The following is a 67,741-nucleotide window of genomic DNA, read 5'->3' on the forward strand; positions in this document are numbered from 1 at the left end:
CCAGGCTCTGTGCCAAGGGCTGTGGGTCATCTCGAGGTCCAGTGACCACACTCTCTGGTGGCCATTAACAGATGAGGACAGTGAGGTCCACAGAGGTCACGGGGTGGCATGAGGTCACACACAGCTAGGGAACGTGTCATTCACCCCCCAGGTTGGTCTAAGGCCGAAAGGGCAGCAGCGCCTAGCTGGCCCCACGCTGTTCCTGGTTCCAGGAGCCATCCTGGCCCCTGCCCATCCCTGGGGTGGGCCGGACTGGGGGTGTGGGGTGGGTACGGAGCTAGGTGCTGCGCACAAGGAGCCGGGACGGCACCCAGCACATGCGCCGTAGGCCTTCGCCGGGGTGGCCGCCTCCCCCCGCACGATGGTTCAGGGCCTTGGCCGGGGCTCCCCCGTGGCTGTGCTCCTGCCCCGTGCGGTCGGGACTCTGAGGCCCACCCTTAACCTCCACATTTTCCCGCCACCCTCACCACCGCCTGCAAGGCAGGACCTATCCCCATGTTCCGGACAGGGACATGGGGGCCCAGACGGGAGCCAATACAGGCCAGTGGGACTGAGAACACATCAGGCTGACTCAAGCCCATGCCCTCAACTCCCTCCCCGGACCGGGCCCAGCAAGCCGTGGCTCACGGCTCACAGCTCCTAAGTGGCATGGACGCGGGACCGGGGCGGGGCTGTCCTGGAAGCCATGCTGACCACATTGGCTCTGCGGGATGAGAAGGCTGGTGCCCAGGATGCAGGCCCTCGAGCCCACGCGGCTTGGGGCTGCCCCTGGTCCAGTCTCCGGGTAGCAAGAGCCCAGAGGGGCCCGGCTTGGCCCCCTGAATCACATCCAAGTGCCTTGTGTGCCTGGGACTTTGCCCAGTGAGAGGCAGTGTTGGCCGCAAACAGCAGCCTCAGCGCTCCCTGGACTGTCCAGGAGCAAGTGGGCAGGGCCTGCCGGCCAGAGAACGAACCAGGGTTGACCCTAAAGAAGAGAGAGGCGGGGCCTCCAGCAGGCCCTCCTTACAGGCTCTGAGGGGTGTGGTCATTGAAGGAAGGGGCGTGGCTGGAGGGGAGGCGGAGGGAGGAGAGGCGATGCTTTCATCCCTCCTCCTGGAAACTGACCCCGCGAGAACTGGGCCCCGCCACCAATCGGTTACCCGGGGCAGGATCTACCCCTCGCGGTCTCGGAGCTCATTTCTTCTGTTGGGGCGGTTCCTCGGTGTTCCAGTGTCTTCCCTGGAGAGACCCCAGCATTCAGGAACCTGCCCAGGGCCCTCCAGCCAAGGGGGCTGGGACTTACGGAGCCCCAGCTTCCCAACTCCCAGGCCGGAGTTGGTGAGGTGGGCCAGAAAGCACATTGGGGGTGGGGTCCACCCTGTGAAGCCTGGGGCCCCTCACGCTCCCACCCCCCACCCCCCCGGGACTGGATCCCATTAGTCTCCCACGTCCTCCTTACACAAGAGCCAGTTTCTAACTAGCTGAGCACAGTGCTGGTGGGCTGTGAGGGTGTCCGGCAAGCCGTTGGTCCGCCAGAGCAGGTGAAGGGAGCCACATTCGCACAGGACACTTGGCCGGCCCCTGGGGGTGGTGTGGGCATAAAGTCGCCGAGGCTGCCCCTCCCTGTGCCTCCAGAGCAGGGAGCTGGGCAGGAGGGGGGCAGAACGGGACAGACACATTAGGAGCCAGGTCTGTGCCGAACCAGCCAAGGGGCCTGCCACAACAAGGCTGTGCTTCCAGAATGCGTTCTGGAAGGTATGGTCTGGAGCCCTGCGGCTGGAGGGGCAGTCTGTGGGCAGGAGCAAGTGACAGAGAAAGACACGTGGCCCCAGGGTGGGCGGGACGACCTGTGTAGCCGGGGCAGCACCACCCCCCACCCCCAGCCAGGGGCTGGCCTTCCAGACCAGGCCCCTGGCTTGGACACCTGAGACCTGAACTCTGGTTACCCCCCACCCCACTCACCCCTCCCCTCGTCCACACCCGGGCATGGACTTCCTGTACCACTTTACGAACAAGGAGCACCCCTTCCTTCTAGAAGAGTTCCTGTTGCTCCGTGGCCCCAGAACCCCACCCACAGCCTTCCCCCCACCCCCAGAAGGCCGGCCCCAGGCCTGGGCGCCTCCGCTGAGGTAGAGCAAGCCTCTCCCTGGTGCAGGTGCCGTGTCACAGCCTCCCCAGAGGCGGCCGGTGACGGGGGGACACAGCGCTGAGCAGCGTGGGAGGTTGGTTCAGTAGGGGGCCCCGTGAGCAGGAACCAGCATGTCCACCTGGTGGGACGCAGCCCGGCCAGGGCCCGGGCCCTTCACGGAGGGTGGGGGGCAGTTGGGGGCCCAGGGAGGGGAACGTGTGCCGGTTGCACCCCAGGAAGGCCCAGGCGGCTTTGGTTAGGACACACACCCTTGCCCCTACTCCAGAGCAACCAAGCAGTGCCTCGGGACCCTCACGCTCAGGAGAGGGGTGTCACGTGGCTTCAGCGTCTACCCAAATGGCTCTTGGAGAGCACCAGCTCCCCAGGGGCACCACCCGGGAGCAAGTGGCACCTGCAGGCAGCTGATCGAGGCCTGGGCTAGATTGGAGAGGAGGGGGAGATGAGCCCCGTCCCCTGTGCCCCCAGACTCCCCCGGCTGCAGCCCTGAGGTGCTCTCCCAGCCACCGCAGGAGGAGGAGGAGCGGTCCCACCTGGATCTCCGAGATGTGGAGGAGGTCCGGATCGGCCGAGGTACCTGCTGGCCGGGTGGGTGAGCAGAACCCCGATCCGGGCCCTGCCCACGGGTGCGTCTCCCCACGGCTGCCCCCTGCCAGGCTCTTTGCCGCACCCGCCGCCGCCAGGACACTGGGTCCCACCTGTCCCTGGCTCGGCGTTCACTTCTGTCCCTAGTGGCCTCTACCCCGTTCCGTCCAGGCGTGTCGCTGACATTTCCCCAGGTTGTGAGTGCGGTCCAGACCCCTTCCCCGGTCCAGAGCCCATAGTCAGTCGGCGTCTTCTGCTCAGCTGCGCTCCCGTCCCCCTGCCAGCAGCCAGGGTGTCGCCCTGGGCCCCCTCTTTCCCGTGTGTAGTGCCCTCAGCCTCCACTTGTCCGCTGCTCTGGTCCCTCAGCCCCTTGCCACCCCCCACCCCGTGTGAAGCCGGCAAAATGCCTCCTCGGGGGCTCTGTCCCATACACTGAGCACTCCGGAGACGCCGGAGGCTTCAGAGCTTGGATCCCTGGGAAGCCGACCCTCCCTGCCACAGTGTCAAGAGGGGAGTGGAGGAGCCAGGCCAGGAGACAGCTGCCCCCGGAAGTGCTCCGGAGGGGCACGGGCCTGCGGAGCCTCGGGAGGGGGCGAACCCCGCATTTCTGCCGGGAGCCTGGGCAGCACTTTTGGGAGGGGGGGGCGGGGCTTGGCTGCCTCTCTCTGGGTCTGCCCTCGCCCTGGTCCCCAGCACTGTGGCGCCCCCTACTGGTGCCATCCCGCTCTCCGTTTCTGATTCCAGATTCCGAGGCGGAGCCGGCTCCCTCCTCTCCCCACCCCCGCGACCCTGAAGAGGAGGTGCACCAGGACAGGGGGCCCCTGAGGAGCCTTCCCCGTAGACCCAAGTGTGGGGACAGCTTTGGGCAGGAGTCCAGCTCGGAGCGGCCCACGGGCCAGCCGCCGGGGACCGCGCCCTGCCCCCAGAAGAGGGGCACCTGGCGCGTGACGCCGCCGCCGCCGCCGCCGCCGCCGCCGCAGGGAGCCTCCGGGACCGAGGGGGACCCCGAGCGGGCCGCCGAGCCGGAGGGCGGCTTCGGCAGGGGCCCGGGCCCCGGGGTCCGGCAGGGCGGCCCGCGGGCCGGGAAGCCGCACAGGTGCGAGGCCTGCGGCAAGAGCTTCAAGTACAAGTCGCTGCTGCTCAAGCACCAACGCATCCACACGGGCGAGAAGCCGTACGCCTGCCACGAGTGCGGCAAGCGCTTCCGCGGCTGGTCGGGCTTCATCCAGCACCACCGCATCCACACGGGCGAGAAGCCGTACGAGTGCGGCCAGTGCGGCCGCGCCTTCAGCCACAGCTCGCACTTCACGCAGCACCTGCGCGTCCACAACGGTGAGAAGCCCTACGAGTGCGGCGAGTGCGGCCAGGCCTTCAGCCAGAGCTCCAACCTGGTGCGGCACCAGCGGCTGCACACGGGCGAGAAGCCGTACGCCTGCAGCCAGTGCGGCAAGGCCTTCATCTGGAGCTCCGTGCTCATCGAGCACCAGCGCATCCACACGGGCGAGAAGCCGTACGAGTGCCCCGACTGCGGCAAGGCCTTCCGCGGCCGCTCGCACTTCTTTCGGCACCTGCGGACCCACACGGGCGAGAAGCCCTTTGCCTGCGGCGCCTGCGGCAAGGCCTTCGGCCAGAGCTCGCAGCTCATCCAGCACCAGCGGGTGCACTACCGGGAGTAGCGCGCGGCGGGCGGCCTGCGGCCCCGGGCGGGGGTGGGGGGCGGCGGGGCGGCCCCCGATGGAGGGGGAGGCTCCGGAGAGAGGGCCCCCGCCTCCTGCCCCCGTCCTGCTCGGCGCCGGCAGCCCCGCGGGCCGAGTGGCCCGAATAAATTCTTTTTGATTGACGGAAGTAGGAGTCGCCCCTGCCTGTCCCTGGAGAGGAGTGTCCCGCGTCTGGTCTCCTGGGACCTCCCGGCGGTCCTAACTGACCTGGGCCTGGAGGCCTCATGACCGACCTGGAGCCACAGCCGGGTGTTTCCAGACGCAGAGAGCCAAGGCGGGGCGGGCGAGGTCGGGGCTCACCCTGCCTCTGCCCCAGGCGGGGTGCCTCCTGTCGGTTCCCGCAGCCGCAGCCACGCGCCAAGTGCTCCAGACACCAGAAGGTGGGGCCCGGACCGTGCGCCTCCAGAGAGGCCTAGGCCTCTGCAGCGGCAGCCGGGCCTTGGCTTCGGACTTCCAGTAGGCACAGAGCTCAGCCGGGTGGGGAAGCAGGCACCTGCCCCCTCCTGACCACTTGCGACCCCGCTCCGTCCCCACACCGAGGGGCTGCCCGGCCCTTCCCCCAGCTCAACTCCGAGCCTCACCTCCCCAGTTCCAAGCCTTTCGGCCGGGACCCTGTCCTGAGGGCCCTGCGGTTGGGCTGCCTCGCCTCTCTCGGCCCCACTCCCAGGGCCCCGTGGCCACCAAGCACTTTGGACTCTCGCCATGCGCCCCCGCTCCAGGTGAGGGCAGCTCTAGGGGAGAGGAGTAGATGTCAGTCTCAGGACATCAGCTGAGGCATCTCTGCTGGTGGCGCTGTGGCCTGAGAGAGGAGGGACGGCGACCTTCTTCGCACTCTTTGCCCTCCCTAATACCACAAGGGTTTGCGGGGCCTCTGCCCTCCAGCAACCAGGCCGCAGAGCCTGCACGCACAGACCCCAGGGCGTCCCGGGGAGCAGTGGCATCAGGCCGAGCGCTGGAAGGGTCATCCTATAGCCTCTACGTGGAGAGTGCACTTGGACACCAGCACCAGGACCCGACCCGGCAGGCAGCCCCCAAGAGCAGAGCCTGGTGGTCCTCCACACCACCCTAGACTATCCCACAGACGCCTGTGCCCTGCACACCTGTCTAGAAGGACTGGATGGGGCAGCGCCTGCATGAGTCAAACCGGACCTTTTTGTTCTAGTCAGTCTTTCAACTGATTAAATGAGGCCCACCCACACTGAGAGGCAGCCTGTTTTACTCAGTCTACTAAATGAAATGTTGATCTCATCCAGAAACAGCTTCACAGACATACCCAGAATAACGTTTGACCAAATTTCTAAGCACCCCATGGCTTAGTCAAGTTGACACACAGAATTCACCGCCACAAGCAAGGATAAGAATTGCACCTGATGCCATAGCGTTGGCCCAATGCCTCCTGCTACAGGTGTGCCCTCTCACCAGGACACAGAGCAGAGCTTAAAGCAGGCCCAGATCCAACTCCTTCCCTTGTAGCCACCAGAGGGGCAAGGGCTATTCCCAGCCCCAGGCACCTTGGAACCATCCTGAGGAGGGGGCTCTGCTGGGGGCCCTGCCATTCACCATCCATCCCCGGGCCCGTGGCTGTGACCAGGGAGATGGGCCTTAGACACTGCCTTCAGCCTGACTCCTCGGTCACGCCACCTGCCTGGGCGGAGCTGCCGGGATGGGCAGACGGGACCAGAAGCGTCCCCTGCGCGTTTCCGATGCCAGTGTCATCCAGACACTTGCCTTTTTTGGTTGATCTGCAACATCCCGAATTGGGCTGCCTCAGATTGCCCGGGGTTTCAGTCTGAGAGACCCTCGGTTCATGGTGGAGAGCCCAGAGGCAAAACCAACACGTGGTCTGTGGAGCCATCTGCTGTGGGCCACGTGCCCCTCAGCAGGCGGGAGGGATCTCCCAGCATCCAGCTTCTAAGGATATTCGATCTACTTTGTAGCCCAGCTCTGCCACTCGCCCTGGGCCATCTTGGGCAAGGTACATTTGGGTTGCACGGGTCTATTGAGGGTGACTCTATGTCACAAGGTTTCTGTGAGCACTAGACGAGATTGTGTGAAGAACCGGCAGACACAGGCCAGAGTCAGAAGTTAACAAGTATGGGTTCCTAACCCTCATGGCCTACCATCTGCAAAATAATTATCTTCTCTCCCGTGATGGTTTGTTGCATTGTGTTCCTGATTCATTCATTCAAGAAACCTTTCTCGGGCCTCTGCACTGTGCTGGGCGTGTCCCCACCTAGGAGACTGAGTAGGACACGGCAAGTTTCATCCAACTCGGTCCTCAGGGTGCAGCAGCACAGTGGTGGCTCTGTGCCTCTGCTGCACGACTGAACAGTCACTAGGAGTCACCCAAGTGTGTCAACGGTCGGATCCCCCGGCTCTATCTCTTAAACCCAAGGCTCTATACTAAAGCACATCTGGCAGGATCCCGACGTTAGTGAAAACCAGGCAAACTGTTCTTCCGGAGACCCCTGTAGAGGAGTACTTCTGGCCGGGATCTGGGGGCTGGAGGAGGGCCGAGCTGGGTACAGACCCCGCCGAGAGGGTGTCTCCGGCCGGGGTCTCGGGAGCTGGGGAAGGGCCGGGCTGGGCCCAGACCCCTTCGCGGGGTCTCCATTATACTAGTTGCGACGCTGGAAAAACTGCAAGCCAGACAGGCAGTTGCGGAGAGGAGCGCCTCCGCCAAGCCAAAAAGCGGCGCCCGGACCCCACCGAACCGGAAGTCGCGAAGAGCAACCCGGAAGTGCACCGGAAGGAGCGCGTCCCTACCTCCTCCCCGCGCCGCCCGCCGCGTCCGGCGCCCCTAGCGGCGGAGCCTCGCAGAACGGCACCGGCGAGAGGAACCGGGGCGTGCGGGACTGGGGCGGGTGGAGGGGGCTCGTTTGGGAGCTCGGGTGGAGCTGAGGGACCAACTCTAACGTCTGGTGCCACAGGGCACAGAGGCCTCCTGCATTTGAGTGTTATTCACAAGATAGATTCTAAAGGCCACAATCCACTCAGTGCTCAGATGGCCTCAGCCAAGATCTTGCGGGAAATCCTCACCCACACGCAGCCAGCGTTTCACAAGTCCCGCCGGTGTTCATAAGACCCAGGGCCGTGGATGCAGACAACCCTTCGCTCAGAGCTGGAAACTGTGGGGCGCTCGACGAGGGGATGTGGTGACCGTGGAGGGCACGGGCGGAGCTCTGGTGTCATGAAGCACTATGTAAGCACGTGTAACCAAGGTGGGCGGAAACTTCGATGTAACAAAACGTTAGAGCTGGGGGGCGAAGACCTCTGGAACGTCGTGACTGTGGGAGGGGTTCGGGCACAGTCAGGCCAGGTTCAGCATCGAAGAATCTACACTGCAGAGAAGCCAATGACTGGACGAGACCTGGCACAGCCTTGGGTAGAGGGTCAAGTTGTCGGGGTCAGAGTTCACATGGAGAGAGACCCTGTGAATGTAGTGAGTGTGGAAAAGCCCGCTGGGCGCGCACCGGAGTCAGGAGGGGATTATGGAGGCAGGCCAGGTGGACACATCATATAATCTGGGCTGGAGAGGTACCTTGTCACGGTCACCATGCAGGATACCACTGTCACTGAGCACGTTCAGCATCCGAGAAATACCACCGACAGGACCCCACCCCACCGCAGTGCAGCAGCACAGCAAAGCCCTGAGGCAGAGATCTTCCTCGGAAACAGCACCTTCACCAGGCGGGCAGCAGGAGGGGAAACTCTCCTTCTCTCTGTTCACACCAAAGCCACAGCCAGGGCGTTCACTCCACAGTGAGCCGGTGGGAGACGACTCTGCAGGCCAGAGGGTTTCCTTGGGGTCACGGTCTAGAAAGGGGGCACATTCCTTGGACACTTGGGTCTGCAGGGTGTTTTTGGAGCAGCTTTTGAAACATCGTGTGCACACAGTGCGTTGACAAAGTCACAGAGATCTCCACACGCACACAGCCTGGAAGTGTGCCCATTGCGGGGAAAACCCATTTCGGGGACTCAAGATCGAGAATGGAGCCCTTTCCATCCTCACACCCTGAAAGTGCCATGTGCCGGACCCACGTGCTGAGTCCAGTAAACCTTGTTTGGAGGGGCTGAGAACTGTCTCCTGTAGCTGCCACACGCCCCGCCAAGAAGTCCAAGAGAAGGAGGCTTCTTTGCAGTCTTTTGAGACAATGGATACACTTCCAACCATCTTTCACCGCCTCGCCCTCCTTTTTGCTCAAGCTGTACCTCTTCCTTGGAGCGGCTTCATACACCGCCTGTCTTGGCTTTGGGGCTCTCGTGCTGAGCTGAGCAAATTCTTACGAGGCACTGGCCTCACATGAGACCCCCTGCCTTGCATTTTCATGGGTGTGCGAACCCACTAAGGTACCAGTTACATCACCTGGAGAACCTGCGGAAAAGCACAGGCTCCCAGGCCCCGTCCCAGGGGAGAGAGACTAGGGCCTGGGGTAAAGCTGGGAATCCGGGCTCAGTCCCATCACCCGCAGTGCCAGTGACGGCGCCCCAGGGTTGGGAACCTCTGCTCTCATCAGCCCTCAAAGGAGGAGCACCGACACAGGCAGCTGCCCAGGAGAGACCCTGGCGGCCAGGCCCCTGGAGCGGAGCCTGCCCTCACGCCCGCGGCGGCTCCGGCCCCGCCCTCTGCCCAGCCTCGCCGCGCCCCTCTTCTGCTCCTGCGGTAAGACCTCGTGGTCGCCCGGGTGTCAGTCCGGGCTGCAGCGCGGCACCGGCCTCCGCAGGCCCTTCCTGCGGCCCTCGCCACCCCGCCGCAGGCCACTCCCACCACCCAGGACACGCTCCGCGTCCCAACCCACCCCGCCCCGCCACCCCCACACCCGTGAGGTCCTCTGAAGTCCCACGCCGGATGGGCTCCCTCACTCGCTTCACAGAGCTCTTCCGACGGCCTTCAGGCCCCTCCACGCCAGGTCCCCTCGCCCATCCCCTTCCGGCGCCGGCCTCCCCGACCACTTCCAGAGGCTCCCTCGCCCCGCGCACCCCGCCCCTCGGACCGCTGCAGGGACGCGAGCCCGCCTCGCGCCGGTCCCCGGGCGAGTCCTCCGAGCTTCCTAGAGCGCCCGGAAGTGCCGGCGGCGTGGGGCGGAGCTTCCGGGGAACGCCGCGCGCGCCCGCGGTTCGGCCGCGTCGGGGTCAGGGGCGCTATGGGGGCGTGGTTCCGAGGCGGCGCGCGCAGCCTCCTCGGACCGGACGCCCCAGCGCCAGTACCGCCCGGTGCAGCCGCTGGGCCGCAGGAGCCCGCCGGGCTGGAGCCGCGGAGGGGCGTCCGCGCAGCCGCAGCCCGGGGCGGGCCGATTCCCAAGGCCCTGTGCTCCGCACCCTGCACACTTTAAGGCGTTCTTCCGCTGGAGAACTTGACACTCGCGGCCAGGCCGGGTCCCTCCGGGAGCGCGCGCCCGGGAGCGCTGGCACAGAGCTGCCTGAGTCCCGTCCGCGCGCCCCGGGGGCACCGAGCTGCCTGACCCCCACCCAGGAGCGCTGGCAGCGAGCTGCCAGAGTCCCGGCTGGTGCGACCCAGGGAGAGCCCGAGGGCTCTGGGCGCCGTCCCCGTCCCGCCGGGACCTCGGGACAGGCGGGCCCGCTTCGTCCGCGATGGCTTCTCTGGCGGCCTCCGGGACCTCGGCTCCTGCGTCCCCTGCCCAGGAGACACGGCCAGGCCCTCCTCTCCCAGAACCTGGGATCCGGGGTGGGGTGGGGGGCGATGCTTCCCTCTCAAGTACCAGTCCTTGTCGCTGGGGCCACGGGTGCTCACCGTGAGGCCCCCAGCCACCCTGTCCCCTGGCTGTCCGCCTCACCCCAGAAGTCAGCCAGGCCCCACGTCTAAGGGAAATTTAAGTCTAGTCTTCAAGGAGCACAGATTTTAATATTCTTTTTCTTAAATAGCCTTTGGAAGTTTGTTTTCATGGTGAGAGTCATTTCTGCTCTTTAAAGACAATTTGGAGTGGCGCGGGGGGGGGGAGGGGGGCACAGTCGTTTAGGCAGGTGACTCTTGTTTTGGGCTCAGGTCATGTTCTCACAGTTCCTGGGTTCGAGCCCTGCGTCAGGCTCTGTGCTGTCAGCGCCCTACTTGTGATTCTCTATCTTTGCTTTTCCCCCCGCTCTCACGTCTCTCTCTCTTTCTCTCTTTCTCAAAGTAAACATTTTTTAAATAAATAAAGACAATTTGAAAAGCGTAGGAAGAATAGAACACACTCTGCCCCCAAAGAAATCAGTCATCAGCAACTCTAGGGAGGGTTTGCACGGATTGTCAGCCGCTCATTTAGGCTGTGGGTGGTGATTTACTGTTACAGCTCTTTAAACAATTGAGCCAAATGCTTAACCTCATCCTAAAGTAACATTCACATCTTGAAGCGCTCTGGTTGGCCGGGAGCAGTGCTAGAAGTCCTATGCACCCTATCGCCACCCCCCTCACTTCGTCTCGGGGCACCGGCGGCCCTCATTTACAGGCAGGAAGCCAAGGCTCAGAGAAGAGTTACCACAGGCTCAGTTTGAACCCAGATCTGGGACTCTGGGGCCCCTGCTCTCCCACCGTGCTTCCAGCTGCCCGCCCTGCTTCTCCCTCACACAGTTTGCTTAACAGTAAGCCACCGCCCAGAGCCTAAATGAGCGGCTGACAATCCGGGCAAACGCTCCCTAGAGTTGCTGATGACTGATTTCTTTGGGGGCAGAGAGTGTTCTATTCTTCCTACGCTTTTCAAATTGCCTTTATTTATTTTTTTTAATGTCTATTTATTTTGAGAGAGAAGCAGAGAGAGAGAATCACAGGTAGGCTCTCCTCCCAGGCGGAGAGCACAGCTTTCCATCCTGGGGCCTGGCACACAGTGCTGATGGCTCGTCGGCCGCCCACGGCACGGGGCAGTGAGAGAGGACAGGTGTCCGTACGTGCCCGTGGCACAGTAACTGAGGGCTTCGGCCCTGTCTTAGGTCTCGGGCAGGTGAAGTCATTCGCCCAGATTATGCAGCTAGTACCTGCCGGTGCCGGCATCTGACCCAGGTGTTCCTGACCCCGGGTTCGGGCCTTCCTACCCTGCCACCCTGCATTCCGTGTGCAGCGCCACTGCACGGCTGTCCCTCTCTGTTACACCTGACCCCCAGGGTGCCCCACGGGTTTACAGGGCAGCAACCGGCCAGAGAATGGTGGCTGGTGAACAGCGCCCGAGAACGAGATGGAGCGACATGTTGGCACAAAGGCCAGACGGAGCGACATGTTGGCACAAAGGCCAGACTGCTTCCCTGGACTCTGATCCACTTGTCCCCCCAGCAGGACCCCTCTGGCAGCTCCTGCCTGCAGCAGAGGGCTTCACGGCTCCCTTTCTGTATTGGAAGGACTGTCTCACGGTCCCTTTGCTGGTCTTCTTCAGAAAAGCCATCTGGAAGTATCCCGCTTGCCCGTCTCTGCCTCCCTCCACCTTCCCGTCTTCTCCAACTGTCGTTCTGTTCTTTCCCACCTCACTTTGTGAGGCTCCTTAGATCCGTCTTCCACGCCCCTGACCTGGCCTTCTGTTGTGTTCATTCAACTTCCCCTTCTTTTCGCGTGGCTTTTACTTCCGATACTGCCTTTTCATTTCATAGGAATAGACATTAAGCAATCAAATACATTTTCCTTTTTCACAAAGCGGTCTAAAGGAAGAATGGCCAAGAAATTAACAAGGAACAATGAAAGCCCCGGAAGCTATTCTGGCTCCTGCTTCAAAGAGGACTTTACATCCTAAACAGCTTCTCAACACACACCTGTTTGCTTTGGCCCCTTTTTACTTCTCCAGGTGGTTTCTCCGCTGGAACCCGCTGGCCGCCCCCGGGGGATCGGGCCCGGCCCCTTCCCCATGTTCTCTTCTGCAGCGGAGCCCCCCCCCCCTCCTGCGGGCGCTTCAGGACCCGCTCTGGCGGTGCCCGCAGGCGGCTCTCCCGGCGGAGTCGGCGGCTCCGTTGCCTCCGCGGCTGGGGAAGCGCTCTGCGCACAGCTGCTGGGCACCGGCTCCACGCACCGCTGTGCCTCCGACGGTCTCCCTTCTTCGTGAGCCCCCAGGGGTGGGCGTTGAGCTGCCCTATGTGTGCATCCCCAGCAGTCCTCGGGGCAGGTTCCCCCGGATCCCACAGGCATCATGCGGGTGGAGATGAGCCTGGGCAGCTGCTGGGTCTCAATGTGCTGCAAATCCTCCCCCTGCTCCCCCCCCCCCCCCCCCCCCCCCGCTGAACTGGAATTTTCTGCTGTAAAGCCTCCAGGGTGTCTCCCCACCCCACGCCCCGCCCCAGCTCTCTCCCAGCCCCTTTGTTATCGCTCAGACTCCTGGTGGGAAGTCCGAGTGGGGGCTGCCTGGGGCCTCCGGCTGGCCTCACGTCCTCACCTGCAGCCCTGCTCTAACCTCTTCGGGTGCTTGAAGGATTCAGGTCCTTGGGGCTGTGGGGCTGATCCCTCGGCCCCTGGAGGCAGCTCGCCGGGGTTCCTCTCTTCTGCTTCTTCCTCCAGGACACTGGTGATGCCTCTCCTTCCATTTCTTTCTGCGTTCTGCTGACTCAGCCCCTTCTGTGCCACCAGGTTCCTTCGCGTGGGCTCTGCATTTTTGTTAGTGATGCCACTTGTGATTTCTTCATTCTCGTTTGAGGAGCGATCTCAGGGCATCCCAAGTCCCTTAGGTCTGAAGGCAGGGGTGAGGGGCAGCAGGCAGCTGGGTCAAACCCACCTGACTTCAGCTCATCGCCCTGTCACCTGCTCCCTTGTGTCCCTGCTGGAGGCACCTGTCCTCCAAGGGGGCGTGACCTCAGATCTGAAATACTGTGCCCCCCTCACCTGGGGAAGTCTCCCGCAGCCCGCAGGCACGTGCTGGCGCACGCACGCGCACTGGGCCCCTCAGGGCCGGGGCGGGGGGGTGGGGTGGGAGGGAGGCGGCGCTCAGCCAGACCTGCCAGAGGCGGGGCCTCTCGGGCCGTGGTTCTGGGCTTCCTTTCGCTGCTCCCCATTCTTTACTGTCCCTTTAGGTTTGAGGGGAAAAAGGAAGTAAAAGGTCTCTACACAGTTATCTTTGAACAGAAGTCCTGGTTTATTTTAGGAAAAGTAAGCCGATTCTAGATATTCTTAGTGATGTTGCTCTGTCACATCAGCACAGAGAGGGCCAGAGACAGACACCGAAACACGAAGCCGCACGGGCATCTCTTCACTCTGCACGCGGGACACAGGCCGTTCTGCCCGGCGCCCTGGGCCGTGCCCAGAGCCGGGCTCCACGCAGCGCAGGGAACAGGCGCTCGTTCCGGCCGCGCAGAGCTGTTTCTGCGGCTTCCTTGTCTTGCCTCCAGGGTGCTGGAAAGGGTGCTGCACCTTTTCACTGGCAACCTGACAGCGCCGGTCAGCCCTGGCGGGTCGGCTCTCTTACCGCAGCCCTGCAGGAACCCATGCGTCCGGCTCATGGAGCTCCCACGGGAGGCGCATCTGGGAGGGAGGCCAAACTCGGGGATGCTAAAGCTGCACTGACTTCCGTGTGGGAGTCAGGATGTCCAGATGCACACCGCCAGCCCTTTCCCGTGCCCTGCCACCTGGCCCTGTGCCCTTCCCCGCCTGCCTCTGGCCTGGCCTCCCCACCCTCACCTCAATCCCTGCGTCACCCACCACACACCCCTTCCCACCCTGGGAATCTGTCCATGCTTCCTTCCTCCCTCCCCACTGTCTCTAATGAGATGATGTTGCTGTCCCCAAAGTCTCTCTGTGCTGTGGCTTAGAGTCTGGTGACATCTGCCTTCTCCCTTTCTGGTTTCAGACCGTGAGCACAGAACCCAGAATGAGGAGCAGATTCTCCTTCAAGAAACCCTGGAGGGGACTGAGCCGCAGGGTGTCTGGGGGCAGAGCTCCCGAGGCCTGGGCCACCGGGTCCTGCAGAGGCCATCGGGGCGCACAGGGGCGGGCAGGGCTGCCACACAAGACCTGCGGGCCTCAGACAACCGCCAGGGAGGAAAGGAACCACCGACAGGAGCCTAGAAGCAAAGCCAGGCTCACCGTGAACCTGGTGACCCACGCGGAAGATTAGACAGGCGCGAGCCCCGGGAGCTGTGACCCCAGCTGGAGGCGCCCCTCGGAAGCCGGCCAGTGATCCAGCTGAGCGATGAAGCGATCGGCCAGGCCGAGCTCCCCCAGGGGCTCCCGGCGCCCCCACCCCCCACCCGGCCCCCAGCACCGGAAGCTTCCCGGCGGGGAGAAGCCTCCGGAGTGCGCTGAGCGCGGGAGGGCTTTGGGCCGGAGGCCGGCCGCGGTGGAGCATCCGCACGGGCGCGGGAAAGCCTTTGTGCCGGCTCGCACTTCCCGCCGCCGGCGGCCGGGACCCCGCTGCCCCGAGTGCGGCCGGGCGGGGCGCGGGGTCCTCCGGACAGGCGCCCCCTCCTCCCCACCGCTGGCCGAGCCCTCGACCGAGGCTCAGCCGGCCCGCCCGGCGCCCACGGGCGCTTTTGTACGGCCACCGGGCCACCGATGTCTTTACAGGATTATTCCAAGAGGTTTAAAGGATTATTACAAATCGCTGGTACTGTCTGGCCCCTTATGCCAAGTGTGCGGGATTGAGCTCCGGGGCCTGTCCCCCACACAGTCCCGTCCCTCCATCGGCGTGGCTGCGGGGACCGCCACTAGGCAGCTCGGTAGCCCTTGGCAGCGGGGAGGGCGGGAGTGAGGGCCGGTCGGCCTCTAGGTCGGGGTGGCTCAGCCCCCTACCGTCCGGTCCCAGTCCCTGCCGGGACGCGGGATGGAACCCGAAAGGCTGGGGACACCGAGGGGCGTGTGCGGGGCAGGGCCCGAGCTGGACTGTCCAGCGGGCGGTGGGAGCCAAGGCTTGCGGGCAGGAGGCAGGACTTGCCCTTCGCAAAGTCGCCTGTGGGAGGAGCAGCTCTCCAGAACACCCGAGGTATTTCCTTGGAAGGCAGAGAGAAACCTGTTTCTCCATTGAGATCATCCTTTTAAATGTTTTAATTTTTACGTGTTTTTTTAAATAATTAGTTACAAATAAATAATACAACACATATACACAACATATAGTGGGTGTTTACCGATGCCACCTGCCCTGAAAAAGCTTCTGCACAGAGGACGTGGGGGGTGGGCTGGCCGGCTGCTGCACTTGGGGCTTGTAGGAGAGGCGCCAGAGGGAGCCGGGGTCTGGGGGAGGCCAGAGGCGGGAAGGTGGGGGGCTGTAGGGTACTGAGGGAGCTTCTGGGTCTCCCCGCCTGGGATCTCCATTCTGCCCTCTTCTCTTGCATTCTGAAGCTCCTCTGGGGCCAAAAGAGGCAACTGTCCTGGCAGGGAGTGTGGGTTCAGACCACCGGGGCTCATTCCCTCCTGGCACCACTGTTGGCCACCGGCCAGTCCTGTCCTCTGTGGTCTTGACTGTCATTTTTTCTTCAGGCCACGGTAGGATCGCACAGCCCAGTTCACCTGGACCTGGCTGTGCCTAAGGCCTGTACTAAAAGGGAACCACGAAGAGCCCGCAGGCCTCCTCCGAATTCTTTCTGCCCTCCGTCTAGCGACCAGCCGTGTTCCAGCAGCGCCCGTGCTGGGGGCCCAGCCCCGGAATGACAACGACCGACAGAGGAGAGCCCACCTACTAGCAACGCACATGGGCCGCCGTGGTTTCCAGCCACAGAGACTGGGTGCCTGTCTGCTGGTAGAAAGTAGCCGGGGTTATCCCGGCCAAGTGAGGCGGGTCACTTCCTTTTTCTGTGTGCCAGCTCGTTCTTCTGGAAATCCAGATTTCCTCGTCTGCAAAGTGGCCTCTCTCTCAGGGTTCTTAATACTCGAAGAGGTGGTTGGCACAGTTGGGGCTACAGACGGGCCGCATCAGTGGAGGGACAGGTCACATGCACTGGCTGGGGCCACAGGCCAGTCAGCGTGAGTTTGGGCCTATTCCCTCAGCACGTGCCCGGCCCTACTGAAGAAGCCCCTTGGCTCCTCAGGGCACTTGCCAGCTCTTGGGGGCCCAGGGCCCGGACCCCTGAAGTCAAGTGGACAACCGCCAAAGCAACAGCGTCGGCAACAGGAGATCCTTGGCACCACTGGGGGCACGTACGGGCTTCGAAGGGCCTGGGGCAGCCCACGCGGTCAGGAGCTGCTTCACCAACCCAGGGAATCCAGGCTTCCTGGCCGGGACCAGACCCTTGATGTGACCAGGTCTGTCACTTTCCTCTTCTTTTTAAAAAATGTTTCTTTATTTTTGAGGGGAGGGGGAGGTGGCAGAGAGAAAAGGAGAGAGAATCCCAAGCAGGCTCCATGCCTCAGGGTTCCATCCCATGAGCCATGAGATCATGGCCCCAGCAGATCAGGAGCCCGACGCTTAATCGACTGAGCCACGCAGGCGCCCGACCCCTGTCGCCTTTCCACTTCTCATCCTACAGGGCTCGGTGTGGCCTCAGCTCCAGAATGATCTAGGGGGGATCGGAGGGAAGAGGAGCACTCCCCAGAAGGAAAGGAGCGCTCTCATCAGAACGCATGAGGGAAGGGATCCCGAGCAGAAACAAACAACAGCCACCCTCAGATGCACCCCTGAACCTGCTGGAAAAGAAAAATAACCCGCAGCCCAGGATGGAGTCACCGTTCTAGCCGGCAAAGAAAAAGCCCTCTTCTGGCACCTGGTTGTGGGAGCAGCACCCGCAGGACAGGAAGCGACCCGGAAACGCCTGAAGAAGAAAACCGTTCGCCATCCGTCTTGATGATTTATAGAGTAACACCCGTTGTCCACCTGGCCTTTGGTCGGACCCTAGCCTAGATTCCCGAAGCAACAGTGCCCTGGGCCCCTTTCCAGTGTGAGCCCCTCACCCCACGCGACGGGGAGAACCCCTCTCCTTCCCGGGTCCCCCAGACGCTTCGCGGCTACCGTCTACCTCTGCTCAATACGCCGTTTGCACTTTTCTCCGGCTCGCGTTTGATTTCGGTCCTGCGTGAAGCCTAGAGCCCCCTCGGCCGGTCCTGCGGACCCTCCCCTGGGTCCTCGGGCAGCGCCCGCCGCCGTCAATGTGAAGCCCCCACTGCAAGCCGCTGGCGAGGGACACCGGGAGCAAGAGGGGGTCTCCGCAGCAGGGAGGAGGGCCGCGATCGCGAAGCCGCCCCGCCGCGGGCGCTCCCGGCCCCTCTCCGGGGAGCGGGCCCCCCGGGCCTCCCTCGGACGGCCCTCTGCCCCCGCGGCGCCGCCACCGCTCTCCACCCGCACGCGCCTCGTCGGCTCGTTCGTTCGCCCCGCGGCCGCCTCGGCCACCGTCTGGCCTCACCCGGGCCCGGCTGCAGGCGAGGGAGGCAGGGCTCGCAGGGGGTCGCGGCTCCGGGGGGCGGGCGAGGTCCCCCGGACACCGCCGCGAGCGGAGCCCACGCGGGGAGCAGCCGGGGCGCGCCGTCCCCTCCGCGGCCTAGAGCGTCACCGAGAGCCGCCCGCGCCGCGGCCTCCCGGGCGGCCCAGCGCACAGTCCTCCCGCGGCCTAGAGCGTCACCGGAAGTGCCCGCGCCGCGGCGCTGGGGACGGCGGCGCTTCCGGCGGGCGGCGGGGCTGCAGGTGAGTGGCGGTGGGCGGCCACGGGCGGTGCCGGGGCGGGAAACCTGGCGTCCGGGCGGGTACGTGCGTGTCTGCCGGGCTCTCGCTTGGAAGGAGCTGCACGTGCGCCGTGGGGAGTGACAGCCTCAGGGGCGTCTCCCCCGGACCGGCGTGACGGCCTCGGGAGCCCCCTGACCAGTGAGATGGCCTCAGGGGTCGCTTCATTACCAGCTGCTCACGCGCTTGAACCTTCCCTTGTTTTTAGTCGAAATGGCGTCATGTCCAAGGTTTCTTCCCGAGCAAGTTGGAGACGAAATGTCCGTACAGGCAGGTCTCTGCCAGCACCCGTGATCTCACTGTTGGGGTGACTCCCCAGAAGCGAAGTCACAGTAGGACTGTAAGGCCTTTGTAAGTTGTCCAGCGGCACCCCCAGCGGGGCACTTACTCTCCAGCGTTGGTGGAGGACCGTGCCTGTCTCCCCCAACCTTCTCCTCGCCCCCAAGGTGCTGCCACATTAGAGTCAAAAGTGATATTTTAAATTATATTTCTTCAAAAAAATTTTTTAACGTTTATTCATTTTTTAAGAGACAGAATTGGAGCAGGGGAGGGGCAGAGAGAGAGGGAGACACAGAATCCGAAGCAGGTTCCAAGCTCTGAACTGTCAGCACAGAGCCCGACGCAGGGGCTCGAACTCACAAACCGCAGGATCACGACTTGAGCCGAAGTCGGACGCCGAACCGACTGAGCCACCCAGGCGCCCCTAAATTACATTTCTCAATTGCAAATGAGGTGGGACAAATGAGGGACTTATGTTAAAAAAATATAGTGGCCACTTGTCTGCTTTCTTTTTGTGGTTACTTGTTTGTGACTTTTACCAATTTTCACGTTTTCTCATTAATACGTAGTGGTCTTTATACATTAAGGATATGCATCTTTATGTTACAAACATACCCCCACCCAGTTGTTTTTTTTCATTTCTTTGTTTATCCTAAATTTCTTTGTGTAGTTAAATCTGTCAGACTTTAGTATCAAGCATAGCAAAGTCACTTCTCAATCCAAAAGTGCACCAGTCAAATAACGTTTGTAAGTTTATTTAGTTAGTAGAGCATGTGAGAGTGGGAAGGGCACAGAGAGAGAGAGAGAGAGAGAGAGAGAGAATCCCAAGCAGGTTCGCGCTCAGCACAGAGCCTGATGTGGGGCTCGATTCCACGAACCATGAAATCATGGCCAGAGTTGAACTCCAGAGTCGGATGCCTAACCGCCTGAGTCACCCAGGTGCCCCTCAAATGACTTTTTATTTTGGGGGTTTCATATTTTTATATTCAAATCTTTACGATCATCAAGAAAAAAGTAATGCCCTAGACACGTCTCCAGACGTTTGATCGCCGACCGGAGGCCTTGTGGGCTTGTTCCTCGTGGAGCGAAGCCACCGCAGGCAGCGAGCGAGCAGGGGCTGCCACACCCAGCTGCGCTCTCCGTCTGCTGGGGACGGGACGGGGGAGCCAGCATGGTCCAGACCGCATTCCCAGGGGGGATCCTCCGGGACACTAGTTCCTGGGGTGTCACGACTTTGATTTCTGGTGGCAGAAACAGGCACAGTGGATGAGGTGGCTCCTTCAGGGTCTCCAGGAGCAGCTCTGACCTCTCTGAAGGCATTCTGGGCTCGTCCCCACTTTCCAAACGGGCATTTTCCTCCCCGTGTCTTCCTTCTTACTCAGGCAGGTGTACCCACTGCTGGCGTTCCCACAAGGCACAGCGAGGCGCGCCCCCAGGTCTGGTCTCCAGCACACCAATGAGACGGCCACCCTGATGGACACACACACAGGTGAGGGGTGGACAGGCAGGTGGGGCTGGCGGGGGGGACAGCTTAGGAATCGGGGCCCCCAGAGGCCACCTGCCCAGCGGCTAGGGATGTAGCTGGGATGGGGCAGCACCACCCCATCCCCTCTGCCCGGCCCGGTTCCCACCCCGCTGCCTGCTATCCTCGCCACTGCCTGCTGTATCCCTTTGCTCTCCTGGCCCAGCTCTGCAGCCCCCTCTCTTTGTCTGCCCCCCCCCCCCCCCCCCCGCCCCGGAGACTTCTGAGAATGAGACTCTTAATTCTGGCCCTGTTTCTCAGCACCCCGGCTAGCTTGGGCCCAGACCAGGTGGCTGGAAGAGCATGATGAGTGAGAATCTGGCTAGCCTCCCACCCACTGCCCTCTCGGGCTCCGGGCTCCCTCTGTCCTGAAGACTTAAGGCCATGCTTGAGGGCTGTCGAAGCTGAGGACTCCTATCCAGTTTACTGCTGTTGCTGCGGTGTGGGACGAGTGGCGCTCGGGACAGCTGCGTCGGGGGGCGGGGCCTGGGTGGAGTGTGGCCACGGCTGCCAGAGCATTCTGCAGAACCCCACACACCTGCCTCTATTCTCCCTTGAGATCAAAGAACCCCAGTGTCCACGAACAAACACTCACCCCTTCTTTGGGCCCTGCCTTGACGCTGCCCTTCCAAGTCCCGGACGTCCAGGCTGGGCCTCTCCCTCCCCCACCTGACCTTAACCCTGGCCAGATCCGGTCCACACAGGGCTCTTCACAGTCCCTCGCTTTGGGATGAAATGATTTTAGCAAATGCCAACGCGCACAGAGTGGCAGAAGAGAAATGGGTTACAGCAGAACACACATTTTAAGGGAATAAAGAGCACCGTGTGTTGCTTGCTGGCCCTGAGCGCAGGCCGTGAGATCTCTGGCCTGCGAGTGGGATATGGGCGAGCGTGAGGCCAGCGCCGCCCGGATGGGCCTCGTGCAGGTCAAGCTGGGGACAGTTTTCCAGTTACAGCCGTTCGGGAAGACTTCCTTCCGGCAAGGTCTGTCAGCTCTGGCATATAGACATTCTGAGACAGAAGACGCCTTCTGTAGGGGTGTTCGTGCGTTGTAGGATACTCCCCAGCACCCCTGGCCTCTCCCCACAGGATGCCAGGATGACCCCCTCCCGGTTTTGACAACCAGAGATGTTTTCTGACAAAGCCAGATGTGCCCCGGGGGCAAAGCCGCCCCCGGCGAGAACAAGCGCTCTGTGTTCAGGGGTCCTCAGGGACCCCTGGGAGGTTGTCACTGGGAGGGCCCCCTGCACAGGGCTGCCCCAGGAGGCAAGCAGTTCACAGGACCGGAGGCCTGACCAAGTGGAACCGGAAAGGGTGTTCGTGCCCCCTCCCTCCAATTCTAATTCTGAATGACCCTTGCCTCTTAACCGGTGCCTCTGAGACCCTTTCTTGAATTTCTAAGTCTGCCAAACCACAGGTCAGACGGGGCCTTCCCGGGGGCCTCCTGTTTCTTAGCCGTGTGCTTGGGCCTGGCCCCACTGCCCTTGCTCAGTTGGACAGCTCCCTCGTTAGGGAACCCATGGGGAATGGCTGTGGGTGCCCATGAGCCCTAACCTGCCTTGCCCCCGCCCCAGCTACGCAGGGGGCTTTATCACCTGTGCCCAGCTCTGGGGGCAGAGCGGAGAAGGGAAGTGCCCCAGTCCGGCAATACAGGCACAGCTTTCTTGGGAAAGCTGGTCTGCAGGCTGATGGGCTCGCCCTGGGGGCTGCCCTCCACTGGGCCACCTGCAGGGAAGCATCCTTGTCCCCCTTCCCAGGTACCCCCTCCAGGCCCTGCGAAGGCAGCAAGAACCGCCTCGCATTGTGACCTCCCAGTGTTCTGCGACCACGTCCCTAAAGGCATTTGTCTAAGTGGGCGCGTGGTCTGTGCCCGGGAGCCAGCAGGGCTTAGAGCTGGCAGCAACCTCCCGCTGGGCAGCTGGGCCGAGGGGGAGCGGGAGCGGGTTTCCTCAGCCCAGTGGCTCTGTCCCCCGTCGCTGTTGCTTACTCTCGGCAGTGATTTCTGAGTAAGCCTTCTGTTGCTTGTGCGGGCCAGAGGCCCTGTGGGTTGTGGGGAGTCTGGGGTTGTAGAAGTGAGCTGGGACCAGGACGTGGGCCACCAGGCGCTCTCAGCCCGCTCCTCCCGGTATCTCTACTTTGGTGATCTTCTGGCTTGCTGCCGGTTTAGTCTGCCTCCCAGGCCGTAAGGCAGAGCCCAGGCGTCTGTCCCCTGCCCTCCTGAGACTGTCGGTAGAGGCTCAGGCCACCCTGGAGTCACAGCGGAGGGTCCCGATCCGCCCTCTCGTGGCCTTGCCCACCCCTAGGAGCACGGCTGTTAAGGAGGGGGAGAGCTGGCAGGAACCGCGCCGGCAGCGGCAGCGCGCAGGTGTCTGCTCTGCGCTGTGACCGCGCCCCTCGCGTGCATGTGCGCTGTCCGAGAGCTTCCTTGGGCCTCAAGTCACACGTCTCTGACCCTCTTTTCCAGCGTCCCTGGCGCCGGCGGCCGGCGGCCGTGCCGCTTCAGTGGCGGAGCGGGGGGCTCCGAGCACAGTGCCAGCGCCGAAGCAGGAGGCTTCCGAAGAAGGGGGGTGCCGCGGGGAGAGCGGTCCGGGGCCGGCCCGGGGGCCTGCCCGGGCGCCGCGGCTTCCGGACGGTCGTGGGGACGAGGAGGCCGGAGGCTCCCCCGGGCCACCAGCCGTCTCCGAGAAACCCAGAGGGGGGGCCGGCCGGGACAGCAGCGGGGTCGCCGCCCCCGACGCAGGCTCCGCGGCGGGGGGGAGAGGCCCCCGGAAAGGGCGGCCTTACCAGTGCGGCGCGTGCGACCGCAGCTTCCAGTGCCACTCGGACGCGGCGAAGCACCGGAGCATTCACTCCGGGGCGAAGCCGTTCGCCTGCAGCGACTGCGGGAAGGCCTTCATCCACAGCTCGCACGTGGTCCGCCACCAGCGCACGCACCACGGCGAGCGGCCCTACGTGTGCGAGGAGTGCGGCCGCGCCTTCGGCCAGAGCTTCAACCTGGTGCGCCACCGGCGCACGCACACGGGGGAGAAGCCGTTCGGCTGCGCCGAGTGCGGCAAGGCCTTCGGCCAGAGGTCGGACGCCGCCAAGCACCGGAGGACGCACACGGGCGAGCGGCCGTACGCCTGCGGCGAGTGCGGGAAGGCCTTCGTCCACAGCTCCAACGTGGCCCGCCACCGGCGCACGCACCGCGGGGACAGCCCCTACGTGTGCAGGGAGTGCGGCCAGGCCTTCGGCCAGAGCTCCAACCTGCTGCAGCACCGGCGCGTGCACACGGGCGAGAGGCCCTTCCGCTGCCCCGAGTGCGGCCGCGCCTTCAGCCGCAGCTCCTTCCTCAGCGAGCACCGGCGCATCCACACCGGCGAGAAGCCGTACGCCTGCGGCGAGTGCGGCCGCGCCTTCAGGGCCCTGTCCGGCTTCTTCCGGCACCGGCGGGTGCACAGCGGCGAGAAGCCCTTCCGCTGCGGCGAGTGCGGCCGCGCCTTCCGCCTGAGCTCGCACCTGATCCAGCACCGGCGCGTGCACGGCGCCGAGTGAGCGCCGCGCCGGGAGACCGCGGGCCGGGGGAGGCGGGGGCGACCTCCGGGCTTTCCGTGCTGGGCCCGCCGCCACCCTGGCCCGCGCTCGGGAGAGGAAGGGAGCCTTAGGGGAGGCTGGTCTTCCCGGAGGGGACGCAGGCCTCCCCGAAGACGGGGCTCTGATGGGGACGGGGCGGGGGGTCCACACGCCTCTTGCGGAGGTGTGATTCGCGTATGGTGAAACGCACGGATCTCGCGTGCGGGTTTTCAGAGACTGGACAAACCATCTGATCTGACCTTTAGAACCATCATTCTGGGGGCGCCTGGGTGGCGCAGTCGGTTAAGCGTCCGACTTCAGCCAGGTCACGATCTCGCGGTCTGTGAGTTCGAGCCCCGCGTCAGGCTCTGGGCTGATGGCTCGGAGCCTGGAGCCTGTTTCCGATTCTGTGTCTCCCTCTCTCTCTGCCCCTCCCCTATTCATGCTCTGTCTCTCTCTGTCCCAAAAATAAATTTAAAAAAAACGTTGAAAAAAAAATTAAAAAAAAAAAAAAAAGAACCATCATTCTGTCCAGATCCTAGACTATTTCCGTCGCCCCCTTCAGGCGTACTCCCCCTCGGCGTCAGAGGCGAGCAGCGACCTCGTTTCTGTCACTGTACTTCTGCTTGGTCTAGAACTTGATGTAAATAGAATGATTTAATATCTACTTTTCTGTCTTCCTTCTTTCCCTCTACTCCAGGTTTTTGAGATCCGTCTGTCAGTGTTTTGGTTTGTTTTTGTTCTTGTTTAGTTCTTTTAAAAGGCAGGAGTCACTGTCGACTTTGTATCAAAGCTGTGTTTATGTCTGTGTGTCTCCACCCAAGTACAGCCCTTGGTACAGAACATGCCAAAGCAGAATAGACTCCACGGAAGAGGGAAACGTGTAGGGGAGTGTGTGAAAGATGGCACACGGAGGAGAGCGCAGTCTGGCGGGAGGCGGCCAGAACACAACTCTGCTTTCGGTGAGCGCAGCTTGGAGAGCTCTCTCTGCTCAGCCTCGGAAACACAGCGCAAGAAAAGGGAGTTTAAGATACCGGTACTTGCAACAAATGTTTCCCCAGCACACACCTGTCCAGGCTTTGTGCCACTGTGCTGGGAGAGACAGATTCGTGTGACATCTGCACGCAGGGACTTCGCAGGTTAGAGAGGTTACACACCAGGGTAACAAGCCATGCGGTGCCCAACAAAAAGTCCAGGAACAGAAGTTCCTCCAGGGGACAAAGCACAGGACAGAGGTGCACACCCATGACGGGACAAGGTGAAGACGCCAAGCCCAGGAGAGGTGACGCCTGAGCTGGTTCTTCAGGAGTTTTAATCAACAAATGGGCTAAATGTGTTCAAAGCAGGTCAGGGTGCACTAGGGGGTGTGAAGGGGTATGAGAAATGTGCTCACCCACAGGACCTCGCAATCTGCAGTCAGAAAAGGCAGGAAGTAAAATTTAAGTGAATTCACTGCTCTTGACTTAACCTTTCATATCACACTGTGACAGCGTCGTGGATATATGTGTCACTTGCCAGGTAAGAATGGTGAGATGTCTTTGTCGCATGTCCTAGAACTCTGCCGTAATGAATTGAGTGAGGTCCTGTTGTTGAGAGTTTATCGTGGAAGATAAATCTGAGCAGTCACCTGGCCATGAGTCCTGGGGTCCAGCTTCATGATCCAAATCTATGCTGGTCAGGCTGTGGTTTGGTGCCCCCTCATGGTAATTGTCTGCTCTACTTTGACTACTGATGGTGAATCATTTGGGGTCCGGTTACTGGCTGGGACCTCAAAAATCGCACAAGTCTAGGGCTCTTGAGGGCACCTATTGAATTCTTTTACTTTGAGAGAGAGAGTGTGCACGTGCCAGTTGGGGAGGGGCAGAGAGAGGGGGAAAGAGAGAGAGAATCCCAAGCATGCTCTGTGCTGTCAGCGCAGAGCCCGATAGGGGGCTCAGTCTCATCAACTGTGGGATCGTGACCTGAGCTGAAATTGAGTTGGTCGCTTAGCCAACTGAGCCACCCAGGCGCCCCTCCACCTATTTCTTTTAAGATGTGAGTTTTAGGGGCGCCTGGGTGGCTTAGTCGGTTGAGCGTCTGACTTTGGCTCCGGTCATGATCTCCTGGTTTGTGAGTTTGAGCCCCATGTTGGGCTCTGTGCTGACAGCTCAGAGCCTCGGGCCTGCTTCGGATTCTGTGTCTCCCTCTTTCTCTGCCCCTCCTGCACTCATGCTCTGTCTGTCTCTGTCTCTCTCTCTCTCAGTAATATAATAAATAAATGTTTAAAAATTAAAAAAAAAAAAAAAAAGATGTGAGCTTTGGCCCAGGGGTGTGCAGCCTGTAGGGGCAGAATTGCCCTCAGAGTGTATTCAGTGGCACCACAGCTATTGAGCTGCTGGCTCTTGGGCCAGTGAGGTGGGAAACCGAACGTGGGACTCCCATGCTGAGCCAAGATCCTCAGATAGGCTGAAGGGTCCCAGGTTCATGGTGCCTCTCAGATACCAGTGGAGGAAAGCTTCCCCTACTTAGATCTGTGGTGTTCCTGTTTATAAAGTCAGGCGGTGAGCTTACAGAGATCACCAGGCACACAGAAAGCTCTCACTGAATGAGGGTCAAAGAGAACAGCAAACAGTGCACATCAACCTCAGAATTCAGATAATGAAATTACCAGATAATGCAGGCAAGGGAGTAGTTCTGTATGAAGCGTGTACAGGAATGAGAAAGCAATAAAAGGCTATCAGGTATGAGCAGGCACAGTTTTTAAAAGACAACTTTTAGAAATTAAAAGTATATTTGTTGATAGAATCCACTGGGTAGGTTAAATAGCAAATTAGACACTGCTGAAGAAGGCATTAGTGTAGTGGAAGATACATCCAAGGAAATCCAGAATACCACACACACAAGGGGATGGAAAACATAAAGGAAATGTTAAAGGATTTGTAAAGCAGAATAAGAAGGTCTGGCATGGACCTGACAGGAGCCCCAGGAGGAGAGAGTGAAGGAGAGGACACCCAGTGAGGGCCTGCAGTGACAAGCCTCACGATTAGGCAAATTCCAACTTCATCAGCGGCTGGCTGCCACAGCCCACCCGGTCCCTCTGCTCCAGCCAAGCTCAAGCTCTCATATTGTACAAGGTTAAGGATGGAGGTGAAGGTAGGTCAGGCAGGGAGACGTCATCCAACCCCACCAGGGGAAGATGAGTGTTTGCACTCCCAATTTTAACCAGTCCCCATAACTGGGCCAACAAAATAATCAACGATAGGAAAAGGACACTGAAATCATTACCAACAGCCTGGAAGTTCCAGCCACCCTCAAGACCCAAAACCATCACCTTCGATAGTTAAGTCATAAAAGGCAACTGCAAACAAGTAGTGCCAATCCACAGCTGAGAGCCTGGAGGGGGCTGGCATGTATGAAGGCTCGCTCCATTCTTCACGAGGACGAGATTCTGCGCTTCACAGGACTGAACTGTTTCGGATCCCCATTTACAGTATTCCTACAAGCTTTTCTTTATTTAATAAAAAACATAAATTCCCAGGTCTGGGAAGCATGATGGAGGAAGCAGCATAAATAAAGAGAAATCTACACCTAAACACAACACAGTGAAAGCACAGACCAGCAAGAAGAGATCTTTATGTCCGAGAGACTCAATCACCCACAAAGCAGCCATGGTCACACCATCGGTCGAGTTCTCAAAGCAACAGAGGCAGCAGTCGTTTGGTGCCTTCGACGTGCTGGGAGGAGACCCCTAGAACTGCATGCCCGGCAAAATTATTGTTCATAAAGAAGGTGAACATGGACATTTACAGACACATAAAATATACGACAGTTTATCACTGGAGCTTTGACTGAAACAGCCTCTCCAGTTTACACTGCAAAACGAAGGCAAATGATAGAATAATGGTCTTCGACACGAGGTGGAGCGGTGAGCAAACAAAATGACTGATATGAACTAGGTCCAAGCACCACATATATCGAAGAGGGACGTCGACTGAAACACTGAACAACAAAGCACGTCTGCTAGAAGGGGGTGTAAATGCTTTGAGATCCTCCGACAGTTGGGAAGGGGTGTAAGACTCTAATATTTGATAAATATGTGTAATATAGGGGTTCCTGGGGGCTCAGTCAGTTAAGTGTCCAACTCTTGGTTTCGGCTCAGGCCACCATCTCATGGTTCATGAGTTCGAGCCCTGCGTCAGGCTCTGTGCTGACAGTGCAGAGCCTGCTTGGGATTCTCTCCCCCTCTCTCTGACTCTTCCCCATTTGTGCTATCTCTGTTTCTCTCAAAATAAATAAACTTTAAAAATAAATAAATAGAAGCACCTGGGTGGTTCAGTCGCTTGGGTGTCTGACTTCAGCTCAGGTCATGATCTCAGGGTTCGTGAGTTCAAGCCCTGCATGGGATGAGCCCCACTTCTCTCTCCCTGTCTCCACTACAGCACAGCCACCCCTCCAGGGGTACAGAGGGGCCTACTGGGGCCAGCCTCCCCAGACACAGCCCAAGTATCCACCATACGGGCCTCATGGGCAACTCGGCCATGCTCACACCTGGCGAGCGGGCTGAGTGGCTCGTGGGTGGGTGGACACAGGCAGCCTGATGCTCAGGGTCACCACACCACACGGGGCTCCCCGTCCCCCTTCTGGCCTTACACTGTTCCACAGTTCTCGGGGAAGGAAGACAGGTGACAGGGGACTTGGTGTCACAGACACGCTAGTCAGAGAGGTGCCCATCCTACGAAGGGCCTGTGCTGACCGTGGGGGCCCAGGGACCCAGACGATGCTGACCCGGGCCGCCTGCTTTCCCTCCTTGTCTGTGGCCTGCACGCTCAGTCTCGTGAGCCGCTCTCCCAGCTTCTGCAGCAATCTGGCGAAAGAAGGGCCACACTTCCCAAACTGGCCCCTGGCCCGCCCGCCGGCCAGGTAAGGCGTCGGCCCACGCGCCTCCCTTGCCACCCCCCTCCCAGAGTGGAGGGTGAAGCCCCGGGGCTGCAGGGCCACTGCCTGCGCCACCAAAGAGCCCTCCACAGGATGGAGGGAGAGTCATTCCAGACTTGACTTCACAGAAAGGGACAGTGCAGACATCTGAAACACGACACGCAAAGGGGCAAACAGAAAAGCCTTTCCATGCTTGAGAAGATGCTCAGCCCCCTTCCACCTTGTGTCTGTGTGTGTGTGTGTGTGTGTGTGTGTGTGTGTGTGTTTATTTTTGAGAGAGAGAGAGAGAGAGTCTGAACGGGGGAGGTGCAGAGAGAGAGAGACAGAGACAGAGAATCTGAAGCAGGCTCTGCGCTGACAGCAGCCAGCCCGATGTGGGGATGAACACATGAACCCCGAAATCATGACCTGAGCTCAACCGACTGAACCGCCCGGGCACCCCCCACCCTGTTCCACCTTTTATAAGAAAATCAAACGTGTGGCAACTAAGGCCCCCTTACCCTGCTCCACACTCCTTGAGAGATGCTGGGTACACGCGGCCCTGGGATGGCACAGGGCAGACGACAGCGGTGCACATGGGCTTCAACCCCAGTCCTCCTTCCAGGAACTCACATTCAAATGCGCCTGGATGTGGGTACGAGTGGACGTGCTGCCGGAGCAGTGTGAAGAGACACTGCGGCAGAGCAGCTTGGAAAGTGGGCGTCTGTCCCCAGGCAGTTAGGGAGTGTGGGCTCCGTGTCCAGGGGCTGCTCTGGGACAACTGCCAGGACAGCACAGGTGAAAATGCCAAGGTGCCCGAGGGCAGAGGGAGGACAGAAGGCGTTGGGGGGAGAACAGAGGGAGGAGGGGGCAGACCAGAAGCCTCCAGCAGCTGCCTCTGGGGATCCGGAGGTCAGGAGCGCATGCAGCCTTATTCAGATGAATGTCCTGTGGTCTAACCACTTGGCATTCCTGACACACATCCCACTATGCGAAACTCCCCTCTGCCTGTGAGGACACTTGGCACAGTGAGAAAGCTTCTAGAACCACAGCCATGGCAACGAAGAATAAAGGGAACGCTTCGGTACAGAAACAGGAAGGGTGAGAAGGGAAGCCAGGAGCAAGTATGCCGACAAGTTAGATGGTCCAGGAGAGAGGCACTAGCTGAACAGATGCGAACCACCAAAACTGATGCAGGAAGAAATGGAAAATCCAAAAGGCCTATAACAAGTAAGGAGAAGGAATCGGCAATTTAAAAACTTCCCACAAAGAAAAGCCCAGGCCCAGATGACTTCGCTGGCGAATTCTACAAAACGCGTTAAAGAAGCAACACCAGGACCCCTAGGGGCTCAGTCGGTTGGGCGTCCGACTTCGGCTCAGGTCATGATCTCGCAGTTCGTGGGTTCAAGCCCCACATCGGGCTCTGTGCTGACAGCTCGGAGCCTGGAGCCTGCTTCCTATTCTGTGTCTTCCCCTCTCTCTGCCCCTCTCCTACTTGTATGCATATTCTCTCTCTCTCTCTCTCTCTCTCTCTCTCTCTCAAAAGTAAACATTTAAACAATTTTTTTAAGAACGAACACTAATGCTTCACAAATTTTCACAAAACAGAAAAGGAGAGAACACTTCCCAACTCAGAGACCAGCATTACCCTGATACTAAAACCAAAGACATCACAAGAAAACCGTGGGCCAGTATCCGCTGTAAATAAGAAGCAAAAATTCTCCACACAACACTAGTAAACCAAATCCAACCATATATAAGAAAGACTACACCACGACCAAATAGGACTCGTCCCAAGGACGCGAGAATGGCTTAGCCCCTGACAGGCAGTGAACAGAACGCACCCTACCAACAGGAAAAAGAGATACACGGCACCTCAAGAGACGCACAGAAAACATCTGCCAAAATCCAGCCCCCTTCCACGAAATCCTAAATCTGGGCAAACTAGGAACAGAAAGGGATGTCCTCCACTCGGTAAACGTCATCGGAGAGAGCCGGCGCTGGCAGCGGCCTCCGGAACGGGACTCGGCCGCCTGGGTGGACACCGAGCAGGAGGCCCAGCCAGCGCGCTCAGACGAGAGAAAGGAATAAAGACACCGGACTGGAAAGGAAGAAGTAACCGTTTGCAGGTGACGCGCTTCCAAGTCCCGAGGAACCCGCTAGAACAGCACTAGCGCTAACGAGGGAGAGAAGCAGCGCTGCCAGCCGCCGGACCCGTGAGGCGGGCAGGGGGGCAGCACGGCTGGCCCGACCGCCCTGGAGAGGCCGTGCCCCCAGGGCTGCACCCCGCCGCCCTGGCTGGTAAGAGGGCTCCCCGGGCCCGGAGTGTCCACACGCACGCACTTTACGCCGAACACCCACTTTCCTTCCGGGCATCCGGAAGTTTGGTGTGTGCCAGGCGGAGGGCGCCTATGTGCCCAGCCCTGTGAACGCTCCGGGGGCCGAGCGTCTATCGAGCGTCCTGGTGGACGGTGTCCCACGCGTGTCATTGCAGATCACGTCCCGTGCGACTCCACAAGCTGGCACATCTCTTCCCTTCGCTGAGCTTGCTTTGTATCGTTTCGCTGCATGAAATCATGGCTGTGACTCTGTGCCGAGTCCTGGGCTCCTACAGAATCACCACAGTGAGAAGTGCTCCTGGGGACTCTTGACAGGGTGACTGTAAAAGCAGGATTCCCTAGCGCTCAGACTCACCGACTCATGTGGAGAGCATTATTTTGCAAAGGAAGGATGAAGGAGTGAGGCGGGACATACCTCTGGTGCCCGGGTGGCCGTGAAATCGTCCGTGGCATGAAACACCGGCTGAGATGCTGTCTGTAGTGAGGGTACAAGTTACCTGTGGGACCTGGAAATGACAGATCCAGTCCCAGGAGAGCGGGCTTGGGTCCCCTGGCTACCGGGAGGGGGACAGTGCCACGCAGGTGATGCTTGGGCTCCTCTTCTCCAGGTGGGTGGGAGGAAGCGTCCCGAATTCCCAAGAGTGGGGCTCGGATGGGCCGAAAATGTTCAAAGTGTGCATTGCCCTTCTCTCCGAGTGGGAGAAGGAATGTTAGATCAGGCCCCTGGCCTGGAACAAAGTTTTAGATAAGACTGCTGCTGCGCCCCCCACACCCACCTCCTATTCCAGCTGGGATCTTCCCAGAAGCTGTAAGGTTAGCCCTGGAAAGACTGTAACTGTTAGGGGTGTGAGTAAATTTACAGTAAGAAAAAAATGGAATTTGGGGGCATCTGGGCGGCTCATTCAGTTAAGTGCCGACTTCAGCTCACGTCATGATCGTGCCATTCCCGAGTTCGAGCCCTGCATCGGGCTCTGTGCTGACGGCTCAGAGCCTGGAGTCAGCTTCGGATTCTGTGTGTCCCTCTCTCTCTGCCCCTCCCCTGCTCACGCTCTCTCTCTCTCAAAAATAAACATTAAAAAAAAAAAAAAGAGGGGCGCCTGGGTGGCGCAGTCGGTTAAGCGTCCGACTTCAGCCAGGTCACGATCTCGCGGTCCGTGAGTTCGAGCCCCGCGTCAGGCTCTGGGCTGATGGCTCGGAGCCTGGAGCCTGTTTCCGATTCTGTGTCTCCCTCTCTCTCTGCCCCTCCCCCGTTCATGCTCTGTCTCTCTCTGTCCCAAAAATAAAAAATAAAAAAAATAAAAAAACGTTGAAAAAAAAAATAATAAAATAAAAAAATGGAATTTTTGTAATGACTTTATTTTGTGGCTACTGCATCCACCTGTGTAGTAAAATATTGATACAAAACGTTAAATGCTGGTAACTTCATAAATGCTAAAGGGATCGTCCCACTCAGAAAAAGTGCCAAGAAAAAGCATTAGTGGAACCCCACAGCCTCGTGTCGTGCAGCCAGTAGGAGGGTCAGAATTTAAGCTCCGAGTATTGGAAACTCGAGTCTCCCTAAATGATGGCTTTTTACCATCGTTTCCCCTACTGGAGCCTCTGGGGACACAGGTGCTCCCTGCAAACGGAGACACACTTGAGTCTGACAAGCTGGTGGGGCGGCTGATGAGCCCTTGGCGGTGACTCTCTGGCCTGAGGCGTGTCTCTGTGAGCAGGCGGGTTCTGACCTCTGGACAGACGCTAATGAGGGCCGGGGAAAGCCTTGCGCTTGGACTCACAGGGTCTCTGCTGTGCCGCCGCGGAAGGAAAGCCGCCCGTCCGCTTGGGATTCTAATTCAAAGGTCTTGTCCAGATTGGCCCCCAAGCAGAGACCAGACACTAGTGGCTGTGGGAGTTTCAGCCTCAGCAGAACAGGGCTGACAGAAGGCCCCAGGCAGGCCTCAGACCCGGGGACGATGCCGATTCAGGCCACCGGCGCGTGGGGTGCTAAACTGCACAAACGTCAGGGCTGCAGCTAGACAAGCCCACAGGAGAAGGCCTGTGTTCTGGAGGGGTCAACAGAGATCAGGTGTGATGGGCTGCGTGCTCCAGACACAGCCTGAGTGCATCCCCACCAGAGTCTTGCACATCTGCCAGAGCAGGTGGGCACAGCCTCCACACGTCTCACCTTTCGACCTTGGACTTTGCAGGTAAGTGCCCTGTGCAGAGGGGGAGGGAGCGCTGGCCTCCATCTCAGCTGCCCCTGCTGCACACACGCAGTCGGGCGGGGGACTGTCAGATGCGGCCGCTCCCTGGGTCAGCAGAAGGAGAGACCCACGCACGTTTAGAACTTCTGTGGAAATTGAGCACTCTGTCCTGCCCAAGCCCTGGAAACGTTTTCCTGTGGACATGCTTTTGCCCCGTGCACAAAACCCAGACGAAAGGGTCTGGGGGAGAAACAAGGGTGACTGAGGAAATGCCAAGTCATGATGACTGAACACGCTCCAAATCTGTAACAATGAAAGCGAACGTGGGGTGGGGGCCGTGACCATCTCAGAAACCAAACAGCTACACCTGAGTTATCTGGGCCGGCCTGCGAACCCAAGGCACCGGAAGCTCACAGCTGGTCTCTCCGAGCTCCGTGCCTTTTTCCTTTCGCCGCAACCCATCTTAGTGGCGCCAGGTCCCGGGAGGCCTCCTAGTGAGTCACTGAACTAGGGTGGTCTTGGGGACCCCAACAGAGCTGGCAACAAACATCTCAAAAAATGAAATCAAGAAAACAATTCCATTTACAACAGCAGCAAAAATGAAAATACAATACTTCCCGAATTGATCAGATTCAAGGCAATCCCTATCAGAATCCCAGCTGACTCAACCCTCAAGTTCAGGTGACACTTCAGCGACCCCGAAGAGCCAAAAGAACCTTTAAAGAGAAAAGCAAAGTTGGAGAACTCACACTTACTGACTTCAAAACTTACAAGAATCAAGACATTGTGGCACTGGCATGAGGACACACACACGGATAAACATGCACAGGACTAGGGTCCAGAAGTGACCCAAACACCTACATGTAGCCACCTGGCCCTCAGCAGGGGCCACGACCCTCAGTGGAGAGAGGAGAGTGTTTCCAGAAAACGGGGTTGAGACAGCTACACGTGCACGTGCAAAAGAACGGAGCTGGAGCCTTACCTCACACCACATACCGAAGTTAACTCAAAATGTATCAATAAACTCCATGTAAGCATTACAACTATAAAACTTGTAAGAAACTGGGGATATATCTTCATGGTCCTGGGTTAGGCAAAGCTATTAAACACCACACCTAAAAGAATAAGCAACAACAAAAAAAGAAATTGGCTTCAAAATTTAAAAAATTTGTGCTGCAAAGGATACTATCAAGGAAGTGAAAAGGCAACCCACAGAATGGGAGAACGTATTTTCAAATCATATGTTTGAAAAGAGACTTGTACCCAGAATGAAGAATGAGCCCTTACAGATCAACAGTGAAACGACATCCCAGCTGAAAAGTGCACAAAAATGGGGCACCCGGGGGCTCAGTCGGTTAAGCGTCTGACTTCGGCTCAGGTCATGATCTCGCGGTTCATGGGTTCAAGCTCCGTGTCGGGCTCTCTGTTGTCAGCGTGGAGCCTGGAGCCTGTTTCGGATCCTCTGTCCCCCTCTCTCTCTGCCCCTCTCCTGCTCCTGCTCTCTCTCAAAAAATAAACTTAAAAAATGCACAAAGAATCTGAAGAGACATTTCTCCAAAAAGACCGACAAATGGCCAATAAGCACAGAAAAGATGCCCAGCGCCATTAACCACCGGGGAGGTGTGAATCAAACCCACAGTGAGACACCGCCTCACACCCATCAGGCCAGCACTCTGCATTCTCTCCAACGCGTTCCCGGACTTCCCGCCGCCCCATCTTCTTTGGATTACACCTGGCGCTCGGGAAGGACCCGCAGAGGGGGTGGCAGTGCTTCAGAAACAACGGTGCTGAGAGGCGAGGCCGTGCGGCTGCAAGACTGACACGATGGGGGAGGGGGTGCTGAGCAGAGGCGCCCGGGAGCAGCAGGCCCTGCAAGGGAGGCATGGCGACCAGGCCCGGGGTCCCGCTGGCCACTCAGCTGAGACAGGCACATCCCGACCCTTCCTACTCGGCTCGATCGTGGACGGTCCCCTCAGGCCAGACAGGCTCCACTCCTTCCCTGGACGCTGGCCGTGCAGCATCCTCCCCCGGACCAAGCAGCCGTGCACCAGCGCACAGCCAGGACACCTTCTCCCTTTGACGGGAGGGGACGTGCTCCCCTCTGCTCAGCGCCCACAGCTGCTCCTGCAGAGAGACGCTGGCCTTGCGGATACGGAGCTCTCTGGCGGTCAGGCTGTCTGTCCACCATGTCCTGAGGTGCTTGTTCAGGCTGGTGGTCTGAATGCCAACAGGGAAATAGAGTCACGTGTGTTCACGCAGTGGAGGACACCACCATGCAGTGGTCAGCAATCCAGGGACAGAGCCACACAGGTGTCCTGCCGAAGGAAGCCTGGGAACAGGCCCGGAATGTTCTTTCTCTGGGGGAGTCCCATGGGCGAGCACGTATGGAAAATGTGATTCAGCTGGATGCCCAGGTTAGTGCTGACCCACGCATAACTCAATTTTTTTTAATGAAAAAAGAAATAAAAACGTAACGTAGCACCTTATCTTCAAAGAGCTTCCCGCCAAAGCTTTCCGTTTCCCGGGGGCCAGAAAGCGCCCCTCCTGGGCTCCTGTGATCCCCCTCTGTGGCAGCCGTGGCCACCCTCACAGGTGCACCTGAAGCAAGGTGGCCCCACGCCCTCCGCCTGCCTCTCCAGCGCCCCTGAAAGACAGTGGCCAGGCAGGGGGACGTCGAAAGAGCACTAGGCCTTCCTGAGAAAACCGGGTGGCCTCAGAGGTCAAGAGGCTGCGAGAGGCAGCAGCCGATGGCACCCAGCCCTGGTGTGGTGGGTCCAGGACGGCTGCCACGGCCACCTGTACCGCCTCCTTCGGCCAGGTGCTGAAGAAGTTATTTTGGGAAACTTCTTTGGTTGTACATCCACGGTCCAATGCTTTCCCAGAAAACGCGGTAGCCTCCCGGGCAGCTGACCTCAGCGAGAGCACACGTGCGGGTGTCCGTGCCAAGAGCGCACGGCACGCCCGGTCTCACCGCGGACGCGAGGCCATCTGCACACCCTCAGCAACCTCCAGCTCTTCCGTCCCCACTGACACCTATCGGCTGGAAGCTGTGGCACACGGCTGTGCAGCTGCCTCTCAGCACCTAGGCAGGCCCTGGTGGTGGTCACCATTCAGAAGGAGCCATGCAGCCACTGGCCGGACACGCAAGCCCACCGTGTGCCAGGCGTATTTAAGGTTGGCACACATTCTCCCCTGCCGTCCTTCTAAAACCCGGAAGTCAGTTCTAGCAAAGGCCCACCATTCCGTCATCAGAATGCTGAGGTCACTGTGCTTTCAAGTTCAGACTATGAATGACAGTGTGGCAGGACAAAAGCCGTAAGATCTCTAAACAGACACAGAAAAGGCACCTGCCAAAATCCCACACCACTCGTGATAAAAAACAATCACATTCACCAAAGAGCACATAGGCAAGAAAATGATATAAAAGGTATCCAAGTTGGAAAGGAAGAAGTAAACTCTCTCTGCAGGTGGCATGATGGTGTACATAGAAAACCCAAAAACATCTATCAGAACATTATTAGAGCTAGTAAGTGAATTCAACAGAGTTTCAGGGTACAAGGTCAACACAAGAAAGTCGGTTTTGTCTGTTCACGCCTATAACAAACAACCCAATAGAAAATTAGGAACCAGCTCAACTTCCAATATCACCAAACAAGAAAATATCTAGGAATGAATTTAACCAAGGAAGCAAAAGACTTACACACTGAGAGCTACAGAACACTGGTGAAAGAAATCAAAGGTCTAAACAAATGGAAACTCATCCCACGTTCATGGGGTGGAAGGACTTCATTGTGCTAAGAGGGCGGCACTCCCCAAAGCAATCTGCAGATGTGACCCAGTCCTCACCCAAATCCCCAAATCTTTGAAGAAACTGACAACCCAGATACAAGATGCCCAGAAGAGCCAAACTAACCTCGAGAGAAAAAAAGTCGGAGGACCCACACATTCCGACCTTGCAACACACTACAAGGCTTCGGTAGTCGAGGCAGCGTGGTGCTGGCATCAGGACGCACACACACAGATCAACGGAGTAAAACTGAGTCCAGGAATGAACTCAGAGCTTTTGTTTGCAAATCCCCTATCTGGCAAGAGTCTAGTGTCCAAAACATGTAACTATTATGTCTCCACAATGACAAATAAGCCGATGAAAAATGGGCAAAGAATCTGAACAGACATTTCTCCAAAGAAGATGTACAAATGGCCAACAAGCTCATGAAAAGATCAACGTCTTCAGCCGTCAGGGAAAGGAAATCGATCGCACACCGAAAGACACCCTTCACCCCCCACAGCCCTTCACATGCACCCTCACACTTGACCCTGCTCCGCAGATGAAAGAAACAAGGCTCAGGATATTTACGTCATGTACCCCAAACAGCTGCTGAAGGCGAGAGCCCATACCAAGACAGACGGGAGACTGCTGGGACCCCGAAGGCCACGGCTGCACTAGGGCCCCCCGCCCACCTTCACGGGGTGTGAGTCGGTGCGCGCAGCACAAACGTGACAGCCATATGTGGATTCTAAATGGTCTAGAAGCCAAAAGAATGTGAATGGGATTTTTAAAACATGCTTAATTTTAAAATTTTTTTTTCAACGTTTTTTATTTATTTTTGGGACAGAGAGAGACATAGCATGAACGGGGGAGGGGCAGAGAGAGAGGGAGACACAGAACCGGAAACAGGCTCCAGGCTCCGAGCCATCAGCCCAGAGCCTGACGCGGGGCTCGAACTCACGGACCGCGAGATCGTGACCTGGCTGAAGTCGGACACTTAACCGACTGCGCCACCCAGGCGCCCCAAAACATGCTTAATTTTAAACAATATACCCAAAATAATGTCATCTCAATGTGTCATCAACATAAAAAACTGATGCATGAGTTCATACTTTGTATCCTAGTGAGTCTTCGAAGTCAGCATGCGTTTTACGCCCACAATGCAGCTCCATGGGGACCGGCCACATCTCGGGTTCAAAGCCACACGTGGCTGCTGGCAGCCGCCGTCCGACCCTCTGCTTAGTGGCCATGTGACCTTCAGCAAATCCCTTCTTCTTGTATTGTGAATTGTGTACTGTGTTATCGTGTGCACTGTGCTTTCCTCACTGAAAGATCGTAACAGGACGGAGCTCATCAAGGACTGGCCAGAAGCAATGCAGCCACGGAACAGGTGCATCAGTGGTGGTTTGCCGGTACCTACACTCCATTTCCCCCCCAAAACATACCTTTTTATTCCTGTATAAAAAGCACAGCCTCTCCTCTTTGTGTCTCCCTCACCCAACCCCCCAGGGGCACTATACGTGGTGTGCAGGGCAGGGGTGATGAGGCTTCTGCTCCGCACCCTGCCCACGCGCTGAGCTCTGCCCCAGGTCATTTCAGGTACCCGCTGGGCACACCATAGGCTGCCAGGCCGGGCCAGGGGGTCCCAGCTCACACATACTGCGTGGCAGAGTTGCGTTTAGGGTAGGAGCGGGGTACCCGGTGCCCATCTTTGCTGTCACTCCCGGAACAGGAGCAAGTGAGCAGCGCACCTCCCAGAATGGCCAGGGCAGACCCCACCCAGCCAATGAAGACAGCAGGACGAAGCTTGTACCTAACATTCATGGGGGGCACCGGTTTATAAAAGTCTGTGACAGGGGTGCCCGGATGACTCAGTTAATCATCTGACTCTTTTTTAAAAAAGGGTTTTCTTGGTGTTTACTTATTTTTGAGAGAGAGAGAGACAGAGTGTGAGTGGGGGGAGGGGCAGAGAGAGAGGAAGACACAGAATCCGAAGCAGGCTCCAGGCTCTGAGCTGTCAGCACAGGGCCCGGCACGGGACTCGAATGCGAGATCATGACCTGAGCCGAAGTCAGACGCTTAGTCGACTGAGCCACCCAGGTGCCCCTAAGCACCTGACTCTTGATTGCAGCTCAGGTCATGATCTCATGGTCCTGAGATCGAGCCTGTGTTAGCCTGGGGACCTGCTTAAGCTTCTCTCTCTTCCTCTCCCTCTGCCCCTCCCCTGCCCTCTCTCTCTCAAAAAAAAAAGTCTGTGACAATCTGGTGGCCACGCCAGAACAAGCTATCCTGTTGGAGGCAGCAGGGCCTTTCACGATGAAAATAATGCCTCCCGTCAGGGCTACCCGGGCCCTCTTCACTTGGTCCTCTCCCCTGCAGCTTGCACACCTCGTGCCCATCGTGTCGAGCGTGGCCAGGAAGCCCAGCCTCCGGGACGCCGCCACCAGGTGGCCTGTGTGGCCGATCTTGCAGCTCAACACGCCGGTGCCCTGCGTGACGCAGTCCATCCACAGCCCCTTGTACCTCGCCTGGCCGGTGATGCTGTTGTCGCCCTCCTGCGAGCTCACGTGCCACTGCGGGATGGCGGTGCGCGCCACCAGGCCGACCCAGCCCAGCAGAGCCATAAAACCTTCATTTCAAGAGTGGCGCCTCCACTAGAACCTTCTGTAGTTATCCCTCACGCCTCCCCACAGCCCTACCCCCGGCAGGTAGGGTTCCCTCCACTGGACGTTAACAGTGCTCCGCACCCACGCCACGGCCTGAGGTGGGCGTGGGCTCTGCCTCTCCTCCGCATCGCCCCACCCCGCCCCCTCCCAGCGCTCCTCCCTCGCCCCGCCCCCTCCCAGCGCTCCTCCCTCGCCCCACCCCCTCCCAGCGCTCCTCCCTCGCCCCGCCCCACCCCCAGCGCTCCTCCCTCGCCACGCCCCCACCTCCCCTCGGCCCCACCCCATCCCGCCCCCTCCCCCGCCACGTCCCCACCTCCCCTCCACCCCGCCCCCACCCCAGCGCTCCTCCCTCGCCCCGCCCCGCCTCCCCCCACCACCCGTCCTGTACCCCTCCTCCGCCCTCCTCCCACCTCATCTCACTCCTCCCCGCGATCCCTACCGCTCTTCCGGCAGCTCCTCACTCCCAAAGAAGCACCCCCCCCCCCCTCGCGCCTCCTCCGCGCTGCCCTCCTCCCTGTCAGGTCGAGGCCCTGCTCCAGGGCTCCTCCTCAAGCCCTTGCGGCCCTTTCCTTCCCGATGCTTGCCCTTTGATTTCTCCTTTGCTTTTCATTTTCACCCCATCCCTGCCTTGCGTCTACCTGCCGTGGTGCTCTCTCCGTGGGTGCCGTGCGGCACTGCCTGCAGGGCTCCGTCCTCGGGGACCACCTCACGTCCACTGAGGGCCTCCTGCACCCCGGCCCCAGAACACAGGGAACACACCGGCGGGCCACCTGCTGGAGCTCACAGGGAGGGACAGGGGTCCAGAGAGCACACGCCACCCCGCAGCGCCCACCGCACCCGACGGGACACAGCGCCCCTGTCAGCGCGCCTCACGAGCCGAGGCTGTGTGTTTCTGCGGCCTCGGAAAATGGCTTGTGTCTGAGCCCTCGTGGCCGTTGCCAGGAGTGGCCCGACCAACCTCCGGCTTCATCCGCAAGGCACCCCCAGGCTCCGCCACCCCAGGCACCAACACCGTTCCTTACCCCCATCCGGGCTCCACCCATTTACTTCAGGAAGACGTCTCTACTAGGCACTAGGTTCATCCCCTGCCTTCTCGTATTCGCAAGAATCACCATCACGCCCCGTGTGACGGCTTTTAAAGTTGGCCACGAGAATCACGCTTCAGGATGCTTACGTGGCTTTTTTTCCCGGATGGCTTTTTATCTTCACTGGCTTGGTGGTCTGTGCCCACCGAAAACACAAATTGAGGGTGCCCGGGGGGCTCAGTTGAGCGTCTGACTCTTGATCTCAGCTCAGGTCATGATGCCCCAGGGTCATGGGATCAAGCCTCCCATCACGCCTGTTTGGGATTCTTTTTTTCTCCCTCTGCCCCTCTCCCCCACTCGTGCCCTCTCTCTCTCAAAAATAAAAAGTAAAAACAAAACACAAACTGATACATAAATATATGGATCTGCTGCTCACTCAGCAAGCTGCCGTTTCAAAAACAGAGGGAAAGATTCAAAATCTTGTAGAAGTCTCCAATCTTCTCAATGGACTTTGTTCTCTTTTTACTAATGTTTGGTAAAGAGCAAATCTATGAGCACAGCCCCAGTCGAAGCACAAAGAGGGAAGCCACAAAAGCGGCTCTGTCCCGACCTCCTGGGGCTTCAGGAGGAGTGACAGCAAAGTGATCCATCAACACTATGCCTGCCAGGAAAGCATCGGCTTACAAAACGCTCCTTCAAAAGTAACTTTTAAAGAAATAATCAGAGTGAGAAAATATATACAGAAACAGACCCCAGACCAGACAGAGAGAGGACCAGGTGCAATGGCCTGCACAGGTGACAGGGCATCACCTCTCTGCCACCCAAACACGCGCCAGTGGGGCTGCGTCGGGGGAGACCCGGCACCAGGTCACCCGCCAAACACGAGCCAGGCATACACAGCCACTCCTCCGCTCCCTGAACTACACATCCGGTGGGATGGCGGGAATGAAAAAGACAGAAAATGACAAGTGCTGTCAAGGGTGTAGAGAAAACAGTTCCTTGCACACCGTTGGTAGGAATGAAAACTGGTGGAACCACTTTAGGAAACAGCCGGGCAGCTCCTCCGTGAGGCAAATGCAGAATCACCACGAGACCCACAGCTCCACCTCATGGTGTCCAAATAAACACCTGTACGTGAACGTTCACGGCGGTAACGTCCACAAGAGCCCAGGGGACGAACAATCCAGACGCTCCTCAACAGATGAACGGGAAAGTGAAAAGTGGTATATTCTCAGCCACGGAAAGGAACAAAGTACTGATCTACGCTGCACCGTGGGTGAATCGGGAACACACGGCAAGCGAAAGAACGTGGACATGAAAGGGCAAGTATCGTACGATCCACTCTGTAAGATATCCAGAACAGGCAAACTCACAGAAACAGAAAGCTGGTAAGTGGTTGTCAGGAGCTGGTGGCGGGGGAGAGGAGTGTGGGGTTTATGTTCCGGGTAACACGGGGTTCTGGAACCAGGCGGAGGCGGTCGTGACACCAGACTGCAGATGTGCTTCCTGCCGCGGAACTGGATACTTTCAGATGGTTCAAATGATGAATTTTCTGTTATGTAAATTTTATCACAATTAAAAGCAGCACAAAATGAAGGTTTCCAGAACTTTCTGCCATTTTCCGTGAGAGAACAAGAAGAGTCGGGACAGAACATGAGGCACAGAGAGAAATCCCACGTCCACGCGCAGCAAGCGGCCGAACACCGTGGCCCGGGAGCCACATGTGGGCCACACGCATTTCTGTCTGGCCAGCCAGGCATCTTTGTACAATTTCAGCAACGTTTAGCATTTGGATCATTTCAGCGTAACAACCCCAGTTCCTGCGACCTGGACAAATCAGCAGCCTGGCCGTGCGGGCCACCACACCCGCATGTCCTCTGAGAGGTGGCCAGGCCGCTCACGGCGTGGACACGGTTGAAGCAGCAAATGGCAGACCGTGATGGGAACGGCCGTCTCCTCCCCAGGACAGATTACAGAAACCAGGAGACGCAACTGGACACTGCCCAGGGAGAACATCATGTTCAACGGCTCCCGAACCCCAAGGCCAGGCGCCGCATTCAAAACCGGAAATGTACTGGGGCGCCCGGGGGGCTCAGTCGACTAAGCGTCCGACTTCGGCTCGGGTCATGATCTCACGGTTCGTGGGTTCGAGCCCCGCTCTGTGCCGACAGCTCGGAGCCTGGAGCCTGTTTCGGACTCTGTGTCTCCCCCTCTCTCTGCCCCTCCCCCGCTCGCACTGTCTCCTTCTGTCTCAAAAATAAACAAACATTTAAAAATGATTTTTAAGGGGCACCTGGGTGGCTCAGTCGGTTGAGCGTCCGACTTCAGCTCGGGTCACGATCTCGCGGTTCTGTGAGTTCGAGCCCCGCGTCCGGCTCTGGGCTGACAGCTCAGAGCCTGGAGCCCGCTTCTGGTTCTGTGTCTCCCTCTCTCTCTGCCCCTCCCCTGTTCATGCTCTGTCTCTCTCTGTCTCAAAAATAAATAAACATTAAAAAAAAAAATTTTTTTTTAATGATTTTTAAAAAATGGAAATGTATTTAGAACAACACAAGTCAAACTACCTGATTCTAAAACTTCATTCCAGGGGTGCCTGGGGGGCTCAGTCAGTTAAGTGTCAGAGTTCAGCTCGGGTCACGATCTCGCGGTTCTGTGAGTTCGAGCCCCGCGTCCGGCTCTGGGCTGACGGCTCACAGCCTGGAGCCTGCTTCGGATTCTGTGTCTCCCTCTCTCTGCCCCTCCCCCACTCATGCCCGTCTCTCTCTCTCTCTCTCTCTCTCAAAAATAAATAACGTTAAAAAAAAAAAAAAGATATAAAACATCATTCCCTTCCCCATGAAGCGATACACGAATCCCGTCATGGAGCCCTGTATTCATTACAGCACCGCGCTTTTCAAAAGCAAAACCTACCTCAGTCTTTTCCATCAGGTTTTTTCCTTTGTTCCACTGGACAAAGGGAGCTATTTACACCATCATCCGACACAGGAAAGAGGGAGAAAACAAACAGGAGAGGTAAAGGAAAGCCAGCGACAACAACACCTCGTGCCTTTTAGACCATTTTTGGTTTTAGTCTTGAAAAAGATGTGGCTACATTGCTGCCAAGTTCACGATTAGACTGTGACGACGTCATTTATTTGAAACAAAAACCCTACAAAGGGCCAAGGGCAGCCAAGAGAGGGCTGGACCTCAGGCCTCTGTCTCAGCTGTCACGTGAATGTGCAAGACACTGACACCCAGTCCCGAAGCAGCGCTCGTTACCAACTGTTCTATATCCTACTGGATTCTGACTTCTGCTCGAGTCAAAGCAAGGCCTCAGTAAACTCAGGGAGTGCAGGTCTCAACTCCACTGCCAAGGCCACACTGAGGACCCCTTTGACTGCACCCACCTCATTCCCCTCACAGTCCCTATAGCCCCCTTCCACAGAGGAAAGGGACTGAGAACAAACCCCACCTGATAATACCATTTTCTTGGCCTGGATTTTCTTTCCAAATGGAGAGCGTACTTTCTTTTTTTTAATTAAAAAAAATTTTATTTTTAATGTTTATTTTTGAGAGAGGGAGACAGAGAGTGAAAGAGAGAGAGAGAGAAGGAGAGCACTAGTGGGGGAGGGGCAGAGAGAGGGAGACACAGAATCTGAAGCAGGTTCCAGGCTCTGAGCTGTCAGCACAGAGCCCGATGAGGGGCTTAAACTCACAAACCGTGAGATCATGACCTGAGCCGAAGTCGGATGCTCAACCGACTGAGCCACCCAGGCGCCCCTAGAATGTACTTTTTTCCAAGCACTGCTACAAGCCACAGATAACATTCATTTACTGGGAACATTTCCGGATCATGATAAATAGTTAGAACTTCTGTTAAAACACTAAGCGGACCATCACCAATGTGGCCCCTGGGAAGACCAAATATGGCGCCTGGGACGTGAGATCAGGTCCAGGTGGCCCTGACACCCCCAGCCCGTGGCTGCCGGTCCTCAGAACTCACCAAAAGGGTTCACACTGGCAAATAACCACACCCACCCCTCCTAGGACTGATTCCAATCCCAACCCACAACACAGAAAAGCAGCGCACCTTATGAAATTTGAAATAAATGAACTTTAAGCGAACACAAAATACCTAGTTTTAGATTTATCAAAATGACATGCAAACTAAGAAAGGCCCAGGGGTTACCCAAATAAAAAAATGTAACATACTGGGGGCGCCTGGGTGGCGCAGTCGGTTAAGCGTCCGACTTCAGCCAGGTCACGATCTTGCGGTCTGTGAGTTCGAGCCCCGCGTCGGGCTCTGGGCTGATGGCTCGGAGCCTGGAGCCTGTTTCCGATTCTGTGTCTCCCTCTCTCTCTGCCCCTCCCCCGTTCATGCTCTGTCTCTCTCTGTCCCAAAAATAAATAAAAAACGTTGAAAAAAAAATTAAAAAAAAAATGTAACATACTGAAGACTGTGCCTTGAAAAATGAAATAGTAACAGCAAATAAAAGACTCAAATCTGGTGTTCCCCCCATCTTCCCTGATTTGGGGGGTTTGGTTCCTTTTCTTTCTACTTCTTTGAGTTTCTAGCTTCATCTGCTCAGTATTCTCTCCTTCCTTTAATCAAAGAAATCTTTCAACGTGACTCCCAAAGGGAGAAACGCAAAGCCAACCTTGAAACAATGTCTTTGATGGGAAGAAACTGAAACCGCACGGAGAAGTGATAAGATCACCTCCTCCGTCTCCTTCTCCAGTCTGACACCAAAGCCCTTGCTCCAGGCCGCCCGGGCGTGTCTGTGCGCACACGCTGCCCCGGTCCCATTCTCGACACTGCAGGGAGGGCTCGATCAGACTAAACTATTACCAGAGCCAAGCCAGCTTGTGAACAAAAATCACAATCCGCCCAGCAAAGGCCACCTTTTCTTCCCCAAACTATTCTGTTATCTCATGAGGGCAACTTTATCTTTCACCCAGACAGCTTGGAATCGTGACCATCTCCCATGGCCCCGCCTTCATCTGTAACTGTAAGAAAACACACAAGGCTGGGCTGCATTGTGTAAGGCCCCAGGGCAAGCAACAGGTCGGCTCTGAGGGCCAGCCGGGACACACGTGGCACTGACGTCCGATGACCTGTCATGCCCGGAGCCCATGGTGTGTACAGCTGAGTCTACACCTAAAACACAGCAACAGCAACCTCACGTCGGCCCGCAGCCAAGAGAAGAGCAAAGACATGCTGCCCACAAGGTCTGTATTGGACCTGACAGTCCACGGATGGCATTTGATCTTGACCCCCATTACTATACTAATCTCTCTAGGAACAGTTTCAGTTAACAGGTCCTGAGCATTTTCCTGGGGGGTTATATGTCTTCATGCTCATGTTTTGCTTAAAATTTTTTAACGTTTATTTTTGGGGGAGAGAGAGAGAGTGCGCGAGCAAGAGCGAGCGAGTGGGGGAGGGGCAGAGAGAGAGGGAGACACAGAATCCCAAGAAGACTCCAGGCTCTGAGCTGTAAGCACAGAGCCCGATGGGGCTCAAACCCACGAAAGCAAGTTGATGACCTGAGCCGAAGTTGGACGCTTAACTGACTCAGCCGCCCAAGGGCCCCTCACGCTTGTAGTTTTAAATATTACAACCAAGTCTTGGGGAGCCTGGGTGGCTCAGTCGGTTAAGCGTCTGACTTCAGCTCAGGTCATGATCTCACAGTCTGTGAGTTCAAGCCTCGTGCTGGGCTCTGTGCTGACAGCTCAGAGCCCGGAGTCTGCTTCGGATTCTGTCTCCCTCTCTCTCTCTGCCCCCTCCCCTGCTCATGCTCTGTCTCTCTCACTCTCAAAAATGAATAAATGTTTTAAAAAAAATTTTTTTAAAGAAATATTACAACCAAGTCCTGGGAATGCAGGCATACACTCCACTGCGAAGAGCCCGTTTGCCAACTCTAGCGGAGAACTTACCGATTTAGACGCATCAGACTGAAAGAAAAGGGAAAAAAACCCTGTAAACTCAAGGTGTTAAAAGATTCCGGGGTGTTACCAGCAAAGTGACGAAGAGGAGGGCAGGTCTGAAGGCAGGCGGTGAGGAGCCCCCTAAGGTAGGCCGGGAGCTGGGCAGGAAGCCTTTAGTGTAGAGGAATGGGGTGGGGGGGAGGGGTGAGCGCATCCACAGCATCTCCCCAAGAGGGAGGACAGCCCTTGGGGACGAGCGGGATGTCCCCCCGCCACCCCGCGAGGGCTGGCCCAGGCGCTTTCCCTGCGCGGCGGGCGTGGCGCGGGGCAAGGGCCGGGCCGGAGCAGGAGGCCGGGCGGGCAGGGCAGCTCGCAGAACAGAAGGAGCACGTGCGAGAGGGGAGCACGGTCACGGAGGGCACGGCCAGGGTCACCGAGAGGAACGAGGTCAGCAACAGGAACAGCTCGCTGAGGCCATGGCCGGGCCTCCCCTGGGCCCCTTTGCGCCCACGGACCGGGCCCCACGTCCCCTGCGGCTCTTCCGGGTTCCCCGCCCCCCCCCCCCCCCCTAAAACGACCAGACACACTCCCCGGGCAGCCCAGCCACGACGTTCAGCTCCGCGCGTGCGCAGCTGCCTTCCCCCGCCCCCTACTCCCGCCACGTGCCACGCCTCGCGCTGCCGCGGGAGGGGAGGGGCCTCTGGGAAGGCGGACGGGCGCATGCGGGCTTTGGTGGGCGGCACGGGAGAGGCCTGCGGTGGAGCCTCACGCCTTCCACCCCGGGCGCGCTCGGCTCCAGACACTCAAGGAGCCGATTGAACGCCAAATGGGAAAGTGTTGGAGAGAAGCTCACAGAGGCGCTGTCGGTGGCCAGGGCCCACGTGGTGCGGTGGGCGCGTGACGGGAGCGAGGTGTGCTGGGCGCCGGGCCGCCAGCTGGGGCGGGGAGGCAGATGAGCGTGTTCTGTGGGGTTTGGGAGGAGGGGAGCACCCCAAACACAAAGCGGGGTCGACTGAGTGTGGGGAGGCCGCCCGGAGAGGCGACGGCAGACGCCTGGCGGACGGGGAGCTGTGTGCACAGGGCACAGCCAGGGCCGGCGGATGATGGGGTGATTCTTGTGGGTGCGCCCACGCGCCGGGCGTGCAGGCGGAGGCCGGGTTCCCTCAGGAGCACGGCCTTTGTGCAAATGCTTGGTTTGGGAGGTGGGCCCGGGAAGCACGGGCAAGGGAGCAGCCCCGGAGGCGGCGAGGCCAGGCCCCGGGGGTATTGACGAGCTGGTCGGTGCAGGGGGCTTGGGGAGGACGGAGACGACGCCCCCAGGGTTAGCTGGCCCCCACTCACCCTCCTCTGGGGCACGGACTCGTGGGCCCAGAGGGGCCCTAGCGAAGGCGCTCACACGTGACCGTGGAAGGAATGCGCGCAGGGGAACAGCCGGTGCTAAGGATGCGCGGCCTGGGCGGGTGCACCTGTACGTGCCTGCAGGGAAGGGCTGCGCGGGGTACCGTGTGTGTCTGTGTGTTTCTGTGTGTGTGTGTGTGTGTCTGTGTAGGAGTATGGGCGCACCAGCGGGTCCGGGAGCATATAACAGTATCCTAACGTTAGCATTTGAGAGGTCATTGGGCCTTAGTGGGCAGACGGCGCACCGGGCAGGGAGGCCTGCAGGAAGCTGAGGTCCCGTGGGAGACCGAAGCGAGGTGGCCAGCCCAGGATGGAGGGAGGTGGAAACTAGGAGCTGAGGGCGCTGCGCAGGGTTCCGGTCGCGCGGCTGGCAGACTAGGGCTGTCTTCTGACCCTGAGACCCCCGTCACGGGGCACCACCTGAAAAAATACAGAGGAGGCTGGGACAGGTTTCTTTTGCGTTACAGTTTGATTGTTTTAGAGGTTCTAGTGCCTTTGTTTGAGATGATTAAAGATGCCGTTTTCCTGCCTTCTGAACAAATGGACGTTAAGTAAATAGCTGTTTTCCTGCTTTGGTGAGTAATGGCCAGACAGAAGCCTTCTGTCGTGTAGCTGGCCTCACACTGCCAGCCGAGTATGTGCCCCCAAAGCTTTGCATAAAGACGGCATCTAATCTACAATTGTGCCTGGATTTGCTCGGGCCCCACGGAGGCTGAACTCGTTCTATTCAGAGCGCCACAGGAACAATAACCAAAAAAGGATGCCATGAAGGCAACATCTATCATACGCTTCTTAAAAAACCCCATTGTCAGCATCAGTGACAATGGCATTACCGCTCAGTCACTAAGATTAAAAATTAGTCATACGTGGAAAATAGAAACAGGTTTTCAGGGAGAAGGAAGCTTTGGTTCCACTGAATAATGCCCCCTTTTTTGCTTGGTAAATAAATGATGCATATTTTCTGATGATCTATATTTTTGAGGGTAGCTATGTCTAGGTGGTCCCAGGTTTGGGGTAAACGCCTTGTTGTCAGTTGACTGGCTGGGCAGATGTCAAAAATATTTTATAAATTTCCCAAACTATCTGACGATGAGGTATTCAGCAGTGACAGCAGAGTAAGCTCCATCTAGAATGTGAATCTTTATGGCTTAGGTCACAAAATGAATCACAGTTTTTGGAATTAAGGGTTTTTTCCCTACATATCACGAGTTATCAGTATGGCACAGTCATTATCCAGGGCAACATTTGGCCGGCCCGTGCCCTCTCACCCCTGCAAACCACCCACCCACAGAGCCCTACCCCCCTGCTACTCCTCTGCCTCCCCCCGCCCCGCCCAAGCCCACGGTCAGTGGGAGACCTTGCTCCCTCTACCAGCAACACATAGAAACAGTCCACGGGGAGCCCCTGTACCCTCCCAACCCCGCACGTGCCAGGCCTGTGTCCCCCTTTCCTCTGCCTTCTGTGCTATGGTTAGACTGTCGGTTCTTGTGTGAAAGGCTGGCCGGCCATATGGCCCACCCCGACCCTATGACCCGGTGTCACGCCAGTCCTGTGCTCCCGCTACAGTAGAACTCCTGGACATGTGTTCATTCCCTGTGTCCATTTCCTCTCCTTCAGCTCGCTTTTGATCTCGCTCAGAGCAGCCTTTTGTCCACACCCCTCTTAGAGGTCTCCTGGCAAGGTCTCCACTGGCCTCATCCCTCAACCTGCATGAGACGAGGCATCAGTCGCTGGCTGTCTTTGGGCTCAGTCCCGGCAGCCCCTCTTGCTGACCCTGTGGTGAACCAGCCGGCCCTCTGCCCAGGACTGTTCTCTGGTGACTGCACAGCACAGATGCCCACACGGGGCTTGCCCGCAGCCTCACCCCCAGGCTCCAGCTCAGCAGCCTGCCCCTCACCTGTCTTCTGCCCCTCCAGAGCTCCTCCCGGCCCAAGGCGGCTCTTCAGCAGTAGGATCCCCTGCAGAGGGTTATGGCGAGGGCTCAGTGGCGGGAGACCTACAGGTGCTTCCTGCTGCCGGCCTGTGGTCAGACCAGAAAATGCCAACTACCTACAGCAATGCTGGGGGCCAGCCCCGGGGGTCCTCGCTTGCGCTGTTCTGAGGACGAGAGTTCCCCACAGTGGTCAGAACAATGCCCGTGGAGCCAGGCCGCTCTGCCAAGTTTACGAGAACAATAATTTGTCGCCCCGCTTTCCTTGGGCCTCATCCCCCAAAAGTGCCCGTTCCTCAGAGGCCGGCAGGCAAGCCACCTCCCTTGCCCAGAACATGACTTCTCCCTCCCTCCCCGTGTGCACTCCCAGCACCTTTATGTCCAGAAGGGAAAGGGCAGAGACATGGCCTGTGAAGATTCTAGAGTGTGGTGGGCATTCAGTGCCCACAGAGCCCCCTCTCACCAAGGCACCCCGAAGAAGGGGACTTTGAGTTCTCTCGGTTCCCAAAGGGCTTTTTATACTGTGCCCACTGCAAGCCGGTCCTCAGTGGCTCTTCCCGCTCCCCTCCAACCGCCTCTCAACGTGCCTTCAAATAAGAATAAATACGTGTGTCTGTTCTCTGGGGCCTCTGACAGCCCTGAGCTGGCCCCGCGACTTGGGCGGGATTGATGGCACCGTCTCACCAGGAAGCCAGGTGTGTCTTTTACTAAGGGTGGTTTCCAAATGATGAATGGCTCTCTCACAAACACAAAATTGTTGATAGTATTTACAAACAATTCATTTTTCACGTTCTGTTGATTCTTCGCCAGCCTCCCTCGGCGACCCCCCCACCGCTGATGCATCGGTGGCTATTACTGCCATTGATTAAGGCTTCCTGTGGTCCCACGCAGCCTGTTACTTCATTTGTCACAGACAAGCGGCACGCGCACAGCAGTATATCATGTTCTTTTCGTGCTTTACTGTTATTTGTTTTTCAATTTATGTCGTGTGCTCTCCGAGTACAGGTGCGCACCCACACTCCAGAGTCTCGGCCACGACTGCGAACACATACACGCGTAATTAAACTCGCCGGCTCTGCCCGATCCTGTGCCTCCAAAGCCTGACTCCTCCGCCTCCCATTCTGGAAAAATGCAAAGGTAAACAAACAGCGGCAGCACTGCCACCTAATTGAGCCTTGGGGACAGGAAAGAAAGTCACTTAAGTGCCACCACTTGTTTGTCATTCAAGATCGAACCAAAAAAACCCAAACCCAAAATTTTCAGCACCTGCCAGGGGAGAGACAGTCATCGAAGCAGCCCACTCCAGGCCAGGTGAGGGTTTTCTAGAGCAGCTAGCTGATTTCACCGTATTTCTCCACTACATCCCGATCGCATTTGTAGTTCACTTACGGCATCTCCCATGGCCAGGCCCTCCCAGGAGACGGGCTGGGGTGTGCAGAAGGTGCCAGACCGGTCCTCATTTGGCACTTGCAGAAGCTCGTGAAGGAGCCTGAGTCTCCTCCCGGCCTGCGAGTCCGAACGTTCATGTTCACATCAAGAGTCCACTGGGCTCGTATTTGCCAAGTATCTGTACCCGGGTGTGAGGCAGACTCCCTCAGCACTTCCTGCCCCCGTCCGTGGAAAACCCCCATGGTGGCCCGCGTCCCCCTCTGCTAATGACCAACGTCATTTGCCTGCCTTTTCACACCAAAAGTTGCCACTTCCTCACTTTCCATTCTTTCATTTACCTTCTAGTCTTTTTTTTTTTTTAATTTTTTATTTATTTTTGAGAGAGAGAGAGAGAGACGGAGTGCGAGCGGGGGAGGGGCAGAGAGAGAGGGAGGCACAGAATCCGAAGCGGGCTCCAGGCTCCCAGCTGTCCGTGCAGAGCCTGACGCGGGGCTCGAACCCATGAGCCATGAGATCATGACCTTAGCTAAAGTCAAGACGCCTAACCCACTGAGCCACCCAGGCGCCCCACCTTTTTTTTTTTTTTTTTAACTTCAAAGCACAGTAGTACATTCTTGCTCAGAGAAGTCCAATAATACAGACGTGTGTAAGGAGAAGACCCGTCATCTCCCTGAGCCCGGGGGCCTGAGGAAGCCAGACTCAGCTGCTGATTCTGCCGGCTCCCCAAAGAGGTGTATTTGGAGCGTTCTTCCTTGTCTTTCTTTTTAAAATGCTAATGTGGGGTTTTCCTCCACAGACGTGTTACTCTGCGGTTCGTTTTGGTGAGTCACCGGCCGGACATGGGGTCCTGGAACCCGCGGCCTGTGGGCTGTGGGGCGCCCCACCTTCTACCTCAGCGCCCCCACTCTGTCCCATAGCTTCGGACTAGTGGCTGTGTTCAGTCTCCTCTTTTTGAAATACCCAGGGTGGCGTCTGCTCGCCTGTTTGGACACGGACGGACGCATAACCTTTCCTCACTTTGCCTGCGGTTACCTTTGACTCTTTCGGAATCAGTTTTTAGGAACTGTTTTACTTGGGGCTCTCACTTCCATTTATCACACGTGGATCGGTTTTTTTTTTAAATCTCTTCTTTGTCTTTTGACTTTCTCCTGATGTCTTTTGTTGTATAGAAATATTAAGTCTTAAATTGTCCCATCTTCGAATCTTTTCCTCTATGGTATCTGGATTTTCTGTTTTGATGTAAAATGTTCCTTCAACCCTGAGATTACTAAGATTATCCCCCTTTTCTTCTAACATTGTTGGTACTTTACTTGTTCACACTGAATCTTTAAGCCACCTTTAGGGAGAGGGACATTTTTACAGTAGTGCGTATTTTCATCAAGGTGCACAGTATGTCCAACCACTATTGAAGTCTGGTTCTAAGTTGCTGAGTAAAAATTGTATACATCTTGTAGATCATGTAATTTTCTTACTAAATTTGTTTCTAGACATCATATAGTCTTGTCACATTTGTGACTGAAAATATTCCTGATTTCTATTTCTAGCTGTGTGTGTTTGTATGTGTGTATGTGTTTTAAGCAATTGGTCCTTATATAGTGTCTTAATCTGCTCAGGCTGCTATAACAAAATACCACCACCTGGGGGATTTAAACAATAGAAGTTTATTTTCTCACAGTTCTGGAGAAGGCTGGAAGTCTGAGATCAAGGTGCTGGCTGATTCAGTTCCTGGTGAGGGCTCTGTCCCTGGTTTGCACACAACTGCCTTCTCACCGTGTGCCTGCCTTCTGGAGAAAGCGGGCAAACTCTGGTGTCTCTTCTTAATGTTTATTTTTGAGAGAGACAGAGACAGAATGCGAGTGGGTTGGGGCAGAGAGAGGGAGGCACAGAATCCGAAGCAGGCTCCAGGCTCTGATCTGTCAGCACAGAGCCCGACGTGGGGCTCGAACTCACGAGCTGTGAGATCATGACCTGAGCCAAAGTCAGACACTCAACCGACAGAGCCATCCAGGCGCCCCTGGTGTCTCTTCTTATAAGGGCACTTATCCTGCTGTGGGACCCCACCCTCACAACCTCACCTGACCCTAATCACCTCCCCCAAACCCCTCTTCTAAACACTGTCACATTGGGGCTCAGGCCTCAACATATGAATGGGGGGGGGCACAATTCAGTCCATAACATACAGTTAGCTTAAAACTAGATATCTCAACCGGGGCACCTGGGTGGCTCAGTCAGTCGAGCAATTGACCCTGATTTCAGCCCAGGTCATGATCTCGAGGTTCATGAGATCGAGTCCACTTGGGATTCTCTTTCTCTCTCTCTGCCCCTCCTGTGCTCACACTCGCTCTCTCAAAATAAATAAACTTAAATTTAAAAAACTAGCCACCTTACCAAATTCTCTAATCAGTTTTAATAGTTCTTTTAGTTGATTTTCTTGGTATTTCAAATTACACAACCATGTTCTCTGAATATAAAGATAATTGTGTCTCCTTTCTCTAAGATTTTGTTTTACTGCGTTATTTCCTTAACTGAGAACTCAAAAAGCCTCAGATGAATAGTGGTAGTAGCAGGCATTCAAATCTTGTTCCTGATTTAAATGTCGATGGTTTCAAGACTTCAATATGTAACGTACTCATTATCTGCATTTGATGCATTGCCTATCAAATTTAGGCGGTCCCTTTCATTCCCGTTTTACTTAGAATTTTTTGTGGAATAGTGGCTGAATTGTTCAGATGTTTAAGGGGCCACATGGAGATTACTGCACAGCTTTTCTTCTGCTCATCTGTTGGTGAGATCACCCCGGCTGGTGGGTTCCTAATGTGGGACCTACTTGGTCATGGAGCATTAAACATGAACACACTGCCAGACCTGATGTGCTGTTATTTATATTCAAGTTGTATATCTGTGTTGAGTTAGGACACCTTTGGCTTTAAATATCAGGAAGCCCAACTTGCGGCAACTGGGTTGGAAAGAAGATTGGTTATTTCAGCAAATCAGAAACCAGAGGAGTCTCAGGGCCCCAGTTCTCTGCCACCCTCAGTATGTCTGTGGACATACGGTCGCAAGATGGCCACACGGTTCTGGGCGTTGCACCCAGTAATGACAGCTTCCTCCTATGGGCCTCTCCAGGGAGTACCCTGAAGACTCCCCTCTTGACCAACCGGGCAAAACTGCATCCTAAGCCTATGGGCGCAGATCAATCACTGGCTGAAGTCCTAGGGTGACCTCTGCAGATCACTATGTTCTACTGGCATTTGGGACAGTGAGTCTGTACTGGTGTGCACAGGCATTGCAGGACATTTAACGTCCCCAGCCTCTGACAGTGTCACAGCCTCTGACAGTGTCCCCACCGCCATGGTTCCAGCACCCTTCGTTTATACACCCGTGGTCTAAACCTTCTGGGGCTGAGACCGGCCATCTTTCCGTGGAGCACGTGGCTTCACTAAGGAGGTGGTCACACGAGATTTGGCAACGACAACGACGGGTGGGGCACGTGGATGGGGCCAGGCCATCAACAAAGTCTGCAGCTTACGTTTGTTGATGAAACCCATCCACGGTGTCTTGTGGTTTCTTTTCATCAGATTTGGCGTTTTAGCCTGGCTAGCTGAGTCAAGGACACCGGCATCCCTTGACAGGCGACACGTGCTGTCTGCAGACTGGATAGACTGGATAGGCTATCAGAGTCTGTGCCCCCTTTAGCAGTTTAGAGTCTGTGCTATTGGTCTCTTCTTGTCTGCTCCCGTTTCTTGGGCCAACTCTGATCATGTAAGTCTTGATACATCCATTTCTCCAGACCTTCCAGTTGACATTCACGATGTTTTCTAAGTTTGTAAAATCTTCCCTGAGGCTTGGTTAGTGTTCTTTTTCCTTTCTTAACGTGCTGTACTTGTGTTTTCCCTCCGAGGCAGCCACGCCTCATGGTCCTGAGTGACAGCCTGGTTGTGTTTGGAACAACAGTGTGTCAGCTGGAACTCCTGGCCTCCCTGTGGCCAGGTGTGGCCATGTGACCAAGTTCTAGGGGAACTGTCTCTTCACTTGCAAATGGTTATGTTTTACTTTGGATGTTCTTGGCTGCCAATTTCTAAGCATGCACCCCCTAGAGAACAAGCTCTGGGGATGCTTTGCTATGGAAGGTGCAGTTCCACCAAGCATATGGTTCTGCCAGAACCACTCAGCAGAACGGCAGCCTCCGGGGCGCCCTGCTGCCTCTCTCGCCGCAGCCCCTTGTGGCTCTTGGAGTTGGTGATTTGGTACTGAATCCCACAGTTCGGAACGACATGCTTCCGCGTCTGGAGCACTGTTTCCTGATTTAGGCGTCACTCAGGGACTTCGGAGGACGAAATGTCAGCATCTCCACCTGTCCTCTCCATTTGGCCTGTCTTCCTCCTCCTTCACCTCTCTCCTCCTGATAGAATCAAGTTATAATTGCCCTGGGGTCAAGATGCCAGGACATCTGATTACATTATGATGGCTATGAAAAAGAATGCACAGCTGAGTCAGGTAATATTCTAGGATTACTTTTTATATTCCTTCAAGTTGTCACCCGCCTTATTTTGTTGCTGTTGTTGCATGAGATGGCCAGGGCAGGCCAAGAGGCCTGGTTACAGGGTTTAGCTCTGCGGACCGCAGGCTCCCGCGCGTGCTTGGGGGGGGGGGGGGGGGGGTGGAGATGGAGCCCCCGGCTCAGCAGCGGGGACCTGGACGGGAAGGCTGGAACTTCGGAGGGCCTCGAGGGACACTGGCGTGGTTCCTGCTTGTGCACGGTGTCCCTGCCCCTACAAAGGGGGTGTCGTTAGGTGAGGGGAGCCTCACAGGAACTCTGAGTGGGTCCCACAGTGACCCGGGACCCGCGTGGAGGTACACCGCTAGGACCGGCCCGCAGGGAGGGCAGGCTCCGGAAGCAGGCCGTCTCTGCGGGCCAGGCTGGTCCTGGAGGCGAGCTGGTTCTCGAAGTCGTTTGTGGAAGCAGGTTGCGGGGGCCGGGCTCCGGGGAGCGCTTCGAAGGCAGCGTCTGGCAGCGAGCTATGCCGGCGGGCCGCGCCTGCTGAGCGGAGAGGGAAGCGGCGTCGCTGGAAGACTCGCACCAGCGCTCGCTGCAGCGAACCCGTTGAGCCCCCCACTGCCAACGCGCTGGACAAGCTCCTCGGAGGGCCGCTGTTGCCTTGGGGGCGGGACGAGCCGGCGACGTGCAAGCCTGCGGAGTCGGCTCAGGGAGCCGAGCACGCAGGCGCCCGGGAGGTCGGGCCGGACGCTTTTGGGAGTTGCTTTTTTCCTTTTTCCCTAACTTTTCCGCTCGCTGAGCGCACGCCGTGGCGCATGCGCAGTCTGCGCCCCGCCCGGCCGCGCGGCGTCGGGCCGGGCGGTTGCCAGGGGCGACCGCATTCCCCCGGGACTCCGCGGTCGCGCGGGCGGGGCCTGGTCGGCGGGGCCCGCCTTCTTCGCTCTCTGGTTGGCTGGCGCTGCTGTTCGTTGGAGTCGTCGCGGCCGCCGATTGGGCAAGGGGAAGTTTCGCACGCTCGGCCCGCGCCCGCCACCCGCGAGGAGAGAACAGTGGGGGACCTTGCGCGGTGCCCGGGAGGGACCTGTGCCGGCCTCGGCTTCCAGGCGGGCAAGGCCCGAGCGGCGGGCGGCGATGATCCCCGAGGAGAGGACGGACGACCCGGGCTCCGGCGAGGAGAGTGCGCGGCTGCAACCGGCCGGCAGCGTTCGCGAGGTGGGCGCGTCCGCGGGGACGGGGGTCGCCGGGAGGACGGGTCCCGGACCCCCGGCCTGCTTTTGCCCGCCACCTGCCGCCGGCGGTGGCAGTCAGTCGGCGCTGGCTTCTCAGGTCTGAGCGCGCTGCAAGACTTGTGGCAGCAACCCACTTCTCTCGCCCCTAGAGGCCAGCTGGGCTGACCTCTGGGGAAACTGAGGCTCGGTGGAAAGGCCGAGCCCGCGTTACCTGCCTGAGCTGGGCTTCTGTGCCTTCTAGCAAAGGGTGGGAACACAAGTCCAGCTCAGCGTTTTCTCCCACGCTCTGGAGGACGCTCCGGGCCCCGTTCCACCGCAGGTGTTGGGTTCTGGTCTGTGACAGCCCGTGGCCCTTGTGCTAGTTCCGGGTGCCCGTCATTCCTCCTTTCCTAGCTTTTCCCTCCCTCTCTCCAGGCTGCTCAGCTTTGCCCTGGGCACCTAGCTCTGTATTTGACGAAACTTTCAGCGGCAGGCAGCTGGAGCCTCCCAGGAACAGGAAATGGCTGGAGGACTTCACAGATAGACAGTTTGTCCGTTTCTTCACTTCCCACACACCTCCTCCCCCTCTGAGGTCCCTAATCCTGCTTCGCTGACTCTGGACCAAGGACCATTTCCAGGAGTAGTGGGGAAGCTCTGGAAAGGGGTGGGAGCGGACACCTGCGAAATCTGTGCTGGGAAGGACGGGGCACTCAGGCTGCCCCTCTCTGCAGCCTGGAGCCTGGGTGTTCCCTGGGAGTCACCCACTGGCTGTCCCAGCGTCCAGACCAGGCCTGTGCAGGTGCGGCAGGGCTCCGAGGCTGCATTCTCCCCGTTCCAACACATCTCTCCAGGAGCACTTGACATTGAGAAGCAGATGAGTGGTGTTGATGAGGACAGCCCTCCTGAGCTAATGGTTTCTGCCCAGCATAGGGACCAGCCCCCTCCCTGGGCAGATGGACATGGCTATTGGCCCAGAACCTCTAGAACCTGCTGGAGCTTTGCTTCAGAAGGGGAGTGATGTAGCTTTGGCTGTGGCCTGCTCCTCCCTCCCCAGGTCCTCGGGCCTCTTGGAGGGGAGACTGCCCATCTCCTTGGCTCGTTCCCTCGTTCACAGAGCGGTCTTGACGTGCACCGTGGAGAAGAGGCACAGGCCAGCAGGAAGAGAGCCAGACAGCAGAGCAGAGAGAGGAGGGCCATGTTTTGTCTTTTTCCTTCTTGGCGCCCCCCTGAGATGTACAGATGAGGGTCCTGCCCAAGGGCCCAGAGCAGGGAGCCCTCCACATCTAGTGTTCTCTCTCTTGTTGTTCAGTTGGAACAAGCCTCCTCTCCCGTTACCTAAGGATCACAAGAAGTCCTCCCAGGAGAATGCCTCCGCCTCTGGGAGGTCCTCTCTGATTGATCTCTCTTCTCTCTTGACCATCCATGCTGGAATCTGAGGGGGTGTTGAGCCATAATCTGAGGTGATTGTGCACCAGGGGCCTTCCTCTTGAGAGGCTGTGAGGCCTCCTTTAGGGTGCCTTCATCGAGGGAGTGGGACAAGATATAGCCCCCAAAAGGTCTGAAACTGCCCCTGCCTGCCAGCAGGGGGGTGCATATTAAAGAAAATAGGCCACATTTCCTCAAATATGAGGAAGACAGTGGACACTGCAAGGGGCCTGACCTCAGCACTGCCTGAATAAAGCCCTGTCCCTGCCATTGGGGCAGCTTCCTGGAGGCACTGTCCTCACTGCCACTCTGTTCAGGCTCTGTGACCACCTATGGGGACGTTGCCCAGGGAAGGTGCATTCTGGGAAGTTCTTCCTAACTCCAGGGCTGGTGACTGTCCCAGACGAAGGCCCTTAAATGGCTAGGAGGAAGCATGGTGGCCACGGCCGCGTGTCCCACTGCAGCCCTGAAAGCCACCCAAGCCCCCTTTGGCGGAAGCCCCTCGGCTTCCCTGGCCACAGCCTCTAGTCACCCGGCTGCAGCATCACTGTGGCTGGGAACCCCCATCTCTGGTCTCAGTTGCCACCCAGCTCTCCTGCCTGGGACCCCGACACCGGCAGCCCGGCAGGATTGTCCCGTGTAATGAGGAGCGGTGCCTGAGGTGGCCAGTGGGCAGTCGGGAGGCCTGGCCTGCTGCCTGGGAGCTGAGTGACTCTGGGCCTGTGGTTTTGAGCAGTTGCCCAAAGGGACCCCACACGTAAACAGCCAGCTGGGGTGATACCTTCGTATCACATATCAAGACACATATCCCAGGGTCACCGTGGGCCGAGCGCCACGGGGAGCAAGGTGGGCTGAAAGCCAGCCTCCAGCACCCCATGGGCAGGCCCCTTTCCATTAGCACCTTGGCAGGAGCCAGGCTGGGTCATCCCCCCGTGGCCATGCTAGAACTCATGCTAGAAATGTGCGGGTAGAGTAGATTATGGGGGTTATGGAATGAAATTCAAAGGCACACAAGGATATGTGCCGAGCAGTTGGCCACCTCCCGCCAGAGGCTCCCAGAGCCCCGGCACACTGGTGCTGGCTCCACAGGATCGGCCCAGCTTCTTCGTGGGGCCCCGGTCCAGCCCTGTCCCCCACCTTCTGTGTGCTTCCTGCCCTGACCACCCCACCCCCCTTCTTTCTGGGATCCCGGGATCCTGCCTCAACTCGGCCTGCCTGGCCCCACTGCTGCCTGGGGAGCTGGCTCGGGCCCCACCTGTGCCGACCGCCGCCTTCCCCACCCGCGAGAACCCTCTGGCATTCGTGAGCTGTTGACAGAGGCATGGCTTGGCCCCTGTGACCTACAGCCTCTCCACAGGGCTGTGACCCCCTGGCACAGACACTGCGTGGCCGCCTGCAGAGCCGCAGGGCCCAGGTCCACCAGCAGATCAATAAGGAGCTGCGGATGCGGACAGGCGCGGAGAACCTGTACAGGTGAGTGCCCGCCACCGCCCCCATCCCTCGGGACAGTGGTGCTGCTGTCCCCTGAGGCCCCCTGGAAGCCAGCCCATGTGGGGTGATGGGAGCCAGGCAGAGACCCAGGCAGGTGCCCGACCGTGTGGTCTGGTTTGGGAGACGGACGTGTGAGCAGGTGACTATGGCCATTGTAGGCTCCCAGGAGGAGGGGCTGGGCCTCCCACCGGGGTCTGGGGCAGCCATGCTGGTCAAATGAAACCCTCCCAGACAACCCAGGCCCCTACCTTGGTGGACCTCACTGGCAGTGGTCAGCGCAGGGTCAGCCAAGTTCCGTGTGGTGCTGGAGGGGGGCTGGTGTGCAGTGTGGGAGGCTGTGATTTATGTGGTGACCAGCAGGGCTTTCTCAGGAGAGGCACCGTTTAGGCTGAACTGTGACAGGTGTCCCAAGACTGAGGACCCGGGGGGCACCTGGGTGGCTCAGTCGGTTGGGCGTCTGACTTCGGCTCAGATCATGATCTCGCGGTTCGTGGGTTCGGGCCCCACGTCGGGCTCTGTGCTGACAGCTCCGAGCCTGGAGCCTGCTTCCGATTCTGTATTTCCCTCTTTCTCTGCCCCTCCCCTGCTGGTGCTCTGTCTGTCTCTCAAAAATGAATAAAAATTAAAGAAATTAAAAAAAAAAAAAAAAAAAAAGACTGAGGACCAGGAAAGCGTCCTCCAGGCTGAAGAGGTGCCTCTTCCTTAGAGAGCTGCACATCAGCTCAGACCTTCACCCATGTCTCCGTGAGCCCACTGCATGGCTGGTGGCCCAGGATGATGGTCCCACCTGTCAGAGCCACAGCCAGTGTGCACAGAGCTGGCGGATAGGCTCCAGGATGCAGCTCTGCTGGGCCCAAGGGGCCCCTCCATTTCCTTAGCCGCCCTGCATCCCTGTCTACCCCACCCCAGCTCTCAACCTGGCCTTCCTGGGGACCCACCGCCTCGTCTGCCAGCTGCCCAGATGTAGGCACAGAGAGGGGCTGACTCCCACCCTTTGGGAAAGTTGTTTTTGTGTCACTGTGGAAGGCGCGCCAGAGCCCGCGTCCAAGGAGAGAGGTGGTGGGAGGCGAGAGCTATGCCCTGGGCCAGAGTCACCAAGTATCCACGTGGACAGGAATTTGCGCGAACTTCAGGGGGGCTCAGAGAAGAGGGGGTGGGCCCGGGACCGCACCGCACCCCTCCATGGGGGCTGGGCCCGGGGGCACGGCACTCTGGAGCCCAGGCTGGCACAGGGGCTGCCGCGAGGCCCAGGGGCGCATGGTCCGCCTGCAGAGCAGGGCTTCAGCTCAGTCTGGCCTCCCTCCCCCAGAGCCACCAGCAACGCCTGGGTCAGGGAGACAGTGGCCCTGGAGCTGAGCTACGTCAACTCCAGTCTGCAGCTGCTGAAGGAGGAGCTGGAGGAGCTCAACGGCAGTGCGGAGGTGGACCGGCCGGCGGGGTGCGTGTGCGCATGTGCGGGGGCCGGTGGGCGTGGGGGAGGACGTGGTGCGCACGCGCAAGACACCCTCCAGGGCGGCACCTGAGTGCTGTTTGGTGTGTGTGCCAGACACGTATCAGAATCGGGAAGGGGGGTTATGTGTGCCTGGAGAAGTAGGGGGTGGCCACTGGGCACGGCAGGGTCCAGCCTTAGAGTCTGGGCTCAACGGTTCTGGTTCCAGCGAAGGTGTCAGTGTCCCTATGATCCCCCTGGGGCTGAAGGAGACCAAGGAGCTGGACTGGTCCACACCCCTGAGGGTGAGTGCTGACCTGTGAGCCCCGGGGTCTGGTGGGACGTGGTCCTGCCCTAAGGATTACACCCTGCCCTGGGGTCAGAAGGGGTCGCCAAGGCTTCCTGGGGCAGCCATTGCATTGAACAGAAGAGGAAACAGGCCCAGAGGGAGCGGGGGTCTGACTCCGGCTGGCTGCCGGGCCTGCCCAGGCTGTGGGAGATTCTGGTCGGACGGGTGTTGGAGGAGAGCCCACCGTGGGATCGATACGGCAGAGTTAGGCATCCTGCTGAAAGCCCACGCTGGCCACAGGGTTCCCCCACCGTCGCTCTGAGAGTCGGCACTGGCTGGGGCTGCCCCGTCCAGTCAGAGCCTCCGCTGTGAAAACCTGCCGGTTCCCAGGGTCCTCCTGGGGGCTCCTGAACTAGGCCGCGCTGCAGGCAGCATGGAGAGGGGCCTCAGCTCCTGGCCCCAGTGCCCTTGCCCGTCAGGTGGGCTTTACAGGGGCTCAGAAAGGACTCTGAGCAGAAGCAGCACCGAGTCTCTGAACCCCGTACCTGCGGGGGAGGGACCCCAAGGCCAGAGGAGGGGACCCGCCACCACATATACACCAGTCCTCAGCCTTTCTCCAGGGGCCCCCGGGCCTCCACCACCCGTCTCCATGTTGGGCCGGGTGAACAGGGAAAGCCAGCACCTGCCCCTCCCCCAAGCAGGAGCTGATCTCTGGGCACTTTGGAGAGGACAGTGCCTCCTATGAGGCCGAAATCAGGGAGCTGGAGGACCTGCGGCAGGTGAGTGGGCTCCTCCTGTCCCCTCTCTGCCCCGGAGACCGGCCACCCCCAGTTCACAAGGAAAAACAAGGCTCAGCGAGGGACAGAGGCAAGGAGCTCAGTGTAGACATGCTCTGTGCAGGAGTCCCCACCAGGAGCAGCCCTGGGGAGAATGGGGAGACAGGCACACCCCGAGTGTGCATTAACACAAACACAGCCAGGGCACACACGTGGCTCTGTGCACACCAGGGAAGTTCCGTCCTCATCGGATACCGCTGGCCCCCTGGGAGTGGCTGCTCTGTGCCTGTCCCTCCCCAGGGACCCCGCCTGGGCCTCTCCGCGGTGCTCAGTGTCCTGGGGGTGGCACGCGTGGTCCACGACAGCCCCAGACCAGGTGGATGTGCCGCTTCGGGACCTTGTACACCCCTAGACCCAGGGTGCTCCCGTTGGGCTGGGACATGCAAAGGGTCCCAGGGTGGTGTGTGTGCTGTGGGACAGGTCTGGGGAACCGAGGCCCAGCTGGTGCCTGCCCCGCAGGCCATTCGGACCCCCAGCCGAGGCGAGGCAGGCCTGGAGCTGCTCATGGCCTACTACAACCAGCTCTGTTTCCTGGACGCACGGTTCATCGCCCCCACCAGGAACCTGGGGCTGCTGTTCCAGTGGTAGGTTGGGGGGGGCGGTCACTGGCCTCCCCTGACGGCTCCCCGAAGCCCTGTGACTCCTGCTGCTCCCACCCTCACCCACCCACAGGTATGACTCACTCACGGGAGTCCCGGCCCAGCAGCGGGCCCTGGCCTTTGAGAAGGGCAGCGTGCTTTTCAACATCGGGGCCCTCTACACCCAGATCGGGGCTCGCCAGGACCGCTCCTGCCCCGAGGGCACCAGGCGCGCCATTGAAGCTTTTCAGAGGGCTGCTGGTGAGGGCAGCCCGGCCCCCAGCCCCACGGCCGCAGTTGTGCGGAGGGGGGGTGGGGGGAGGCGGGTTAGCACTCCAAGTGTGTGGGGCAGAGCAGATACACACACAGGCCCTTTCTGGGGGTGGGGGGCGGGGCCAGGCAGCCCTGTCCTCCTGCTGTGAGCGCCCCTCCACAGGGGCCTTCAGCCTCCTGAGGGAGAACTTTTCCCGAGCACCCAGCCCCGACATGAGCCCGGCCTCGCTCTCCATGCTGGAACGACTCATGACCGCCCAGGCCCAAGAATGCATCTTTGAGGGCCTCTTGCTGCCGTCCACCGAAGCCCCCCAGGGTTGCCTGGCCCAGCTGCGCCTGGCTCAGGAGGCTGCCCAGGTGAGGGCAGGGAGCCCTTGTCCCACAGGAGACCTGGCTGAGCCACGGTGGCCAGATGAGCAGGAGGGTCTGGATCGGGGGTCCAGGCAGGGAGGGGCAGGGGCAGTGGCTGTGTCTCCTGTTTGTTCCCAAAGCCAGCTGTTTTCGTGGTCTTTGGAGCCGGTCAGGACCCCCGGGTCCTGAGTCCTTGCCACTGGGGCAGCACCAGTCAGAGCAGGCCCTGGGGCTCAGATTCCTGAGCTTGCCTCAGCTCGGGGTGCAGGGCAGGGCCACTGGGACTCAGGCCGGGGCAGGCGGAGGCCGGGGCCCAGGGCGGGGAGGCCCCGGCGTCCCACCCTGTGCGCTGGCAGGTGGCAGCTGAGTACAGGCTGGTGCACCAGACCATGGCCCAGCCACCCGTCCGCGACTACGTGCCCTTCCCCTGGACCACCCTGGTGCGTGTCAAGGCTGAGTACTTCCGCGCCCTGGCCCACTACCACGCGGCTGCGGTGCTCTGCGACAGCCCCTGTGAGTGCCCTGCCCCTCGTGTGTGTGCCGGCAGAGGCCCCGGTGCGGAGGGGCTCACGGCCCTCTCTGATCCCCAGCAGCGGCCGAGGTGGACTGCCCAGCACTCTCACAGGCCTTCCTTGGGCTCCCAGCCACACCTGGGCCCCCGGGCGCCGCACCCCAGGAGCAGGAGGGGCGCAGGATGCTCGGTGAGGCGGCCTGGCGCGGAGGGGCTAGGGCCCGCTGAAGGGGGCGAGTGACCCGTCCTTCATGAGTCACCTCTCCCGGGCATGCCTGGTGTCTGGCAACTTGCCAAGCTGCCAACTTGCGTCCCCGAGGTCCCCTTGGCAGCTGAGTCCCAGGCAGGGCCTGAGCAAGGCGGGTAGCCTGGGCGGGTGGGGGCCCTCGTGGGAGGCAGCTCTTCCCCGGCCCGGCCTTCTGCATCTGGCAGCTCCTCCCCGAGCGGCCCGCGGGCCCTCAGGATGGACCCAGAAGCCCTCAGCTGTGCTCCTTTGGCTGCGTCCAGGGGTGGGGAGAGCTGGGGTCTGGCCCGGGCCAGGCGAGCCCCACAGAGCGTGTGCCGACTCGGTCCCACGCAGGCAAGGCCCACCTGAAGCGTGCCATCCTGGGCCAAGAGGAGGCCCTGCGGCTGCACGCCGTGTGCCGTGCCCTGCGGAGCGTGGACCTCCTGCAGGCCGTGCTGGCCCAGGCCCTGCGGCGCTCACTGGCCAGGTACTCGGAGCTCGACCGAGAGGATGACTTCTTGGAGGCCACGGAAGCTCCCGACATCCCACGTGAGCAGCCCAGCCCCTCGGACGGGCGTGTCCAGCCAGCAGGCGTCCGTGGGCCCAGGACCTGTGGCTGCCGTTGAGGCCACTCCACCTCCAGGGACCACGGAGCGGTGGGCCTCCAAAGGAGCCCACGCGGGCGCACCCCCTGCTCTCCCGCGCCTTGCCATCCCCGCAGTGGATTCCTGCCCCAGGGAGGCGGTGGCCTGGGAGACGGAACCACAGGCCGGCCCCCCGGCATCTCCTGCTTTACAGGGGCAGGCAGGCATGGCCGGAGAGCCGAGACACCCCGGAGCCCCCTGGGGCAGGGGGGGGCAGCCAGGTCCCCGCGGTCTGCAGAGGGGCCAGTGTGCGTACGGCAGGCCGCGCTTGGGCCGCCCGCTCTGCTCTGGCCTCCCAGGGGCCTAGGGTCCTTGAGCCTCAGGCTTAGTTCTGTTTTCCCTTGAACTCTGTCGTTTCAGCTAAAACACAGCAGAAGCCAGAGATCAGGGCACCCAGCTTCTCCAGGGTGAAGGTGACCGATATCTTCCACCGGCTGGTGAGCACCCCTGCCACGGTCACCCGTCCCCACCTCAGCACAGGCGGCCCAGCCCTGTCCTGGGGGAGGACTCTGGACAAGCGGTGCTGGTGGCCTAGCCCCGCCCTGCCCCACCCCTCTGCCACACCCGGTTTTTGACCCAAGATGTAGTAGAGATTGGGGGGTGAGGGGTGCTGTGGTGGCCCGGCTGAGCCTCTGACGCCCCTTCACCCCATCCCCAGGGGCCCCTGTCTGTGTTTTCAGCCAAGAACTGCTGGCGGCTGGTGGGGCCCGTCCACGTGACCCGGGGAGAGGCTGGCTTTGGCCTCACGTTGCGGGGAGATGCGCCCGTCCTCATCGCTGCTGTCATCCCCGGGGGCCCGGCTGCGGTGAGGCCCCTGCCCCCCCCCCCCCCCGCCGGGGCCGAGTCCCCGGGTTGAAGGGGGCAGGTGGGACTGTGGCCAGGGGTGGCGGGTGCCCCTGTGGGACTCAGGACCCCCCCCCCCGTGTCCCTGCAGGCAGCTGGCCTGCGGGAGGGTGACTACATCGTGTCCTTGAACGGGCGGCCGTGCAAGTGGTGGAAGCACGCGGAGGTGGTGGCGCAGCTGAAGGGCGTGGGCGACGAGGGTGCGAGCCTGCAGGTGGTCACGCTGCTGCCCAGGGCGGAGCCACCCAGCACGGTGAGCCCCGGGGGCCCCGGGAGGGCCTTCCCCCGGGCCCCGGCATGCCCCGCGACTTCGAGGGCATCGGAGAGACAAGCTTGCGCGCCGGCGAGCCTCACTGGCGTGGCCTTCTGGGCAGCGGCCGTCTGTGCCGTGGTCTCCACCTGGCGGCGAGTCCCTGCCCTGGGCGAGGCCGCAGCCCTCCCCGCGGTGGGCCTCCGTGTGCCCACACTCCTGGGGACCTCGGGCAGGGACGGCGCTGCAGGAGCCCTTTCAGGGTCCCCACCCCCAGCATGGCACCCCTGCGGGGCGCTGCTGCCCTGTTGCCCTTACAGAACCCCCAGCTTGCCCCTGACGCACCAGCCACCACCTCCCGGGTCACACCCTGCAGCCTGGCCACAGGCAGGGAGCCAACCCTTACCCATTTCTGTCCCGATTGCAGGGGGAGCACCGGCCAGCCCTGGGGGCGCTTCTGAGGGGCCAGAAGGAGTGTGGGCGGGGGCCGCCAGCTCCTGGGCGAGCCAGCCCCAGGCCCCTCCTTGGCTGGAGCCGCAAGGCCAAGAGGGGCAAGACCAGAGGGAGGCTGTCCCCACACCCCTGAGCTGTGTGCCGCCCTCCCCCTCCTGCCCAGGGTGGTGGCGAGGGGCCAGCTCCCTCCACGGCCCTCTCCATCCTGAAGGACTTTCGGGCCAGTTTGCTGCCCCACCTGGTGCCCGGAGCTGCCCATTAAAGACCGAGTCAGATGAGGTGTCGGAGCCTGGTGCTGGGCGCTGGACCGACACGTGGGAGGCGTCACGGTTGCTCTGCGCACGGAGTCCCAGGTGCCAGAATGCGGCCCCTGGGCTGCCCGGTCCTCACACATGCCCCACGTCCCCACCTGAGTAGGGCAGCGTCCCAGGCCAAGGGAGCCGTCCAGCTGCTTCTTGGAGTCGGGGCCGGGCAGGTTGTGGCCCACATCCTCACTCGCCCTTCGCCTCTGGCCCTCAACGATCCACATCCTGTCCACACCCTACCTTCGGGCTGGGTCAGCCTCACGCCAAGCTTGCATTCCTGACCCCTTCCGAGGACCCCACCACTGACCCAGCCCACCTGGCACCCCACAGGCCTGCCCTCCGGCCAGTGTCCCAGCCAGTCCCACCCCCGCAACACCTTTCCTTGATCCCTCTACTTCCGTTGTTGCTGTCCCCTCCGCGTGTCCCACACTCCAGGCACAGATCCCAAACCGACCCTGCGGCTGACGTGCGGTCCTCTCACGTGCTTCCCCAGGGGCCGGGCCTGGCCCTCCACCCCCACGCCCGCCCGCCCCGCTCAGTTCTGCCAAGCTCCGAGGGGGGCTGGTTTGGACTTGGCCCTGAAGGGAGGGCTGGGGGCGGCAGGCGCGGAGCAGCCACTTGGAGCGGCCGCAGGGTGGGCGTGGGGGCCGGGGCGGCCGGGAGTGCGCATGGCCACCAGGGGGCGGCCGCCGCCCGCTCGAGCAGCCTCTGCAGGCAGGACTTGGCTGCGGGAGGTCTACCTGCAGGCCAGGACCGCCCCCTCTTTGCTGGCGCCGTCCCGCCCCTCGGTGGGAGTGGCCGAGTCCTGGTCCCCACTGGCCTCGCCTCCCTCCTGCTGTCGTGTTACCGTCAGGGTGGGGGCCGGCGTGAATAGGCAGGTGGCCTCGAAGACCTCATGGTCGGGGAGGGCGGCCCCACCAGCCTGAGCCTGGGCTGAGAGCGGCCAGGTGTGTCCCTGCTGACCCGCCTGCCCCTCCTGGGAGAACGCCCCTCTCAGCAGAACCAGCCAAGGTCACCTCGGCGCTTACTAATTTGATTAATAAAATTGTGCTTCAAGGAGGCCATTACCCGCTAATCAGGGATGACAGGGCTGGCAGGTCTCGTCCAGGAGGGCGCTGCGACTCCCCTGCCTCTGGCCGCCAAGCTGGACCCAAGAGGGGCGCACGGGCTGGGGGCCAGAAGCTGGCGCTGGCCTCTTGCGCCAGGCTGGTGGGGAGGGGGCGCCCTTCCCAAAGACTGCACCCCTGCCCCCCACAGACAGCCTGCCGTCTCTGCCCTCCAGCGCCCTGTGCCCGGGGGTTCCTCGGCTG

General features: G+C 59.2%; 4 protein-coding genes and 1 long non-coding RNA gene across 11 annotated transcripts in view; 4 read left to right on the top strand and 1 right to left on the bottom strand.

The window, feature by feature from the left end:
• The window catches only part of GLI4 (GLI family zinc finger 4), a 12,102-nt gene extending 6,472 nt beyond the window's left edge, over positions 1 to 5,630 (top strand). For 4 of the 5 annotated variants that reach the window (XM_058699311.1, XM_058699312.1, XM_058699309.1 and 1 more), the window contains 2 exons: positions 2,594 to 2,698; positions 3,455 to 5,630. In XM_058699311.1, coding sequence (XP_058555294.1) covers positions 2,594 to 2,698; positions 3,455 to 4,386 — 1,037 coding nt within the window. In that variant the 3' untranslated portion in view covers positions 4,387 to 5,630. The remainder of the gene's footprint in view (positions 1 to 2,593; positions 2,699 to 3,454) is intronic. The other variant, XM_058699310.1, reaches the window with a different exon arrangement.
• An 11,696-nt stretch (positions 5,631 to 17,326) lies between these two features.
• Positions 17,327 to 23,483, top strand: ZNF696 (zinc finger protein 696). The gene is made up of 3 exons (XM_058699316.1): positions 17,327 to 17,936; positions 19,634 to 19,740; positions 22,238 to 23,483. Exons 2-3 carry the CDS (start codon positions 19,725 to 19,727, stop codon positions 23,305 to 23,307), a joined length of 1,086 nt encoding a protein of 361 aa, XP_058555299.1. The 5' UTR covers positions 17,327 to 17,936; positions 19,634 to 19,724; the 3' UTR covers positions 23,308 to 23,483.
• A 363-nt stretch (positions 23,484 to 23,846) lies between these two features.
• LOC131494753 (uncharacterized) lies at positions 23,847 to 27,626 on the top strand. Its single transcript, XR_009253585.1, has 2 exons — positions 23,847 to 25,160; positions 25,196 to 27,626. It is a non-coding gene; the product is annotated as an uncharacterized LOC131494753 (long non-coding RNA).
• A 6,843-nt stretch (positions 27,627 to 34,469) lies between these two features.
• Positions 34,470 to 39,225, bottom strand: LOC131494556 (claudin-7-like). Its single transcript, XM_058698969.1, has 3 exons — positions 38,759 to 39,225; positions 34,792 to 34,960; positions 34,470 to 34,612 (listed from the first exon to the last, which is right to left on the bottom strand). Exons 1-3 carry the CDS (start codon positions 39,134 to 39,136, stop codon positions 34,470 to 34,472), a joined length of 690 nt encoding a protein of 229 aa, XP_058554952.1. The 5' UTR covers positions 39,137 to 39,225.
• A 17,098-nt stretch (positions 39,226 to 56,323) lies between these two features.
• Positions 56,324 to 66,404, top strand: RHPN1 (rhophilin Rho GTPase binding protein 1). 3 transcript variants are annotated; one of them, XM_058699307.1, is made up of 15 exons: positions 56,324 to 56,531; positions 59,310 to 59,425; positions 60,753 to 60,881; positions 61,102 to 61,177; positions 61,863 to 61,940; positions 62,457 to 62,581; positions 62,670 to 62,836; positions 63,012 to 63,205; positions 63,556 to 63,712; positions 63,790 to 63,900; positions 64,264 to 64,485; positions 64,941 to 65,017; positions 65,239 to 65,385; positions 65,515 to 65,676; positions 66,101 to 66,404. In XM_058699307.1, the coding sequence occupies exons 1-15, from the start codon at positions 56,451 to 56,453 to the stop codon at positions 66,257 to 66,259; spliced, it is 2,001 nt and encodes a 666-aa protein (XP_058555290.1). In that variant the 5' UTR covers positions 56,324 to 56,450; the 3' UTR covers positions 66,260 to 66,404. The 3 variants fall into 3 exon arrangements, with proteins under 3 accessions (XP_058555290.1, XP_058555288.1, XP_058555289.1); XM_058699305.1 differs by having other exon boundaries at positions 56,325 to 56,531; positions 64,291 to 64,485; XM_058699306.1 differs by having other exon boundaries at positions 56,325 to 56,531; positions 63,793 to 63,900; positions 64,291 to 64,485.
• The last annotated feature ends 1,337 nt before the right edge of the window (positions 66,405 to 67,741 follow it).

This window comes from Neofelis nebulosa, chromosome 14 (genome assembly GCF_028018385.1).
Source record: "Neofelis nebulosa isolate mNeoNeb1 chromosome 14, mNeoNeb1.pri, whole genome shotgun sequence".
Lineage (NCBI taxonomy): Eukaryota > Metazoa > Chordata > Mammalia > Carnivora > Felidae > Neofelis > Neofelis nebulosa.

Bases quoted from the DNA above. Each gene is read 5' to 3' on its own strand.
- LOC131494556 (XM_058698969.1), bottom strand. From the start codon at position 39,136: ATGGCTCTGCTGGGCTGGGTCGGCCTGGTGGCGCGCACCGCCATCCCG. The intron at 34,961-38,758 runs TTTTTTGAGAGA...GTTGGCATTCAG, and splicing joins CCAGATTGTCACAGACTTTT to ACCACCAGCCTGAACAAGCA. The intron at 34,613-34,791 runs GTGCACGGCTGC...CCTCCCTTGCAG, and splicing joins GGTGTCCTGGCTGTGCGCTG to GGCCTGCTGCTCCCGGGCGC.
- RHPN1 (XM_058699307.1), top strand. From the start codon at position 56,451: ATGATCCCCGAGGAGAGGACGGACGACCCGGGCTCCGGCGAGGAGAGT. The intron at 64,486-64,940 runs GTGAGCAGCCCA...CTGTCGTTTCAG, and splicing joins GGAAGCTCCCGACATCCCAC to CTAAAACACAGCAGAAGCCA. The intron at 65,386-65,514 runs GTGAGGCCCCTG...GTGTCCCTGCAG, and splicing joins TCCCCGGGGGCCCGGCTGCG to GCAGCTGGCCTGCGGGAGGG.